Source organism: Vipera berus, assembly GCF_964194415.1.
Source record: "Vipera berus genome assembly, chromosome: 1".
Lineage (NCBI taxonomy): Eukaryota > Metazoa > Chordata > Lepidosauria > Squamata > Viperidae > Vipera > Vipera berus.
In genome coordinates this window covers 302,070,645-302,142,733 of record NC_138202.1, presented here as the reverse complement: position 1 = coordinate 302,142,733, position 72,089 = coordinate 302,070,645, and the positions used below count along the sequence as shown (strand labels likewise).

The window sequence follows — 72,089 nt, the reverse complement described above, 5'->3', positions numbered from 1 at the left end:
AGGACTAAGACTTTCCAAGGTTACTTTAGGCCTTTGGGAATTTGCCTTCTTTTCTAGCCAGAACATACATTCATCCCATTGGCAAAAGCCATTTCCAGTATTTGGATTCGCCTAGCTGGGATAGGCATTGGGCATTCATTCTAAGATGTTACACACTCTATTTCCTAACCATTTTCCCTGGCAAAACAAAACGTGTCATTTTCTAGAACTGCCTGCTTCAACTGTTAATTGTGACCCTAAATACATTCTTTGTCTTTGGGGAATGTGGTTTATTTTTTTAGGTGGGATTCCTCCTCTCCTCTTCCCCATGGCAAGATATACCATATAAAAGAGGAGCAAAGCTATATTAGCCCTGCAGATATGCTTCCTGAAAAGGAGCTTTCACACAGCTACTCCTCTGGAATGTAATTGTTCCATCATTCTGGTAATCAAGTGTTTTTCTTTGCTTATGATCAGGGAGGCAGAGGAGGTAGCACAGTACAGGATTAAAGCTGTGTATAGCTGTGCATTTTTCCAGTTACCAAGTGCTTGACTTGCTAAGAAAGGCTATTTTGTCAGTAATTATATATTTACCTGGCTCATACCAGAGCTGTTTGCTAACTCCCTCATGAGCTGGCTGATCGTAATGTGTTAATTAAAGTGTGTCAAGATGATAAAGGAGGGATAAAAATCTTAGGAAAGAAGATCTGTGACACATATCAAAGGAAGGCCAAACCTTTGATCTGTTTATTTTAGAAAATATATGGCTTGATGCCTTATATCGCAGTTGCTTCAAAGACTGTTAGTCTTAATTGTCTCAGAGGAAACCTGGACTTGCCAGTACAGATTAACAATAGATAAATTAAGAAAGTAGGACTGCAAAATGCTGGAATAAATATGAAAAGATGAATTCAGCAACTTTCCATACATGGCTCTTGAGTACAGATCACTAGCTATATTGTTTTCTTGTGGAGAAGCTAAAATTGTTGACACCTGGGCTGTTAATCTAGAACAGTCTGTACATGTTTATATGGATCTAACAGTTCTTGCTACAAAACATATGGTTACAGTTTGGATACTCGAAAAACCCATGGCAGAAAGCAAAAGCTGGTTTATTTCTTAAATATAACTGGAACTTAATTGGATTCAACCAGTTTTATATGTATAATAATCCTATTTTACCAACTAATTTTAACATCTACAATTACTCTCAGAAAGAGAATTTCAATTAATGCAGGAACAGTAGTAATCTTCTTTTAAACACCACCCACCCCCGCCTTCTTAAATAATTTTTGCTGATACCATTACACTTGGGAAGTTGACTATTATTTTGAGGGAATATGGGTGGAAACAGTAGAAGGTAGTGGTATATATTTGGGGGGCAACAATCCATGATCCTCTCAGCAAGAAAAATGTGCAATGTGTGTACACAAAACATCTGTGTGGAATAGGTTATACAACTTTATGTTGGCTTCACATTTTGTGCAGCATCTTCAGGGCTGGTGAAAGGAGAACCAGTTCCTATTGGGAGTGTTAACAGGTTTTAAGAGTGAAATTTCTGTTCCTGGTGACTTTATGGCATTTCTGCCAAAGGCAATAGTAGAACAAAGCTGCTATGTGGCAGTTAGCCTTCCTTCCTCACACTGTTTCCTCAGGACATGTGATCCACTTCAGTTTTGAATGATCATGTCCAGGTGTCTTTTCATCTGATGACCAAACCCTCACCATCAGAGATATCCTCAAAGGAGGCAGTTTATTCTTCCATAGGATGTCCTTTCTACCTTGCCATAAGATCCTATGTCAGTAGCTAATTTTGATAATGGTGATGATGAAGAATAACAATTTATTACATTTATATGCCTGGTAATCACAGTAATAAAGGAAATTACATCCTATATGCCTCACCCTAATGGGACTGACCCACTCCACCTGCACCAGCAGAAGAGGCATACTGCAGATCCCATCATCCAAGGAATTTTGACTGGTGGGATCCAGGAGAAGAGCCTTTTCTGTCATGGTTCCTACCCTCTGGAACATCTTTACCCCCTTAGTTGAGATTGGCTCCTACTTTCCTGACATTTTGAAAAAGCCTTAAGTCCTGACTCAGCCAGAGACTTGGGGACCCAATGGGGGAGCTTTATACTGGAGGTGATTGACTGATTAAAATCCAACCCCCCATGTGTGTTTGGGTCCCTTCTTTGCCATCTACAGGTCATGTAGAAAGTAAACACAGGGTCAATCATAAAGGACTCAAATGTCTATACACCAATGCACAGAGTATGAGCAATAAACAGGATGAACTAGAAATTCAGGTTAATGAAGGCAGATATGATATTGTCGCCATTATGGAAACATGGTGGAATGAAACCCACAAATGGAACACACAGGTAGAGGGATTTAAATTATTCTAAAGAAACAGACCAAATAAAAGAGGAGGTGGAGTTGCTCTCTATATAAGAAATAACTACATCTCTACAGAAATAGAGCACAACAATGATGAAAACTGTAAACTTGAATGCATTTGGGTCAATATAAAAGGGAGAAAAAATGACATTGCCATAGGTGTATACTATAGGCCACCCAACCATACAGAGGAAATAGATGAACTTTTTGCTAGTCAGCTAACTAAGGTATGTAGGAAGCACATCACAATAGTAATGGGGGACTTTAACTACCCTGACATCAACTGGGAGACAAACTCTGCACCAAGTGGAAGATCAAACAGATTCCTGACAAACTTAGCAGACAACTTTGTCACCCAAAAAGTAGAGAAGGGAACTAGGGGATTAGCCATTTTGGATCTAATTGTCACTAACAGAGATGAAATGATAGAAGGAGTTGAAGCCATAGGAACCTTGGGAAGAAGTGATCATGCAATATTGGAATTCAACATTATGGAAGCACAAGCAATAGAATACAGTCAAACTAGAGTCTTGGACTTTAAGAGACCTAATTTCAATAAATGTAGTGTATGCCTTTAAAGCATACATGGAAATGTCAGCACAGCAGGGGGCTGGACAGCTCCAGGCTATAACCGCTTTGGCGGGAAAGCCTGAATAGAGCGAGTCGTTGACAGCCCCAGGGCATGGTCAGCTCTGGTGGGAAGCCAGGGTTTAAATCCATTGGCCACCTGCACTGGCGGGAAGCCCAGGTTTAAATCTATTGGTCACCATTCACCTGGGCAGGTATAAAGAGACACCAGGTAACCCCTTTGCTCCAGCTTCATTTCTGACTCAATAAAGAAATACTACCCAGCTCAAGTGTCCGTCTCTCCGTTCAACCACGCGACATTGCATTAAACTTAGAGAGAGCTTGGGAAGGATTCCATGGATGAAAATCTTCAAGGGGAAAACAACTCAAGAAGCTTGAGAAATTTTGAAAAGTGAGATAATAAAAGCCCAGTCTAGCACAATACCAACAAACAGGAAAAATAACAGCTCTCAAAAGAAACCAGCATGGCTGCATAAAGAACTCTCTGATAAATTGAAAGATAAAAAGGGCAAGTATAGAAAGTGGAAAGAGGGGCACATAACTAAGTCAGAATATCAGCAAATAGCCCGAGCCTGCAAAGACGAAGTGAGGAAAGCTAAGGCTCAAAATGAACTAAGGCTTGTGACCAAAGTCAAAAATAACAAAAAAAGCTTCTTTCAACATGTAAAAAACAAGAAAAAAGTTAAGGAAATGATTGGTCCATTAGTGGGGGAAAGTGGCAAGAAGGTGACAAGCAACAGAGAGAAAGCAAAATTATTTAACTCATTTTTTGCATTTGTCTTTACACAAAGGGAAAAAACAGTCCAACCTATCAAAAACAGTGCCATAAAAAACAGAATAGAAACACAAGTTAAGATAGGCAAGAAAATGGTAAATGAGCACCTGTCCAGCCTAGACGAGTTCAAATCACCAGGACCAGATGGATTATACCCCAAGGTTCTCAAGGAACTGGCAGACGTGATTTCAGAACCACTGAACTATATTTTTCAAAGATCCTGGAGCACTGGGGAACTACCAGAGGACTGGAAGAGAGCTGATGTAGTTCCCATCTTCAAAAAAGGGAAAAAAATAGATCCAGGAAACTACAGACCTATCAGCCTGATCTCAATACCGGGGAAGATTCTGGAAAAGATAATCAAACAATGAATCAGTGAGCATCTAGAGGCAAACAAAATCATTACTAAAAGCCAACATGGGTTTGTCAAAAACAGATCATGCCAGACAAATCTTATTGCATTCTTTGACCAAGTGACAAAATTAGTGGACCAGAGTAATGCTGTGGATATAATTTACTTGGACTTCAGTAAGGCATTTGATAAAGTAGATCACAACCTACTACTTGATAAGATAGAAAAATGTGGGTTAGACAGCATCACCACCAGATGGATTTGTAGCTGGCTGACTGGCTGTACTCAGCGTGTGGTCTTCAATGGAACCACATCTACATGAAGTGTGTAGTGGGGTGCCCCAGGGCTCTGTTCTGGGCCCAGTGCTCTTCAACATCTTCATCAATGATTTGGATGAGGGAATAGATGGGGAACTCATCAAATTTGCAGACGACACCAAGCTGGCAGGAATAGTCAACACTCCAGAAGACAGGCTTAAGATACAGGAGGATCTGGACAGACTTGAACACTGGGCGCTATCGAACAAAATGCAATTCAATGGTGAAAAAAGTAAGGTTCTACATTTAGGCAAGAAAAACCAAATGTACAGGTATACTATAGGGGGTACCTTGCTCAATAGTAGTAACTGTGAGAGGGATCTCAGAGTCCTAGTGGACAGTCACTTAAAAATGAGCCAGCAGTGTGCTGCAGCTGCCAAAAAAGCTAACACAGTGCTAGGCTGCATTAACAGAGGGATAGAATCAAGATCATGTGAAGTATTAATACCACTTTACAATGCCTTGGTAAGGCCACACTTGGAATACTGCATCCAGTTTTGGTCACCACAATGTAAAAAATATGTTGAGACTCTGGAAAGAGTACAGAGAAGAGCAACAAAGATGATTAGGGGACTGGAGGCTAAAACATATAAGGAACGGCTGCTGGAATTGGGTATGTCTAGTTTAATAAAGAGAAGGACTATGATAGCAGTGTTCCAATATCTCAGGGGCTGCCACAAAGAAGAGGAGTCAAGCTATTCTCCAAACCACCCAAAGGCAGGACAAGAAGCAACAGATGGAAACTAATCCAAGGAGAGAAGCAACCTAGAACTGAGGAGAAACTTCCCGACAGTTAGAACAATTAACCAGTGGAAAAACCTGCCTCCAGAAGTGTTGAATGCTCCAACACTGGAAGTTTTTAAGAAGAGACTGGACAGCCATTTATCTGAAATGGGTTTCCTGCCTGAGCAGGGGGTTGGACTAGATGACCTCCAAGGTCCCTTCCAACTTTACTATTATGATAATGATTATGATTATCCTGGGTCCATAATTTTATTTGTTAATGTTTTTATTGTGTGTGTGTGTGTTTTTACAATGGATGATATTAATGTCTTTCAATGTTTTTTTTATGTTGTAAACCACTCAGAGTCATTAAATACGAGATGGGCAGCTAATAAAATTTATAAATAAATAAAAATAAAATCCTTTAAGTGAATGTTTCTGAACCTTGGCAACTTAAAATGTGCGCACTTTAGCTCATGGAATTTCCTAGCCATCAGACTAAGAAACACTGCTTTAGGTCAGGGGTCCTCAAACGTGGTCACTTTAAGACTTGTGGACTTTAACTCCCAGAATTCCCCAGCCAGCGTGCCTGGCTGGGGAATTCTGGGAGTTGAAGTCCACAAGTCTTAAAGTAGCCAAGTTTGAAGACCCCTGCTTTAGGTGAATGCTCACCCATGGAAATCCCATTTATGAGTAAAACCTCTGTTGAGACAAACAAAAGAAGCCTTGCCAGTATTAACCTTTTTCCTCTTTTCTCTCTTTGCTGATAAGCAAATCTTCAACCTGATGGTGTAAGGTTCTAATTACTCCCAGTTTGTGCTCCTGGGATGGTGAGAATCAAAATGTAAATACTGATCTCTGTGTGAGTTTTCTGTACACTTCAATACTGAGACTGTAATTCAAAAGCACAAACAATCAAACACTGTGTTGACTGCTATGCCAGTAATGTAGCAAAATGCTGAGACAAAATGTAAAGTTAACAAAAAAAAGTAAAGCTCAGATCTCAATAGATACAGCTCATTATGGCTTTAACTGACATGTTGTGGTTGTGTGGTTTGAATTTGATTGCCTGTACAAGCCATTGTTTATTATTGTTGTTTATTGTTATTATTTACTGTTTTCATCCTGTTAATTTTAAACCTGTGTTCACTGCCCAGAATCATAATTGCAAGATAGGTGGCTACGCTACATAAATCAGGGGGAGGGCGTTCTCTGTGGGCGCGCCAGACCTGTGGAACCGCTTACCGGTTGAGCTCCGGATGGCCCCCGACCTTCGCTCCTTCCAACGTGATCTAAAAACTTATTTATTTGAACAAGCCGGCCTGGTCTGATGGGTTTGGGGTTTGGGGTTTTAACATGGATTTTAACTATTGTATTATATCGGGCATAATTATTTAATGTTTTTTAACTTTTGTATTTCGTATTTTGATATTTATTGCCCTGTACACCGCCCTGAGTCCTTCGGGAGAAGGGCGGTATAAAAATTTAATAAATATAAATATAAATATAATAGTCAAACAGCCATATAGACAGAGCATTCCCAAATCATTTAAACATATTATTGAATGATCCATGCAGAAGTGCCTGGAGTTTTTTCAGAGCAGTTGAGATCTCATTCTCCAAGTTTGTGGATAGGTTTCTGAACGTTTTGTTACCAGGCTAGGTAACATCTAATCTGTTTATCAGAGTAAAAAAAAAGAGACCACAGAAATTAACAGACATAATTAATTGGTGCCCTAAACTTGATGGGCAGAATGGTTTTGGTGGGCAAAAAAAGGACCTAAAATACTATGTCAAATAACTAAAACAAACAAATAAAATAAACAAATTGACATTGTAAAAAATTAAATAAATGAATTCTCTCAAGTTTTAGATCATTGCTAAATCTAGAAAGCTTTTAACTCTGCAGGTGATTACCGTAGTTTCTTTACAGATAAAAATGATGGTCAAAGAGAAATAAAACAGTTTTGGGTGGAAAAACTATTCCGATGCTCATGAAGTTAGTTAGTCATTTTATGTAGAATGACCTTCAAGTTGTGACTTTTTGTTATTCCTTTCAGATCTAGCAATATAGTTTTGGCTTATAAATAAACTACATTAGTTATTAAAACCATATTCCTCAAAGAAGAGCAACCAAGTGGGAGATGGTGCAAAACCATTTGAAATACACTTTTTATAAGTGTATTGAATGCTTGGAGGGTTGACAACTACCGAAAGCTGAAACTAAGCCTGAAGATGTCTAAAGTCAGTTTTGGAAAACTGACATTATGCAGTTTATTTATTTATTTATTATATTTTTATATTTCTTGGTAGCCGAACAGACCTAGCTGGGAACAGCCTGGATCAATGATCATGGAAAACAGCATTTTCAGGCTATTACTTTTGATAATCACCTATCAATGGTTCAGACTCCCAGACTAGCTTGAAGCCTACTATCTTGACTGAAGGGACTACCTTTGAAAAGAACTTCTAAACCTGGAACTTCTTTTAAAGCAACAGCTTTTCAAAGACCTTGTCTGGTGTTTTTCAACCTTAGCAACTTTATGTTTGGAAGTCAACTCCCAGAATTCTTCAGCCAGCATGCTATGTTCTACTTTGCCTGTGCAAACCTAGCAAGATTTTGTTTTAAATGGCCAGAAGCAGTCTTCAAGGGCCATCATACAAATAGTATCTTTTACAGTAAATGTACAGACAGCATACAGAATGTACCTTTAGAACACACTTCTACAGAAACTTCATCGTGGCATTGAAAAGAATGGAGGTGGCCTCTATACAATTGCCTAATGTAGCTACAGGCACACTGTTTTCAATTAGGAACACTGCAATGATTGGGTAAGGACCTGCCTCAACTAGATCCCCAAAGAAAGCAGAACTCTTGAAACCGTCATTGTCTCAAAAGGAACTTTTTATTGAGAGTTAGTGATGGCTAGAGAGCAAAGCCCTACATGGCCTGGGTCCGGGCTATTTGAGGGAACACCTGCTGCCGGCATCAAACGCCCTTCGCCCAGTGCGCTCCCACAGGGAGGGTCTGCTCAGGGTGCCGCCGGTGAGAGATTGCCGGCGGGTGACACCCAGGGATAGGGCCTTCTCAGTGGGAGCGCCTGCCCTCTGGAACCAGCTGCCGGTGGAGCTCAGGACTGCTCCCGACCTCCGATCATTCCGCCGGGGCCTGAAGACCTGGCTCTTTGAGCTCTCGGGCCCAGGCTGAGGAGAAATTTTAATTGGGGTTTTAAGTATACAGGGTCAATTTAATATTTTTTAATTTGGTTTTTTAACTTTTGTATGGTGGATTTTTTAATTTCCTGTAAACCGCCCTGAGTCCTCAGGGAATAGGGCGGTATATAAATGTAACTAAATAAATAAATAAATAAATAAAGCAAGGTCTGAGATTTGGCACATAAAAGATTACATAAAAAAGGCAATTCACAACTCCCCCCTCCCGTCCAGTATCCAACTGTCCGGTTGAAATCCAGCCAATCCACAGGTGCCACCGTGTTATGAGAAGCTGGAGATTCAATGGGCTTCTCAAGGTCTCTCTTGGTTTCGTTTCCTAACTGTCCCAGGCTTCGTTGTCTCGGAGTTAAGGCAGATGTTTTCAGGTCGCATTCCTCTCGCCCAGAGGGAGAGCATCTCAGTACAGAGCAGAGCAAAGCAAATAACAATTCCCCTGCAAGCACCCTCCCCCACAATAGTATGGCAAGCCCCAAAAATACCTAGGCAAAAGCAAGAAAGGGAAAAAGGGAAGGATTAAAGGCAAATACAAGTGAGGGGCTCTGACAGATTGCCTTTGCTGCAAGAGAGCAAATTTCCCACCCTACGTTTGGGATTTTTCATAGCTGATTTTTGAGGTCTGTGACCGGAAGTCTGCTTCTGGAGCACTCTCTTAGAATAAATGAGATAGGCAGATTATTTTGGCTGACCCTTCCCATTGGAAGGAACAAATATTCCGGAGGCTGTAGGAGTCCACTGAAAAAAAATGGATGAGGTAGTACAAGAAAACGGTAGAGTGAAAACTGGCAAACGCTTTCTCAAATGTGAGTCTCTTTTGTATCTCAGTTTCTTCTGTGAATGTATTGGGTTCCCAAATCCTACTCACAAAACCTAAGACTTCAGTAAGTATAATTTTTGTAACTGGCTGAACACCAGTGTGTGTTTATGAAAAGCAAAAAGAAAAAAGAAAAAAAGAAAGAAAGCTCATCTTTGGACAAAGATATGAAAAATGTAAGCAATAAATCTAGGAAGCCTAGTGAAGACATGTTTCTTTAGCCAACTCCCCACTGAAATATTTCAGACAACTTTGCATTAACATTCCATTCTTGGGTCCCTCATGGTATTCCTGCAGGCAAAGATTTTGAACCAAGCCAAAACTGCTTAGTATCTGTATGTACTGTAAATAAGACAAAAAGGGCATATTTCCATAGGATTTTGTATCCTTTTTCAAAATACTAGTGCTCCTTAATATTTCAGCTTCTCTGAAATACCTTAATTTTCTTTTCTTACAGAGCTACTTTCCAGCTTTTCTTAGAGGGCTACCTTAGCACCATTTTGACTTTGGTGGAAGATCTTGAATCATATCAGTCTGGGCAAATGGAATCAAAAGGCTTTATACTGAGGGAAGTCAGCTCCCCAGAGAAGGAAATATTAAAAGGGAAGAAAAATATATTTCCTAAAAAGAAATTGAAGAACCAGGAAAGCATGCTGAGTTTTCTTAATAGTTTCAGGTCTCCTCACCCCTGCACCCCCAAGCAGAAAAGCAGTTCTATAGACATGCAAATGTGAGCTAGCTATTGAGTAGATTGGAGCCAGGAGCTTAGGTAGACAAAGACAAAGACATACCCACAACCAGCAAGATTCCTAGAAAGGCACACCTGGACCCAGGACAATATACGTGACACAGGAACAGGAAATAACTCCAAACAATAGAGTCTAGGGGTATAAAAACCCACTACCCACATGTGGTCAGTCCTTTTTTTCTGTTGGATCCATCTTGCTATCTGGCTTTCCTCTGCAATAAACTACAACCTTCTTCCCAAAGCAGTTGCCATGTTTATTCCACGCTTGGATGAACCATGATGAAGACTTTTCTTCCAACAATACCTTGATTCATTCCATTGCACATATTGCAAATCACAAGCTGAGATTAGAGGAGTGATGATTTCCTTTGCTCCCATGCAAAAGATTTGCATGATTTGGAATTTTAATCTCACTTCCATCCTGTAGATCATAAGCCTCAGTTAAGATACTCCATCTTGTGTGGGTATGAGAAAGGTGCTCCCCAACCAACCTATTGCCAATGGTTCAGAAAGTGCTTAAAATATGAGTCCTTTTGTCTATTTGAGAAATTTCTTCTATACTTCATGGAGAATCACTCTACTCTTGAATTTAGGATTTTCATTCTTTTTCCATAATTCAATTGGTTTCCAGTAATGGCATAGTTTTATTGGCTAGTTGTCATATCTGATTAGACTGAACGATTCTGGATGTATTTTGAATTTGATATTTTCTTTGAACTGATTCTTTATGAACCCTGGTGTGTGATCATATATAGCAGGAAACTTCAGTTGTATCTTCTTGCAGTCTAAGACAGTAAAGGGGCAGATCTTACTGAGCCATTATTAATTTGGCAAGAGTAGTCCTTGGTTACAGCCCAGCCCTGCCCTGTTTAGTGACTATTCAAACTAACAACAACACTGGAAAAGTAAATTTGTGACTGGTTCCCAGACTTACGATGGTCATGTGGCCCCTCAGTGGTGTGTGTGTGGGGTGTCTCTGGATTTGAGACTCTCAATCTTTTTAACATTTACATGAAAGAGCTACATGAACTCATCTGTCCATTTGGTAGCATTACTATTCTCACTGTTTTGTGTTCATGAAACACACTGATTCACCATTTGAGCATATAACAATCTAGACTAAAAATGTGGTTGTTTAGTTTATGATTCAGTGTATTATGTGAACCTTGATGCTGAGTAGCCCCACAGCTATGACTGACTTGTATCATTCATTTCATTTGGTTTAATCTAACATTGGCAAGTCTTGACCTAATCCATTTCTTAAGACAACCCTCTAAAAGGCAAATACAGACGCATACAAGAAAATAAACCAAGAAGCATACACATAAATAAACCAGATTATATTTTATCTGGAGCAACTGCAGTTCATGTTCCTTTGTTATTCTCCTCATAATCTATCATGAGAATCAACCCTGCATTACACTCCTGGATAATTATTATATGTTCCTCTACTGCAACACTCCAAAATAATATAAAACATTAAGACTAACAATTCTAAATTATAACCAGCAAAGATGTAAATAAACCATTTCCCAAAACCTGTAACTTAATATTTTGCACTCAAAGTAAAGTACAGAGCTTGTAGTAGCATAGCTTAATTGACTATACATTAAAATTTGTAATAACATTAGGTACTAAAAATATAAAAACCATTGAAATAAAAATATAAAAACTCAACAACTTTCAGGACCTGATTACGTTGAATCCGTAGGCCTCTGATTTTAGTCAAAGGGGACAGGCCTATATGGGGACAATAGTCTCAGTTGTTGGGTATGCTAAACAAATGTCAGACTGAGAAGTAATTTACATAGAACACAGATATCACTAAAACTTGAATTAAATCTTTAAATTATATAATTATTAAACAACATCTGCATATCCCAATTCCTTGGGAAGAATTTGTTTGGCATGCCAAATCCAGTCTAAATATCTGGCTGACTGTGTTACCAACCATAATAACTGAATATATATGAACACATATTTACTTTTTGCAAAAAAAGTGGGCTTTTGTTTCTATTGTGGTACTGACTCTATTGAGTCAGTTTTTTTTAATAGCTTGGTAGGATTTAAGCTAGGAAAAGTTAGAACTGCTGGTCTTGACTATACTATTTTAGAATGCCAAAGGGTTCATGATGGACTGAACTTTTGCCCATACCAGAAATTCTCTGCCATCTGGAGAACATCCAAGAAGACGGATGTTCTCAGAGTAAATATATCCACTTAAGTGTAAATAGCTTCTATCCCAACTAGTGGAATGATATTTAAGGACGATTTCTTTTGTGGTGAACATGTGGTGTTCTGATGGGCCCAGCTTATTGTTACAAAAAACTGTGTTCCACAAAGACTAGATGTTAAAATAATCTTCTTTGCCTGTGTCCTATCCCCAGCTTTTAATTGATCACCACATTTGTCTGAGCTCTCCACGAAAGGTCTGGAGGCCTTTCCTTCTATTAATGAATCCCAGAATAGGCCTTTTATTTCAACAGCTGGAGATCATTAAACACTGTTATGGTTTCTTCACCAGCAAAATCCTCTGGTCCCATCTCCTCCACTTCTGAAAGGGGATGCGGTATAGCTGCTTTGCCTTTATTTCTTCTCATCCTCCCTCAGATTCCTACCATTTTCCCCCCTTTTTGACCTTTGATTGAATGATTCCCTTTGCCCATCACTGTTTATTTGCTTTTTCCCAGTACATCTTGGTATTTGGTCTATTACTTGCAGCACAAAAACAATCCACAAGGGGAAAATATTTTTGGATATTTTTTTATGCTGCTAACTGATCATTATAGATTTGCTCATGGGGAAAGGGTGATTGATGCTATTTCTATTTTTGAAGAAGCCGCTGACCTCAGTCTGACCTTTGTTTATATATTGAAGGACTTAAGTCTCAGTTTTTATTCTCTGTGTATAATTTTGGAAAGAAGTTTAAATAAAAACAACATGGAAAGAACACATTTACTATCTCCTCCTTCTTAATAAATTACTAAATTTAGTTTTACTTACTGATAAGAATAAATACCTATCCTACAAGCACAAAATGGCAAGATCTGAGTACATTATATGATGATGCTGAATACTGCACTCCATTACTTCAACTTTTTGCAACAAAGTATGCTGTTATGCTATATTTATTTTGTTCTGTTAAAAGGTCTTGAATGTTTGGAAATCAAGTGTAATTGAATTTTTATCCACAGCTAGAGAAATAACTTTGCTAACAGTCTTTTCTATCAAATGGCCATACCATTTCCATTTTTCATTTTATGATTCTAATTCTAATTAAACACATTTATTAAACTCATGAATTTTTCCTCCCTTTTTGCAATGCTAGTTCTCCATGTCTTTTCAGCTATATTCATATGGAACTGAACCATAAAAATTATCATTTTAATCTAGCAAGTTCTGCAAATGCATCACATCTGGTTAATTTCTAGCTCACTATTATACAGATTAATTAAGATTAGTTCAGTTAACCATGGATGAAGATGTGTTTAATGACAGCCTCTCATTTAAGACGCCCCTCTAAATTCTTTTCCCCCCCTATGCCAGAGTTAATTTTCCACGATGGAGTTGTTCTTTGCAGTCCAGAGAATGCAGAAAGCTTCTGTTCAAGGAGTTTGGATGAAAATTTTGGTGAAAAGAAGGGATCCTATTTTGAGCAAACATGTTCCAAATGGATGTATTCATACGCCAATGTGAGTCATTGCCTCAGAAATGCTTGTCTGCATATAAACCTTTGAAAGATACAGTACCACACCGTGCCATGTTGACAGTTTTTTTTAAAAATGTGGAAGCATTTGGAAATGGAGCAGATGATTTGGAGATGGCAGGAACTTGATGTTTTGGTATGAAAATGACAGCTGCTGTGTGCTTTGCAATGCAGTGAAAACCTCTGCCATGTTTAGCTGTGCCTATCACTCTCATTGCTTAATGCCTCACTTTACAATTGGACACTCTGATAGAACAATCCAGCTGCAGCCGTTGCCAAGTGATGTAATCTCTACTGTCACCACAGATGTAAACCATTTTGTTCAGAGAATGTGGGGCAAGATCTCAAGCTCAACACCTTCTTCTCCCTACATCAGAGAAAAAGCTGCACACTGGTGTCTCAACACGGTGACCAATAATAAGATGCCACCAACTCTGCATGGGAAAAGTTATTTCTGCTGCTGAATAAAGACTTGTATAAGCTGGAATGCTTATAGAATAATACTAATGGCTGCTTTTGAGTAAGGTCAAATCCCGTAGCCTGCAACTGAATTTATAAATTGCTGCTTTAATAATCTGCTTAGTTTCCCTTTTGCAGAGCTCTTCTGTGATATTTTTTTTAAAAAAAACATGGGAAAGCAGTCTTTTCTTCAAAAGCATGGTGATATAAATTAGTTAAGCTCTTTTTAAATTTGACCTAAATGGCATCTTAGCATTTCACAAAAAGATAGGCATGGTCTTAAGCCCAAATTTCTACAAAATGGAAACACATGCAAGCAATTTCGACACAGAGGGAAAGCACAAAAGTACCCTATCAAGATTTTCACCAAAACGTAGGTTTACAAAAACCAGGATTGTTTGCCAGCATCTGTTTTCTATTTTAAACAGCCAAGATTTACCAGAAAGGGCAGAAATAAGTTCACTGTGTATAAATACTTAAACCACAAAACTTGTAAATGATGATCAGATGCCAGCTGATAAAAGGATTTGTTCTGTATACAATGAAATTCTACCCCTTTCACTGTTTAATTGCACACATGTTACACTGTGTCTGTTGAATTTCTTCCTGCAATTTGGTTGCCCACTTGTCATTTTCAAACACAGCTTTACAACAGCATTTGAGAAATTTAAGTTTCTTTCTGAGGTGGATTATTTGGAGTCAACAATAAACCTTTCATAACTTGGGTAAAGGTCGAAGCAGTAAAGCCAAATTGCTCTTAAGAAAAATAGATGATTATTTTATTAACAGAGGGTGCTGAAAATTTATGAGTGGGTGAGGGGAAAAAAACAGCGAGAGAGAGAGAGAGAGAGAGAGAGAGAGAGAGAGAGAGAGAGAGAGAGAGAGAGACTTCTGAGCTTTAGAGAACAGCAAAAGAAAGATCATCTAATTAAAAAACCCCGAACAACTCCAATTTAATAGCTGACTAGCCTTTTATTTTATAGCAGAGCATTAACAGGTCTGAACTTAATAATTATTTACCAGTATGCACAAAATATATTTTAATTTCCACAATGGATGAATGGTTGGAAAAACTGATGGAACTAGCAGAGATGGCTAAATTAACTGTTTAATCAAAAAAAGAAAGAACACATCCAACTTTATTTCTACATGGAAACTGCTTTTGGATTTTGTGCTTGAGATGGTAAAACATGAAACACTGACTATGGGTTTTGTTCATTAGATATGTTTGTTGTTATAGAAATGCTAATATACATATTACAAAAACTACTAAGTTGAGGCTATGTTATATTATTTTACTGAGCTAAAAGGAGTTGGAAGTCTATGATTTTCTTTCTTCTTTCCCCCCTTTATCCTACACCTTTATCCTTTCCCCTTCCCCTCCCCCATTTTTCCACTATTTTCCTTTGTATTTTATACTTTGATAATTTTAATAATATAAATATTTACTATCCACATTAGAAACTTAAAAGCACTTCTAAGCAGACAGTTTGACTTATTTATTTATTTTTATTCCATTTATATCCCGCCCTTCTCCAAAGACTCAGGGTGGCTTACAAGCTTAGCAGTAGCCTTCATTCTATGTATATGCCTGCTTATTAGGGCTTTCGCCCCCCCCCAAGCGGCATTATTACAAAGTCAGCTTAATTGCCCCCAACAATCTGGGTCCTCATTTTACCTACCTGGGAAGGATGGAAGGCTGAGTCAACCTTGAGCCTGGTGGGATGCGAACCTGCACTAATTGCAGGCAGCTGGTTTTACTTAAGGAGGCATTAGCCCACTGCTCCACCAAGGACCAATTACTTAACTGCCAATCCCTCTGCCATCTTGCCCGGTTTTTCCCATTTTTTTTAAAGTCTCAAATCTTTCAACTATTGACCAGGATCTCCTTTCCACAACAATTTAAATAACAACCCACCCCAATTCACCATTTTTCATATTTGTGTATTATTTAGAGACATTTTCTCAAGTAAAGTCTGTAGATGATGATGATTGGGTATGCTTTGATCCAATGGAACTGCTGTCTGGATTAATCTGAGGCTTGGCCCTATTACTATTTTAACTTTCAGTCACTGTGCTGTACCACATTTTTCCTGCTCCATTCATCTGGCTTGTATTTCCATCTTAATGTATGAAGCTGCTTTAAATCTGTGCAGAACTAAGCTACAAGCAGTCAGGAATTTCTTTTTTTCATTTAAATCTTGTGGTCACACAGAGGGTCTGGCCACAATTATGGCTTGTGGAGGGAAGCTTATGTCACACAAGACTAAAGGAGAACATAGAAAAGAACTTTCTGTAATATGGAACAAAGAACATCAGACTGAATTATCTAGAATTATCTAGAGTGCCCACCCATGTGCAGGCCTTAATAATTTAAATCTTTCTGTGCCTTCTGGCATGAGAAAAAATGGAGGTGATGAAATACTGAAGATTGCTTACTTGGATTTAAAAAGAAAAAAAGGATTTCTTATCATTTGTATTTAATATGTAGGAGGAACACTGGAAGGGTATCTTTGGCATGTTTCTAGGTTGTAAAAATCTAGGTGGTCATTAGATGGCAGCAGAGGGACTTCTGTATCTCTAGTCATTTTGCTGTCATCTATGGCCTTCCATATTTTGTACCCTGGATATGGTATGCCCGATAGCAAAAATCTGTTTGTTTTTACATCAACTTTGAGAGCGGTCATAAGTAGTCACAAATGTGTGAGAGAAATGTAATAACTGTTGGAAGAGAACTTTAAATTGTAGCAATAGCTAAAAAAACACCCTATAATTTTATAATATACTAATTCTGCTCTGGAATTAGTAATCTTTGCTCATACAAATTACTGAACACAGAACAGATGACTTAGATGAATAGATGAATGAGAAGCTGTTGCCAAAGATGGTGGCTTATCTCTAAACAAGGCGAAATATAGGATAAACCAGGGATTTTGAACATTTGAAATTTCAGGAGCCCTCATCAATGCCAGATTTCATGAGGTTTAATTATTTTCAAACTGCTGCTTTATTGGACAAAACCAGTCCTAAAACTCCCACTTGGTAGAAGGCAAACTTTTATTTTGCCTTTCAGATGAAGACAGACTTTTGAAGTTGCAGCTTATTTTATTTTCCCCAGGATATTTCCTATATCCCAAGTTTAACTTTGTAGGGAAATAGGCAAAGCATGGCTTGCCACTAACTGCCATGTTTTTCTAGGAATTTCAGAGGAATGAGGCGTTTTGCAAATAACTCTAATGCTATTTTATCTGTACTTTACTTTGTCGCATGCCCATTTTCATTTTTCTTTAAAGATTAAAATTACTGGGACTCTGATCTTCAAAGGAGCCACATTAGAGATTTTAGAAATAAACTTCCCTCTGGGCCATGTATTTCCAAAAGCTAGGGTTTTGCATAAATGTAAAATAAATATCGCTTAAATCTTTTTGCTAAAAGAGAAATGGTTATTAGTATGTGAATGTTATAGATGGAACAAAATGGAAGTGGATTCTTATGCATTAGATAATGGGCCCAGAATATGGGGGTTTACCATATTTTTTCATAAAGTCTGTCTCAGGCCCAATCACACAACCTTTCATTCACCCATAATTTATGGAACTGGGCTAAAAAACATCAGGACCATACTTATGAACTCAATTTTCCTTTCAGTCTATGAATCGTGCAATCCTCATATTCCTACTTGCCAGTAAATCCATTAATGTAACGCTTCAAACGACAGGCTTCATTTTATCATCAAAAGAAAATTGAAACTAGAAAACATTTTCCAGTGCTTCCTCCTCTCTTCTCCTGTCATGAACTGGTTCCATTCTCACAAGTAATATGTTTACATACCGTAGTAGATAAGACTATTGTTTTTTTTCCTTTTAAATGCAATTTTTATCCTTTAAGTGCAGAAATTATGAAGTAAAAGCAGGTCTAGACCAAGGATAATTGCCTTTTGGGCAGAAGCCTTGTTTTCTGGCTGATCCAAAAAGTTTCAGATACACTGATTCATAGTACTTCCATTCCTTAGCTTTGACTCTCCCAACTATCCAATGTTAGATATTTAACATTCTTTCAGGAACTGCTAAAGATTAATACACTTTTCCACCCGCATTAATACTAAACTACAACTGGCCAAGATATGAATGTGTTAGTATCTCACCTTCTTGTACAGGGGAAAAAGAAAAAATACCAACGAAGAACCTTTACAAAAAAGACTGCGACAGAAAGGAAGGATAAAAATTAGCCTTGATTTCAGCAGCTCCACTCAGAGAGGGCCACCAGCAATTGTATTTTGTGGAATTACATACTTGTACATGCACAGGCAGAAAATATTTTGATAATCAATCCAAGCATCAGAGAATTTGAAGTAGCCCTCAGCATAGATATTGACTAAACAGAAATCTATAACTAATTCCTTTTACATCATGAAATAATTTACTAATTCCTTTGCCCCTTTAGATCAAGAAATAATGTTAAAGAAATAAAAACCATTTTAAAAAAGTTTTTATAAAACCAACATTGCTATATCTATGATACCTGTAAATTCTTAATTATCATCACTATATACATTACGATGCACATTATACACACATTCACTTCTAAGGGAAAAACATCCTTAAGGATCAGGAATCATTAAACAGTGCTTAAGAAAATGAACAGAAATGTGTTGCTTGTAATTTCAATGGCATATTGTGCCAGTTGTCATTTACTGTGCCATACTTCTTTACTTTTCAGAATAATTTAGTAGCCGTACTTAGCATTTAGATGGGTTCTGCCATCACCACTTTGACCTGCTCAACAGAGAAAAGAAAACAGTATTTTAAAATTTGAGAAATTTTTCCCCTATAGTGCTTTTTAAAATAATTTGCATTACTGTTGTTTCAATGATTTTATCTCAATTGTTTTTTAAATTTCTGCTACAAAGATAGGCAAGGTTGTTGCCATTATTTAAACTCTACCTTTCAATACAGCTAGGACCAAAACACCTTGAGCAGAAAATAATACTGTCAAAGATGCTTTAGGGCAGCGGTTCCCAACCTTAGGAACTTGAAGATGCGTGGAGTTGAAGTCCACGCATCTTCAAGTTCCTAAGGTTGGGAAACGCTGCTTTAGGGCACGGGTATCAAACTGCTAGCTTGCAAGCCGGACGTGTCACCTGGAAGCCGCGCCCACCCCATTGCAGGCAATGGCAAAAGCGTCCTGATATGTTGTACGACGTCACATGACATCGCGAGTTTGACATGTCTGCTTTAGGGTCTGAATGGCATCATTCCTGCAAAAGCAGAGCCAGGCTTTACATAGAGGGAAGCAGCTTCAATTCTCTACCAAAATCCACTTCTGTCTATTATATTCAGAGATGGAACACTGATTTTGTCTATACTTGACTAGTATTTACATAACTCCATTTTGAAGACCAAATAGGAATCTACAGCATAACCCCCCTCAGCACATTCTGATTATTTTGCTTATTCTGTGCTTCAAATAAGTTAGGGGTTTTTTTGTGTGTTATGTGTCTTTGAGTCTGTCTAGCTACTGGCAACTGCCTGGATAAGTCCCTGCAGTTTTCTTGGCAAGATTTCAGAATTGGCTTGCATTGCCTCCTTCCTAGGATTGATAGAGTGACTGACCCAAGATTAGCCAGCTCACTTTGTGATTAAAATGGGACCAGAACACCTGTTCCTAAGTTTTCTTTGTTCATATATAAACTGTATTTTATCAGCAACTCATGCTCCACCATTACTCTGAGTGGCCCTTTACCTTCGGGTGGTACCCATACACAGTAATCTGGATCATCTTCTGGGTAGTTTGAGGATAATGAATGCTGAATCTGTTGGACAGAAAGCAATTTGCTTTTTGTAAATATATGCCAGTATGTAGAACTTTCATTGCATTGTGGGCACAATAGCCCTTGAATAGCAAACCAGATTATGCTGCAAAAAGGGTGGAATTACATAAATACATTTTTAAAAATGACTGGGAGGCAAAATTTAAATTTAGCACTCATTAAACAAATCAATAGAACAAATCTGTCAAATGTTAATTTTTGATAAAATAATTATTAGTTCTGCATAATTTAAATTCTTCTTACAGGTTAACATAACAACTTATAATGATTCCCATCTCTTTGCAAAGCAGTCGATCCCAAGGTTTAAAATACAGTAAACAAAAACAAAACCATCTCAAACCACTCTGTCCTGTATATAGAGATGTATTCAAGTCTTGAATATTTGGCAGTGACAAAACAAGAGAGAGGTAGTGGAATGTTGCTGGCAGTTGGATGGGGTGGGGGAGAATAATAGATGGAACACAACTTGTATATTCTCTGTAGTGTTTCTCAACCTCAAAAATTTTAAGAGGTTGGACTTCAACTCCCAGAATTCCCCAGCCAGCTGTGAGAATATTTTAAAGTTGATAAGGTGGAGAATGAGTGAGCCTGAAGCAAAAATGTACACTGGAGTATCAAAATCATGTACAATGGCCAGCCATTATATGCCTAGAATTCATTTCCAATTATGATTTGTGGGCAAAGTACTGTTTTGTCAGACTGTACCTGAGACCTACTTATATACTTTATGAGAGGGTTTTTTGTACCAAATGAAGGAAGAACTAAATATCATATAGGTTTTTCTTAGCTGGGCTTAAATTGAGGAAAATGCTAACAATTGTTTAATTGTTTCTACTGGAAGATTTCAGGAAAAGAAGACAAAAATTCTCTGACATTTTAAATAAGGTAATTTGCAGACATACCCTCAAAAACATTGCATTGTTATATAAGATGCTGTGCTAAAGAATAGTTTTTTTTTAAAAAAATAGTCTATTTTTGCTTTGTGGAGGAGAAAAAAATGCAGTATCTCCTGACTCATGCAGTACTGGATTACATACAGTTAAGCACTACAACAGATTTACAAAGCAAGATTGACAGCAGATGGTAAAACAGCTGCACATAATTTCTCTATCATTAGCTCTACTGCCCTACCAAGGATGATTAGGTGAGATATTTTAATCATTGCTGGTTCAATGGAAACCAAGTATTTGAATTATAATCCTTTTATATAAGCTGTTGTAATGTTTGTGAGCAAAGCTACTATTCCCAAATTATCAAAAAAGCATCTCCTTTTGATAAGTTTAAAAGTTGTCCCTCCAAGAGCAGTACACTACAGGATCCGGCTGAGATAGGGAGACAATTCTGCTCAAATTTCCTTATTAAGCAATTCTTCTTTTAATTCATAAGGGAATCTCTCTCCTCCCATTCCCACCCCCAAACATAAGAGTATTAAGCATCTCTTATTGGTAACTATAAAGATGATTATCTGGATTGGATTGCAGTGCCTCAGACCAAACTGGTGTGCAATCTGGGACTCACTGATCTTGTTCAAAGAACATGTGACAGCTTGAAATCATACCTTGTAATTTCTAGACTGGACTACTGCAATGTGATCTACAAGAACCTCCATCTGAAGAGCTTTTTGGTAGCTGGAGTTTATGTAGAATGGGTAGCAAGGCAGTTGGTGGTGTCTATTTTTTGGTACATGTAATGCTACTGCTCCGTGATTTGCACTGGTTAACAGTGTGCTTCAAGATACAATTCAAACTGCTGGTAGTGTCTTGGTTATACTGATTGCTGTTGTTTTTTGTGATTCTCAACTGCTATGGTTTTATATTTTAAAATGTTTTTATTATTTTAATGGCATAAATTGTCTAAAGTAACTTATTCAAGATGGACCGCTATATAAATCTATGAAACAAACAAACAAAAAGTTTTGTTCTCCCAACTCACCTTAGGTTTACTGCTATCTTTTTGATTCTTTGGTTTTGTTGCTGGCATCTTAGATGCTAGTAAAATAAAATGTTGGAAAAATGAAGTTTATAATACAGATCTTGATTCTTTATTTTCGAAGTAAATAAATCTTTCTCTAAAAACAACACAGAGCAGGGAGTTGTTAAAATAAAGCACTGAGTCTTATCTGACAAAACAAAGAGAGCATATATCCCAGAAATGTTTGTATCAGTAGGACTGTCATATTGCCTTTGTAATAATATATCTTAGGTGAAATATTAAAATTTCTAATATTTTATCTGAAATATATTTTCCTTTGTTTCTTCCTCCTTAAAGTTATTTTGTTTCAATTGCTATTATACATGTAATTTTTAAATTATATTATCACCGATATATTATTCTTCTGTTAGGTTTCATTAATAAACTTTTCTTTTAAAAAAAGGCAAAGTAGTTCTTCACCTACATCTGTATTCCACTGCCTACTGGAAATAGTCCAACACTAAAGCACCATTTACTATTGATTTTTCTCTTCATTATTCTGCAAAGGCTTGAGTTTCTAAATTAATGCTTTTACAAGAGCTGAGTTTTTATAGAACACTGAAAGTCCAACATCTCACTGGATCTGCAGGGTGAATAAAAAAGTTTCAGCAAGGCTCAGCATGGCTGCTTTGAGGCTCCTGAAGTTTTCTGACAGCCCCTCAGGTGACTGGAAAAGCAGCTTTAAGTGGCTGAGATTGATATGCATCTGAAATCTGGAGAAGCATCTTGCTGAAAGTTCAGCCCAGGCCTAGTGACTGGAAGCTATCCCCTTTATTCTAAACTTCGCAGTCACTGAATGCAAAATATTGTTCAAAATAGTGATCTTTTTAAGAGTCAATAGCTTTTTTTCTCACCAGTTGTGAAATATAATTTGTTTCAATATCAGTGAAATTATCATGTTGTCCTAGTGCTCATAATCCATAGATTGTTCAGAGACAAAGAGCTACATAAAACTGCTTATCTTCTAATTTTATCTGCAAATCATTCACTGGGCAATTATGATCTAATGGGCTTGTATCCTTGCTTGAAGATTCAGTCTGAGATTTAAATCCTATAAAAATATAATAGGAACCCCCAAATTTAGTTAATTAGGAATAGAAATAGTAACTTCTACACATTTCATTCCTTAAAACTAGAGCTTTATCTAATTAAAGCAGCTTTTCCACTATACACTACGATATTGCAAAATAAAGCAAGAGGGAGGTTTTCAATGATCCCCAAATCAATAAAAACAGGGAACCTTAAAATGTGAAAATGAAACCAGGTCATATAAAGATAAAATATAAAATGTATGGATTTTTTCTTTTTAAAAATGGGGATGTCAAATAAGAATTAACGCTGCTTTCTTGTGTATGTATGCACAATATACAGTTAATACTGCACGTTTTGTGATGACTTGACCACCATGTTGCTTCTTCTGATTCCCCAGCCCCATCTGCCCGGGCACTGGATACTGCTAAGCAAAGTGCACAAAAAAAGCTAATGCATAACTCAAGCTATTACAGATATTTGCATTCTGGACCATCTGGGCAGAGCTGTATTAGTTCTGAAAAAGATACTTTGCAACTGAGACCAACTCAGTTCTGTACAAGAAAATTAATCAATAAACATCCTCAAGAGAAAGAATGATTTCTTTTTAATTGCCCTGACAGAAAGCTTGCCTAGGGTCAGTGCTACAATCTTTTTGGTGATAGGTTAAACTTCTATTTTTGCAGGCATTTTCATTTTTTCTTAAAGTATTACCAATATAGTTCCATTTTTACAATTGACTGATTTAGTTTTAAGTTTTTTCTCTATACCCACAATTAGCTAATGTTTCTGTATTAAATTTATAATCTGGCTATTTTGTAACCACATTGGGTTGACGATACAGAATATAAAGTTTTAAATTATTTTTTTTTTAAAAATTCTGGATAATATGAGAGTTGTGCATGTTTCATATAGCCACCGTACTGTACTAGTCAAGGTTCATCCACTTGATCCAGGGCGTTCTACTGAATTACAAAGCTCAATAAGGATTCCGAGTCCCTCTCTCTCAAGTCTAGACTTTTGGATCTGAGCCAAACACCCTCTGAATTTTGAGAAATAATGAATTTTGCTGGAAAGAGGCTTAGACAATGGTAATGTTGGCTAATACGTTTGGAAGATATCATCCCAAAGAAATGTACCCCTATCACCCCAATGGGTCTAAGCATTGCATAGGCTGCAATCATTTCACAATGTAGTCACTCTCAGCAATGGTTTCAGTGGTGCCACCTGTGCAATGGGTGTCACCAACTTTATCTTTATATCTACCTGTGACTGTTACCACAGAAGAGTGAAGCAGATGGACCCTCATGTGTTTTGGTGCTCAACCCCTCCCTCCCATTTGTGTGGACATCCTTTCTACCCTTATTAGTCCATTAAATTGAAATTTTACTGTATGAAGGAAACAAGAAGATAATGGCTAATAAAAATGACTAAATCTTCATATTCACTTGCTGAAGTTTAAACTAATTAAAATACGTGCCAGTTGAATGAATATTTTTTTTTAAAAAAACAACAGTATAAACAATCATCATTAAGGAATTCCATACTTTCGTTTCTGGGTGAATAAGAAGTGGAAAGGAGATTCCCTTCTTTAACCATTTCTTGTGTTGCAGTTTCCATCTTTGTGTTCTGTGAGCTTTGATTTAAACTGTGGCTCACATCTTCCTCCTCCTCCTCTTCTTCCTCCTCTTCTTCTGGCCCATCATCTTTCATCTTTAATAGGTTTACAGGTATATCTGGACGTTTCATGGGCAGTTTCTATATTGTAAACAGAAATTACAGTAAAGATTGTTTTTCAACTGACATTGAGAAGTAAGGAAAATTGGAAAGGTGCCATTAAAAGCTGGCCTTATACAATAAGGAGTTAACGATGTAATGTTTATTTCAGAAAATATATAGTTCCTAAACTAAACATGTGAGATGCGAACTCTGAGACCCCGTGGCAGCTTTCCCCAATACTGTCACAGTGAAAAAATTCTACAGTGCAAAATTAAAACCCACAGCTTTTTCTTTATTCTTACTTACCCCTACGGTCCCTGTTTTTAGTCTGAATTTGCTTCCCCCTTTCATGGCACCAAAGAGGGGTAAAGTTAGCTTTTTGGGCTTATTTTGAGATTCCAGATCTTGATTCTGAAGCCTATAGATAATAAATAAATTTTAAAAATGAAATATGTCAAAAAAATTAACATCGGATATTGAAGGACTAAGTTTACTCATATGGATATCTATAAACAGAGTCCTACACTTCTACTTGGACTGGCTTCAAGCAGTACAGGTTTATATGACTGATGGGAGCCCAATGCAGCCAATTAAGTCCAGTTCACAAAACAGTGCATTTCTTATCTCAAGCACGAACTCCTGTGTCCCTTGCAATTGCCTCAGGGATTATTAAACATTACAACGGTACCTATACCACCCATAATTAATGCAAACTATAATTTAAATTGAAGCCAGATTATTTTAAGTTCAAATATTACCCGCATTCCATTACAAGTGCATTTAATGGTTAAAGTACAGTATATTACATATTTAAAATAAAAGGAAAAGTCATACTGATTAGTGCTCTGTAATCAGACTCACTGAGACTTCAGCTCTGGCATGGATGCAGGGGTAACCATCTTAATTAGTCCTTTCAATCGCTGCTGTTCCTTCCTCAGTTCAAAGGTTCTCAAATGAAGCTTTTTACGTGTCACACTGTCTACGGAACACCCTGACTTGATTTCGCTCATGAATTCATCCAGTGAATCCTGAGTTGCTGAATGAGACTGTGCTATGGGAAATTATATAGTAAAACATATATGTGAAATACATATTCAAATATATTTGTAAATAAATAATAGAGAATATCTGCAAAAACCCTAGTGTTTCAATGCATTTTTGTATCCAATTATTCTTATAATAGTTTTTGTGGCAATAGTCTCCCTTTTCCTTCCCATTTAAAGATTAAAATAATATTGATTTATTTAAGCATATTACTATTTTTAAACAAAGGGAATTCTAAAACCAACCTGTCCTATGTAAAAACAAAAGTTTATGCTTTGTAAAGTCACAGTACATGTTAAACTTTAAATCTAATGCAAATAAGCATCTTACGGTTTATACTTCACAAAACATGCTAAGATAATGGCTATATCTCCATTTTAATTCACACAAAAACTCAGTCATATTTAAGACTGATTCCCAAGAACGGATTTCTCAATCTCACTGTCACAGGATTGTGTTTTCTTTCAAAAGAAATATACTGTAATCCTATTTCTAATATGCATTTTAAAATATAATTTGAATATGGAAAAATATGAATATATAGTTATATATAAAATAAAAGCAAACAGTATTATTAACTTAAATAATGTTGATATATTTTGAACTGCATTGCCTTTTATATGCTATCCTACTGAAATTTTTAAAAAGTGTTATAAAAATCCAAGAATTCTCATACCAGTAAGAGAACCTTCCTCTCAGAAAATAAGAGAATATTTGCCCTGACTCAGGGATTGCAATTCTCATTGAAAACATTATTTCAAATATTCAATTTTATCTGCTTTGAATGTCTTACCTATACTTAATATATAGCAACAGGTCAGGATTCTATCATAGCATCTACAGGCTGAGAAAGTCTGGATTGGGACAAACAGCCTTCAGCTCAACCTAAGTAAGAGTGAATGAGTGTAGATATGGAGGCTATTTAGTCTGGAAAATCTAACATCATTAGTTCTGGATGGGGTTATGCTCAGACAGAAGGAATGGAAAACTTGACTATTCTGAGGCGGCCTTTGGCAGTGTGAGTAATTATGTATTGTACCTCCTCATCCTTCTTATGCATACTTCAGTCAATTAGGAAGGTGTCAGTCTGAGTCACTTACAGATGTTATCTGATATTCTAGACTTAGAAAGTATCACAGCCCTTTTTCCTAGATAATGGTTCCTGCATATATCCATGAAAGTCATCTTCCTTACTCTCTACACTCTCTAGCTCTATTTATCTCTGCCCATCCTATAAGAGCTGACATGGATGGCAAGCTCCAAGTCCCATTAATTAAACCATCTCACCTTGTAAGATCCATACCACATGCTTTCTTTGTTGAAACGCTCGACATATGAAACAGATCTCCCTTTACCTTGTGAGACTTTAGAAGTCTCTCCCCAGAGACCAAAAATACGACATGATAAAATCAATGATCTTTTTAATCAGGTTATCTTTTTTCCTCTAGTCATTGCTGAGTCAGTTAAATCTACGAAAATACACTTATATTATTACAAGTTGGTGGCAATAAAAAATTCTTCCAACGTTTGTACGTTAATCAATCATATTCTACAAACTGACTCTGCGTGATGCATAAAATATTAATGAAGGAATGAGTTCAAAATAATTTTATTTATTTATTTAGAAATGCATTTGCCACCCATCTCATTTCAAAGTGACTCGGGGCAGCTTACAATGTAAAAATAATACATTCTGTGATCCATATGGTTAGTCTCATTTAGTTTTTACTCCATTTTAAAATTTTTAGGAATCTGTGTAAGACAGCCTGCACTCATATATACAATGGTATGTTCCTATGAGATATATTCTTAATGAGATTTTCCCAATTTTATTAGGTTTATAATAATCTTATAGTCTTACTTGTCCTTGAAGACTTCAGCTTCTCTGCTATCTCAGACAGCTCTCTCTCAGCTGCATGCAGTTTTGCAACCTATAAACAGATAAGATATCCATGGTAAGTCAGAGCTTAGTGCTGATTTGTTTTATCTTTGTTTTCAAAACTAATTTTATGTTGTTCTTCCCCAGAGTTAAATCTCTCTTCCCATACCTTCTTTTTACTATCTATATTCATTTTTACTCTGGTGTCCTGTTTTCTCATTTTTAACTATACATTTTTATAATTACTGTAAATCATTTTGAGATATTCAGAATAAGCTGTGTGAAAACATCTTTTATAAATACAGAAGACAGAAAAAATGCATCTATGATGCTATCGTATTATTTTCAATAGTGATGAGAGCTTTTTGATCTGTTAGAGGGCAAATCTATGCATCTATTTAGGCACCATGAAACAAGGACTTTTTTTTAGAAATTTTGCTAATTAGTAATTCTGCTTTTGTCTCTCTGCTTTCATGACATTGTGGTTTTAGTGTTAGATGTCTTAATTCTGTGGCATGTCAAAACACTTTGAAGCATGAATGCTATTTGAATAAGATAATTTTTATAACCATATATTCAAAGTATCTTAAGTTATACAACTTTTCTTAAGAAAAATATTTCACCTAATATAGCCACAACCCTAGGCATGAATGATACTTAAATAAAATAATTTTATACTACGTTTTTTTCTAACAGCAAGGCCAACAAAGCTGAATGAACCACTTGCTTAATTTGCTCTTACCAATGAATCATATGTTTCTGGCTTTTCATCTATCTTTCCAGCTTTCTTCATTCTCTTGAGTCGTTTCTGTTCAATAACTCCTGTCCGATCAAGGAATATGTCATCATCACTATCGTAGTAGTCTTCTTCTTCCCAATTCTTTTCTTTTCTTTTCCGGGACACTAAGAGAAAAGAATTTATATTTTTATGTAATTATCCAGTTTCTACACTGCCTAGCTCACCTTTATGACTCCGGATGGTATACAAATAATCCACACATAAATTTGCAAGTAAAATATTGACAAAAGAAACAAAATGCAAACAAATGGAGACCAATAATCCATTTTACCATATTATTTCACACATGAAAATAACAAATATAAGCAATATATTATGAGAATTGAATGACTCTAATGTTGTAAGTTGCCAAAAGATGGTAGTGCTGATATACTTGAAGCGTTAACACAGTGGTTCCTGAACTTTTTATTATCACACCTGCTTTTAGTGTAAATGTAATGTATATACCTCCCCTAAATAACCAAACAACAAAATGTACAGAAATGAACAATGGAAATGATACAATGAAACTTTGAGTAAGGTGGATTGTAACCATGTAGAACTAAAAAGTTCTTCACACCTTCCCTGGACTCTGTCTATAAATCCTCAAAGGACATACACCTCAGTATAGGAAACCACGTTGTAGCATTTTGTTTGACATCTGTTCTTTCACTTCAGTGGGCTGCAAGTTGGTATGAGAAAAGGCTGTTGCCATTGTTTATGAAATGGAAGCTTGCATTAGTACTTGTGTGTGTGAGCATTTCTGACTGCTGAAGGAATCCTTCCAACTGACATTCACCACAGAACATGTGTTTATGGCAATGACTGTATTAATGAGAGTCACCCAAGAGACGAACAACTGCCAGGACCTCGCTGAACAAACAAAGCTTTAAGAAGCTTGTTTTTTGCTGGCAAATGTGGTGACTATATGAAGAGGTAAAATACTGTACAGGTAACAAAAGAGATGAGTCAAGGATTATTTTCCTATTTCATTCATTAAAATATCCATATTTAAATTGAAGTTACTGATATAGAAGGCTTATTTTTCGATCAACGCTTGTTCAGAGTTCCTTGTCAAATAGTGAGGTTAAAAAATCTTTTAAACAGTAAACTACACTCAGAATGATGATATGTCCACAAGAAAATAACAAAGCTCTAAGACTACCAAGGACTCCACAGTAAACTACATTTAGCCATACTGCAAGTAGGATAGGCATAAATTTACAAAGGTTCATGATAACAAGACTGCTTCATGAAGATTTCTGCTGAGAAAAAAAATCTGGCGGCATAACTTACCTGCCTCTTGTCGCAACACACCCCTAGCATCTAATATTCTGCAGGCTTCCAATGCACACTGGATCATTGCTTCTTTTTTCTTCCCTGAATGAATAGCTTCTGCTATAAGCTGTTTCCCTGAGGCATCATCTATAGGCAGCCTATCCAATTTAGTGGGATGAAAGTATAAAGCAAAATCAACAATTCAGTCAATTCCTCTGATTTGTTTTTTAAATCAAACATTTAAAATTGGTTTAAGCAAAATATTTGTGTTATTTTAAAGGCAAGGTATTTAGTTATTTCAAATTATTTTTCCATTTCAGATATATTAGTAAAAATCTCTATGGCATAGGTATAATAGACAAATGAAAACAAAAAATAGACAAAAAATGCAAAAACCCAACCAACTAGAACCAGCTAGAAAACAATACAAAACAAAAAACCTACCAACACCCACACCTGCCAAAATAATTTTCAGTTATCAATCCATATCTAGAAATAAGGGACATAACATTTTTTGCAGACTGTCCAATTAAATCAATATATACACAAAATTGTTGCATAATATACATACATACTTCACCCTACAAAGCCAGGTGCCTGTTCCATGGGAATCAAACTCATATTCCAATTCTTCACCTAGATAAAAAAGGGAAAAGGGAATCAAGCTATTGTTTTATATCTATATTAATCATTTTTTTTTATTCCCATTTATATCCCGCCCTTCTCCGAAGACTCAGGGCGGCTTACAATTTAAAGCACAAACCAATGTGCTTAGCAATAGCCTTCATTCTATGTATATGCCTGCTTATTAGGGCTTTCCCCCCTGCTATAGAGGCTGGATATTGATCTGTCTGAAATGCTTTTGCAGATCTTGCACTAAGCAATGGGGCTGGATCAGATGACCTGTAAGGCCTTTTCAACTCTATGATTCTACTTGAATGTAGAGATTCAACATATGCTACTGGTTTCATAGTTTTTATGTTTTAATGGCATAAAATGATTCTTTAACATGCTGTAAATTAAACAGGCGAAGTCGAAATGACAGAAATAAGTCAGAATGACTTATTTGTTTCTTTCTAGAAAGAAGCAAATGCACTGGATATTTTTAGCTAGTACCTTCTCTATCAAAAAAACCTTGCAATGCTTTTTTGGGATCTTTCATATAAAAGGCTTCTTGATCCTCTTGAAACTCAACAGCAATTGGATTTTCTTCACCCTCTTCTTCTTCTGCATCTTCCCCTGAAAAATAAATCAAGTAGAATTGGGCATCAGAGATGATTCATAAGAAAAGAACATAAAACTTTAACCTAACTTAGCATGACTAGCATTCTGTTCTCAGAGTTGCCAGTCAGATGCTTATGAGAAATCGAAATTGAGACATGTTGTAGATTACACTTCTCTTTGTGCTCTTCAGAATTTTTTCTAGAAACATAAACAGGAGAAATTATAGCCATGATTAGTAACCACTGCAACCTTTCCTTGCATACATTTATCTAGTCCCATCTTGATATCAGTCATACTTTCCAGAAACAAATTCCAAATGTTAAATGTGCGATGTAAAGTAGTATTTTTGTTCCTGTTTCCAATATTTGTATTTCCAAATGAAAAAAGTTCCATTTAAGGATATTGTGTTCTAGGAGAAGAAAGGGGAAGAAAGCCTTTTTCTAAGTTAGCTTTCCTCGGACCATGTGTGAATCATATTACTTGATTATTTTTCATGGGCTGAATGTTCTAACATTTTCGTCAAAGAAAATTGATCCAGCTGCTGTTTTCAGCTTCTAAAAGGTTTTCATTCTAAAAGGTTTTCTTTTTAATGTGTTGCCTAGTAACATTTTTGCACAATATTACCAGCATCAGAGACTGACTGCATTACAATGTTGACAATTTTGTTACAGATCACTTTAATAATTCCTTACAGATTCTGATTTATTATGCATTGCTTTTTTCCAACTATGGGAAAAAAGTAATATTTTCATCCGTCTTTCATAATCCTGAGAACATTTTTTTTAATCCCATTTATATCCCGCCCTTCTCCGAAGACTCAGGGCGGCTTACAATCTAAAGCACAAACCAATGTGCTTAGCAATAGCCTTCATTCTATGTATATGCCTGCTTATCAGGGCTTTCGCCCTCCCCCCAAGTGGCATTATTACAAAGTCAGCTTATTGCCCCCAACAGTCTGGGTCCTCATTTTACCTACCTCGGAAGGATGGAAGGCTGAGTCAACCTTGAGCCTGGTGGGACTCGAACCTGCACTAATTGCAGGCAGCTGGTGTTACTTAAGGAGGCATTAGCCCACTGCTCCACCAAGGCTCTTACAGTATCTTGTTATGAGTCATCAGCTGTTAGGAGTTTTTGCTTCACTGTTTGCATTCACAGAATCACATTTGCCACTTTACTGCCCAACTTTAGTTCTATTAATTAGACAGACTGCTCTGGATCTCCTCCTCCTTGCTCTAGCCATCTAAATTATTTACTGATATCTGTGCATTTCACCACTGACTCCAAATATAACCTATTTTTATAATTAAAAAGTACTAATTCTATTACAACGGCTTGAATGATCACACTGTTGAAATTTCTCCACTGTGAGATCATTTGTTCCTAGTCTCTTCTTCCCTTTAGTTAATTAATGAGTTGTTTATAAGGAACCTTTTCTCTTAGTACATTATTGGTTATTTTGCTCCTACAGTACTTTTTAACACTGTCATAAATCTCCAGAAGAACATAAAAAAGCAGCATTTTTATTATGAGTTAAAAAAACCCTTTTCCACTCCTGTACTGAATTTAATGGAGAGACATGATCCATTTCAGATTCCCCCTAACTGAATGATCCATCACCATGGGGCTCTAGAAAAGAAAATTACTTCAAGGACAAATGACTCAATTATCTGACACAGTCGTTTTAGAAAAGCATTTCAAATAAATTCAGTCAAATGAATTTATAAATTAAAAATCTTGAATATAATGAATTTATCAAAGTAAATCTATTTTAGGAAAAATGCATGAATATTTAGCAGATTAACGCAAAAAGTTCAGACTACCCAAGAAGCTGCTGATAACAGTTCTACAAAGGAGTTATTGAATCTGTCATCTTCACCTCTATAACTGTCTGATTTGGCACTGCAACCAAACAAGACAGACAGTCTTCAACAGATAGTGAGAAGTGCAGAAAAAAACAACTGTTACCAGCCTGTACTGCACAAGCCAGAAAGAGGGCTGTGAAAATATCTACAGAGCCTCACATCCTAGACATAAATAGTTTCAACTTCTTCCCTCAAGACAACGCTACAGGGCATTGCATGCCAAAACAACTAGACACAAGGACAGTTTTTCCCCCATGCCATCACTCTGCTAAACAACTAATTCCCACAACACTGTCAAACTACCTTGTAGGGATGTATTACTATTATCCTTATGATCTTTCCTATTACCTTTTTCATCTTCTTATGACTATAATTCTGTTGCTTGTATTTTACAATTTAAATTGTTTTATTTAGTATCTGAGTATGATTTGTTGATTGCTTTAGTATCTTGTGACTACAACTGAGTGTTGTATCTTATGATTTATGATGAATGTATTTTATGATTATGATCATGATTTATCACGTTTCTTGTATGTACATTGACAGCTTATGCACCAGATACAAAATCCTTGTGTGTCCAATCACACTTGGCTAATAGAGTTGAATTCTATTCTATTCTATATAATAATTTATGTTTGGGAGGTAAGATGGTATCTTATATATCTTTAGCTTATATATCAGGCCTGAAATATGAGTAACAAAGCAAATTTATCTATCTCAAATGGATCACTTTCTTCTTAGCATGGTTCCTACAGATCATTCAGTAAAATCCATTACAGATAGTTCTCAACTTAAATCAGTTCGTTTAGTAACCATTCAAAGTTACAATGGCACTGAAAAAAGTGTCTTATGACCATTTTTCACACTTATGACCATTGTAGAATCCACATGGTCACATGATTTACATTCAGATGCTTGACAACTGACTCACATTTATGACGGTTGCAGAGGTCCAGGGTCATGTGATTCCCTTTTGTGACCATATGACAAGCAAAGTCAATGGGGTTACTAACTTAACAACTGCAGTGATTCACTTAATAAATGTGGCAAGAAAAGTTGTAAAATGGGGCAAAACTCACTTAACAAATTTCTCAACATAAATTTTGGGCTCAATTGTGGTGGTAAGTTGAAGACTACCTGTAAAAGCATTGATAAAGAAACTATTTGACTGCATACAATCTATGCTATGCTCAATTTACATCTGATATGATTTTGGGAATTTTTAACATTAAATAGATTTAATTTTAATTAAAAAATCCCAACATTTTGCTTCTGATTTAGAGTACTGTGAAATATAAAGATGACAACCAATCAGAGCTATAAATGTGGATTCTCTGAATATAAAGCACTTGCTCATACATGTCTGGATCCATTTCCCTGGAACTAAATATAATGCCTATAGCTAGACATTACTGGTAAACACAAGTTATATTAGATCATTCTAATCACATTTCATACAAAGAATTTATAAAAGAACTTGAAGTAGAATATGGCTGAAGAAAGTGGTAAATAGGATTCAAGTCAAAAGCAAATTGCATCTGCAAAGTGACACAGCAAATCAATACAAAATAAGCTCCATGAAAACATATCATTGGAGATTCTGGTAACAAATTCTTACCCATTCCCCAGGAACAGCTTAAATCATTCCGACTATTTACACTTTTCTTTATTTCCATTTCCTTTTGATCCTCATCAGAATCATCACCCAGCATAGTTTTTTCTAACTTGGCCAGTTGCTGCTTACGCAGATCTTTCAGCTGTGTTACAGTCAGTTCTGATTCCGGCTCCTGATCCTCCTCTGGGCCCTGGGGATTAAAGTTATGAACTTAAAAACTATATGCCAAGAATTAATCCCATTCAATTAATTGCATCTTACTTTTCAGTGATTATAACCCAAGTTTCATAGATACTGCAAAAATAATACTGTGCAGGATAACATTCACATCATAGAAAAATCAGCATCTTATTCTAATTACCAGCATTGATGCTTAAAGCTATCAGACATTTTCTGAAGACAGTGAAGACAAATGCGGTTGTAATACTGGAAAAAGTCTGATGCAAGTTGCAAATGGGAATAATGAAAGGTATCAAAGGAGCTTTGTAATGTGCAAATAGCATATTCAATCAGCATATTTATTCTAATATTAAAAATGTAATCTTTCCATATTTTCTGTCTGCTTTTTGACATTGTTCATGAGAGGATTTTGTATTGTTTCAATTATATATTTATGTATAATAGTAAAAGACTCAGATCTCCCCCAAAATAAAAAATAAAAATAAAAAATAAAATAATTGAAAATAATAAACTAATAAATTAAAAAGAAAACAAAAAAGAAACTCAAAGGGCAGACTCGATGGACCACTAGGTCTTTTTCTACCATCAGTTTTCCATGTTTCTATTTGCTTTAAAAATATGTAATAATAAAAAATCTGTCTAGCCCTTTCTCATGTTCAATGCAATCTACAAGGAAAATGGGCACCCCTCAAAATATAAAATCTATTGTAACATACTATAATGTACTATATATACTACAGTATATACTGTATAAGGGACGCGGTGGCTCAGTGGGTTAGGATGCTGAGCTTGTCGATCAGAAGGTCGGCAGTTTGGCGGGTCGAATCCGAGTGCCGCGTAACAGAGTGAGCGCCTGTTATTCGTCCCAGCTTCTGCCAACCTAGCAGTTCGAAAGCACGTAAAAATGCAAGTAGAAAAATAGGGACCACTATGGTGGGAAGGTAACAGCGTTCTGTGTGCCTTTGGTGTCTAGTCATGCTGGCCACATGACCACGGAGACGTCCTCGGACAAACGCTGGCTCTTCGGCTTTGAAACAGAGATGAGCACCGGCTCCTAGAGTTGGAAACGACTAGCACGCATGTGCGGGGGAACCTTTACCTTTACCTTATATACTGTATGTATATAATATACTGTACTTATGTACAACAGCCCACAACATTACACAATCACTAGTATTTCTTATTTTGCTGTGAAATATTGTTCTTCCTATTTGTCCCATAGTACAGATACTATAAAAATCCAATCTGGTATAGTGATGAAAGCACCAGTCTAGAAAGTAGAAAAGTATAAATTCTTGTCCCTTAAGCACAAAGCCAATTGGGTGACTTGGGCCTATCGTTCTCTCTCAGCCCTAGGAATCAGGCAATGGCAAACCAAAATATTTTGCCAAGAAAACTGCCGGAGCTTGTCCCTGTGGTTGCCAGGAGCCAACACTGACTTGAAGGCACCAAAACTAAACAACCTCCTCAATAATACATTCCAGTATCAGGCATGGATAGAATCAACTTCCAAGTACCTTATTACCTTTGGAAGTCACGCCATCACTGAGGCAAAATAAACATGGAAAAAAATAATAATATAACTCCTATAAGCAAAAACGGCAAAGCATATATTTAAAAATCTCTGGGTGAGATTCAAAGTGCTGGTGATGACCTATAAAGCCCTAAATGGCTTGGGTCCGGGATATTTGAGGGAACACCTGCTGCCAGCATCAAGTTCCCTTCGTCCAGTGCGCTCACAGAGGGAGGGTCTTTTCAGGGTGCCGCCGGTAAAAGATTGCCGGCGGATAACACTCAGGGAGAGGGCCTTTTCTGTGGGTGCACCTGCCCTCTGGAACCAGCTGCCCGTAGAGCTCAGGACTGCCCCTGACCTACGATCATTCTGCCGGGACCTGAAGACTTGGCTCTTTGAGCTCTGACTCAGGCTGAGAATTTTAACTGGGGTTTTATTTTCAGGGATAATTTAATCTTTTAATTCTCTTTTAACTTTGTATTTTATATTGATGTGATTTTAAAATGCCCTGTAAACTGCCCTGAGTCCTTCGGGAAAGGGCGGTATATAAATCTAATAAAATCTAAACCTAAATCTAAAAATATTGTGCCTCTGAACTGCCTCTAGAACTAAAGACTAGCTTACGGGGATAAACTCTGAGACAGCTATCAAATTCTGGGCAACATTTCCACGGGATACATTTTTTCCCCCTTTAATAAGGAGCGATACTTGATTCACCCGGATACGGGCTCTTTTGCCTAGACTAGAGGCTGCTCCCTCGGCCACTCACGCACCTGCAAAATGAAGAGGCGGCTACTGCCCCCGAAACGCAAGACGTGACCCACTCGGACGCGGCAGTAGGTGCGGGGAGGGACCCTCGCTTTGTTGAGGAAGGTGCCGTGGGCGCTGTCCAGGTCGTAGACATACAGGCCGGGTTCGGGGCTGTCCGACGCCAGGGGCTCTTCCCCTTCCGCGGAGCTCCGTGGCGGCCGGCGCTGAAGCACGGCGTGGTGCCGCGACACGCACGGGTGAACCAAGGAGAGGTCACAGCCCGGCGCGCGGCCTACTAGGAGCCGGCTCCGGCCGACGAGGCTGACGCGATCCAGGACCGCGCCGCCTTTTACCGTCTCCAGGCTGTAGCCGGATGAGTCCTCTTCTGAGGGGCAACCTCCCCACGGCGGCTCCTGATACTCAGGAAGGACAGGGGGAGAGGGGCCCTCTGCGGGGCCGTGGGGGCGCTTAGGAGCTGCCCCCTCGGCTGCCTTTCCTCGAGTCAGAGAAAGAGGCAACGGAGGGGGCAAAATCGGCTTCTTAAAATCCTCCGCCACATTAACCTCTTCTGTGGGAGCCGCCATCTTAGCACGTCCGCTTCTCCAACGGGTCCCTCAGGAAACTGCTTCCCTGGCTCTTCGGTTCCGGGAGAAGCGGCCTTTCCTGTAGGGGGTGGGCTCCTTCCAGGCTGCTGCGGAGTGAAGCGGACGAGCGGGGGAAAAAAAAGATGCGTCCGTAATTTCAGGGCCAAACGTTGGGCGCTATTTGGTATTACCAAAAAAGTATCCCTAAATTAGCCTTGAGGGATTCCTGAGGTTGCGGACTTCCTGAATTCGGTTTCGTCGAGCATTGCGGCACTGAAAGTCTTTGGCACGGTAAGGCCGCGGGGAGACCCGTTGTTGCAAGATTTAGTTGATGCCAGGAGCATGGGTTGAAATCTCAAACCTATACAATCTCATTCGGTGGATACAACCCTCTTTATGTGGTTCCTTCATAAAGAATCCGGGGAGCATTCGGATGTGGGACAGCTGTGCGGGCTTCTTTTTTTCCCCGGGATTAAGTCCTGTGCACCAACTTTTCTCCAATCCGATGGGCAAAATCGGATGTGTCCGGATATTCACATTTACAGAAACGATGGCTACTAGAGGGCACCAGGTTGAAGAAAGTTTGTAGACAAAACTGTAGTTCTGCACCATAAAGTTGACCATATGTATTCAGTCCTATGGTATTCCGTGGTCTTTACCGCCAGAGGAGTGTAGACAGCATTTTACTCACTCTGTAGCGTGTCAGCCCTAAAATCAGACACAAGATCAACTTTATCTTCATCTAAGATCAGACTGAGAAATTCATATTGAGACTAAAACTACTTTTATTAAAATTTGGCCACCGTAACAGAAACTTGCAGTTTTGTTTTTGGTTTACCACCTCCCTCTCTTAGACTATACCAATTAGGAAGATGTCTTGAGTTATTTGTGCATTCCCCCATTTTTCTTTTCATTGCTTTGGTAATGGATCTTAGAAGATTTTTAAGAGCTAGAGCTGTCTAGAATATAAATCCTTTAGTCTACAATATGTGGAAAGTTAATCAAGGCTAAAATCAATCATATAGTTAGAATCCAGTCATAAATGTGAACAACAACAAAAAAATATTTCCACAGCTCAGGAACCTATATGAGGGAGTATAAGTTCAAAATCTGTCGTCAATTTATGTGAGTGTGAACATATTTTATTTATCAAATTTAGGTACTGCCCATCTCACTTTCACAGTGACTGGATGGTGTACAGTTAAAAGTATAAAAAATAAAATATAAAAACATTTAATGAATATAGATTTCATGTACTAAAAATGAACAGAATAACAATTTGACCATATATCATAAGCACCACTACTTTACTTGCTAGAAATAGATTTATATTACAGGTAGTCCTTGACTTACAACCATTCATTTAGCAATTGTTCAAAGTTACAATGATACTGGAAAAAAATGATTACTCACATTTACATCTTTATAGCATCCTTTTGGTCATGTGATCAACATTGGGTGCTTGGCAGCTGGCATGTATTTATGATGGTTGCAGCATGCTGGTGTCATGTGATCACAATTTGTGATCTTCCCAGCCAGCTTCCAACACTTAATAACTGCAGGGATTTGCTTAACAACCATGGCAAAAAAGATTGTAAAATTGGGCACAACTTAATGCTTAGCAATAGAAATTCTAATCCCAATTGTGGTTGTAAGTCAAAGTCTACCTGCTCTTGCTGATCTAATATAAATGACAATGTGAATAAGTTCAAAATAAACTTGCATGCTTTTTGTGTAGGTCTGTATTAAAAAATCAAGTCTATTTCCAATTTAGCTAGTGGCTTCATGGAGATACCCGTGTAATTTTCTTGGCAATAGTACAGAAATAGTGTGTTATAATAGTACCTTCTACTACTACCTCAGAATTAATATTTATGTTAGTTATGTGGCAGCATTTCCTTGTTTGGCACTGACTAAAGTCCTATCCCCATATAGAGTTTTAAAAATATATATTTACTTCATGAATAAACCTAAGCTAGAAAGCTAGATATGTTCTGTTTTCCTTATTATGAAGTTTATAATTCATTCCTCAGAATTGTATCCTGTTCAGTGCAATTAAGAATAACGCTGCAGGACAAACAAAGGCTTCTGCTTGGCTTTTCGAAATTTCTCTAGTTTCTTTAGGATTATAAATTATAAATCCTAAAGGGAGCCAGTTTGGTTCTAGTAGTTTAGTCACCAGGCTAGAAATCAGAAGATCATGAGTTCTAGTTCCGACTTTGGTATGAAAGCTAGCTGGGTGACATTGGGCCAATCATTCACTCTCAGCCCAACCCACCTCACAGGGATGTTGTTGTGGGGAAAATAGAAAGAGAAAGGTGTGTTGGATATGTTTGCTGCCTTATTTGTAAAAATAACAAAGGTAGGATACAAATAAAAATAATTAAATGATTTGCATAAAAAGAAGGAAAATAAGGATTGCTATACAAGATTCACTTTCTACAAAAGCTGAAGATGACTGTAGCAAGAAGCTCTATGAATAGAGACTACAAGCTACTAGTAGTTGCCTAATAGTCTGCTCCATAAAGAACGTGCAAAGTATGCTGTTTGGGAACAAGCTTTTTTGTGTTCATAGAATATTTTGTATTTAACATTAGTTAACATTCATAATAATGTTCTTTTGCTTTTAGAAGGGCAGAAGTCATATTTGTGTCAGATTTCATGCTTTTAAAACAAGATGTACAATTTTAGATTTAACAACTACTAATTGGGGGAAATGCAATCTAATTCATAATGGTGAGATGAAGCTTAGCATAATAAAAGTAATAAAACATGTTTCAAATTAAACATTAACATTGTTATGAAATTATGAATAAATAATTTATGGCTTGGGATCTAACATCTGTTAATAACATTCAGTAGTTCAATTACTTGTGAATCTTTGGGATTAAGATATCAGTAGCTCCTTCTTTACATTCTTGTAAGCTCTTGCTTTTATAATTAGTTATATGGTAGTATATAGCTACTTGGTTTTCTGTTAGTCTCTTCTAGGCTACATTTGATTTTTCTAATCATCAGGGTTTTCACCAGTGATTCTTGCTTTCATATTATGTGTCCAAAATATTTCAGCTTTAATTTCCAGTGAGCGGTATGAAGAATGAGATTAAAAACAACTTTATATTTAGTTTTCTTAATTTTCTTAGAGAAAGTAAGGAGCTACTCACCTTCTTCAAATAATGATATGTGGGAAATCATTTTCCTATCATCTAAATGTGTAATTATTCCACATAGCAGCTTCATTCCATTTAAGATTTCACAGTATCTTTTCCTCTGATCTTTTCACCCCCTGCTGTTATGTGCATGGGTAAATTATGCAATCTCGGGGGCTCTTCTTCCATTTTCTAAGAATAGAAGATATTGTATGAATGCTAAAGGGCAAATTTCTGTTGGAATATTTGTTAAAAAGTGGGGTAACATTGAAGATTAGTTGTTGCTTGGAAGGCGTTGTTTGCCTAATGAATGTCACTTTTTTGTAACATCTGAATAAAACTTCTCTCTCTTCTTTACTTCTGTGCTAAATTAGTTTTTCTCCTTGCCCTAACCTTGCCTAGTCTCCTCTGTTTCTTTTCTTCTTTGTTGCTGTTTTTGCTGGAAGGAGGGAGATTGTGTGTGTGTATGTGTGTGTTATCTGCATGTATGTCTGCATAAGAGTGGATTTTCTATGTGAAAAAAAAGTAGTTGGTATATCCAATGATGGATGAATTAATTTTATAAAGAAGATACTTTATTTTATGAACCACTAATTTTAATCAGCAATTAATATAATTTGTATAATTAATTACATTGTATAATTTGGGAGACTTCTTTCAAGTATATGTACAGATATGTACATGCATATATGCCACATGCCTGCATTTATAATATGGACATAGGGAGCAATTTCCAGGATTAGTTTTAGTTGGGCTGGCAATTTTGGGATTGACAAAGTGGACAAATGTGTTATGACATATAACTTTTTTCCTGTGTTTATATTTTTATCACCTCTTTAGAAAGTCATCTTGAAATCATCTTTAACAACAATAACATCAACAACAAAATTTCCCTCCCTTCCTCGCTAAATACAGTAGTGAGATGTTTCTTTATCTTTTGCACTAAAGATTATTCAGACAAAAAACCCTATGGCTATAGTTCTTTCAAAAATATAAAAGGCAGCAGTTACTTTGTTTTGTCTCTAGCTTTCATATTAACTCGTGGATCTTTTGTGAGATAGAAACCATAACTTTTTTTTGCCAATTTCTTGTTTTTCCTCCAGAGACATTAAGAAGCTCACTGCTTAAAGCAGATGTTGCTGAGTTAATTTATATAGACCGTATTACTTCATGAAGCCTTCAGCTGCAATGAGTACATTTTTAGATTACCTGCTCCCCACAATTTGCCAAATCAAATAATTAACTTCGCAAGGATACTGCAGAATCAGTTTTCTTCGTAGGAGGATTACTTTGTTATCTGAATTATTACCTGAATATATCCTATTTGGTCAACCGGTAAAAAAAGATGCTCCGCTACTGGGGTGAGATCCCTGTTTCCTCCAATCAGACCAACCGTAGCTCTTTTGACTTGCTTCAGCGGGAGTTCCGTACTGTAGAGGTCCAGGATCCTCCATTGCATCAACCTTCAGCTAACAAGCCTAAGCCCACAACCATACTTGAACTTCCTTCTGAGCCCTGTAGCCTCACCATTCATACTGTCCAGCTAATCCAGCACAATAGGAGGTTGCGTAGTCTTATTGCCACGGCTCAGACTCAGAACCAACAGCAACTGGAAGGTATCAAGATGGAAGGCAGTGAGCCTTTGCCAACTTGTCCTGGGTCCCCACCTCTCCCTGATGACTTGCTTACTTTGGATAGCAAAACACCCAAGATGCCATTCCAGTTGAGGCACAGTGATCCAGAAAGTGACTTTTACAGGTAAGTTGTGGGAGCTTTGGTATAGTGACCATTGGATTACGCTGTAGTAATCTGAAGTTTACATTCCACTGTTCTCAGTACCATTTCCTCTTCCATTTCCATTAGCTTAATTTTAAACAAGTCTTTTCTTGTGAAATGGTCCCTTAAGTAAATTGCAAAAATATAGAATTGACCTATTTGGGCATTCATTATAAGTGTGGGGGCTTTTGCTGGATGGATATAGTCCATTTTTGTAATCACCTGAACAGACCATTTTTACCTTTTATATGATTAACTTTAATCTTTGGCGGTCATTCAGAAATAACTAGCCTTTATCATATGGAATATCAAGAACTAAGCATTGCAGTGATTTCAAATCGCTGCCCAGAATCCTATTTCTGTTTAATGTCCTAGGGCCTTAGGGTGCAATGGATTAATCTCGTGTTGTGTTTCTCTACCCCATATTCAGTAGCAATCTGCCAATGAACTGCTGCCTCTGCTTTTTTTGAACCAGCACAGCAAATTGTTTATGTATTCTGAGACTGCTAGAGTCTTAGAATACAGCATTGGAACTAGAGAAAAATGTTTGGCTGTCACTGATGGCAATATTTAAGGGTGGCTCCTGCTTCAAATTTCTGTTTCAAAGAAAAAGGAAAAGGTAATTAGGAAAGGAATTGGTACTGCTACATCAAAATCAGAAAAGGTAGAGAACAAGCTTTTCTATTTTTGAATACTGAATGCTAGGCAATATAATTTACTAGCATCGTTCTTTGTTTTATCTGGAAGGAATTTTGTATCAGGAAATGGATTTTTGTTACACTTCAGTGACTCGAAAATAGAACCCAGGAAGTGTGATGTTTTATAAAATGGAAGCAATTGCAAGAAAGCCATCTTTGCTTTCCTGAACCTGTTTTTAAACTGTCATTTATCTTTGAAGAGGCCAATAGGTTCAGCCTATGGTTTTGGTTGTTTTTTTTTGAATGGACCTCAGTTTTTTCTGCACCTGTCAAATCAGTCCAAATTCCTTCATCGTCATGCCCTGATTAAATGGGAAGTAGATAACTGGAATTGGCTACTTAAAGTTGCTATGCGATAAGAGTTTCATATCACTTCCTTTGAGAATGTTTAAGGGATAGTGATTAAAACAAAACAAAAAATGACCCATTTTGTAATGTCTGAAATAGCACTAATAATAAGCCATGTTTGGTTTATTTAGCTTATCAGATGTATGATTGTTTTGGAAGTATATAATCTCTCTCAGCCAGAAAAGAAAAGGGACCTGATAATACTCTACTATAGAGAGCTGTCTGCAGCATGACAAATACCAACTTGATAGAACATGCGTTGCACAGAAAAGGCCTCAGGTGCAGTCTTGGTATGATTACAAAAACCCCTCCCATTTAAATCTCAGAGATAGTCCTCAATTTGCTTCAATCTGATACTTTCCAGATGTGTTGGAGGATGCTAACCAAGGGAGAAGAACGCACTAGGCCAGGGGTAGGCAACCTTGGCTCTTTTATGACTCGTGGACTTCAACTCCCAGAATTCCTGAGCCAGCATGGCTCAGCTTGGAAACTCTCCCTTTCCACTCAGCCTGGCTGGCTCAGGAATTCTGGGAGTTGAAGTCCAGGAGTCATAAAAGAGCCAAGGTTGCCTACCCTGCACTAGCCAATACCTATAAGAGGCACTAAGCTAGAGAAGCTAGATCTATGCTATATTGAGCTTGATGGATTTATGTTACAACTTTATATTTTAATACTATAATTCCATCAAGTTTTGGAGATCTGAACAGGAAAATTAGACTTCTCAGTTCTCTATATGTTATATAGATTGTCAAAAATTTTATAAATAAAAAATATTTATACTTCACAGAACTGAAGCTTTTCTTACCGTTTGCTTGATCTATAGTTAAGTTTAAACAGAAGCTGATTTTTTTTCCAGAATATGATTTGTGAAAACTAAAAGATCTTAAGTCTTTAATAGAATGGAGATTAATTATAAGGTTCTGTAGTTATTGTTGTGAATGTCGGTTTTGGGGAGTCTTAATCTAATAGTTTTGACATATTGAAGAAGTAAATTTGTTTTTAAAAATAAAAAAGCTCAATTATTATTCAATTATAAGGATTATTGTATGAAACATTTTTTAAGATAATACTCCTACAGGGCATTTTTTAATGTGTATATATTACAGCTTCCAGGCTTAGCCTAATTTGAAGCCTGATTTTAAAGCTGCCATCTCTAAATCTTTAGGATAGAGTTAAATGTTCAACATATTTGATTTCAAATTTCTAAAATCAATTAGCTCTAGAAAAATGTGGATTAAATACTACAAATATTCATTATTTAATTTTAGCTATATTGATTCTTTTACAGCACAGATAATTCATATTTAGTAATGAATATGTTGCCTTGAGTTAAAGTCTAAAAAGTTATATATGATACTTTAAAGTAAACACTGGCAACTGATTTTTTTTTTGCAATAGTGTTCTTTTTATTGTATATTTTAACTTCAAAAAAAAATTATGAAATCAGACTGAGCATGCTACAATGCAGGCATATTTTTGTGTTTCAAGCTGGTATTCCAAGTTAACTAGGGAGGTTATACATGCTTCAAATATGTGTTCTGAATTCCTTAGCATGACTTCTCACTTCCATTTTCATTGTTCTTGTGCATTATCTGATTGTAGAGGCAAAGGACAGCCAGTAATAGAGTTGAGTTGGACCTCTTGCCGCCAGCTTCTTTATCAGTCTGTAGCTACCATTTTAGCTCACACTGGCTTTGAATGCGCCCATGAAAGTGTTCTGGAGACTCTGACAGACATTGCCCATGAATACTGCTTGAAGTTCGCCAAACTTCTGCGTTGTGCTGTGGACAGAGAAGCTCGGCTTGGACAGACCCCTTTCCCAGATGTTATGGAACAGGTCTTCCATGAAGTGGGCATTGGCAGTGTGCTCTCTCTGCAGAGGTTTTGGCAACATCGAATTAAAGATTATCATAGCTACATGCTACAGGTGAGGAAAGACAAATGAACCGCTGCTCATAATACTCATAGTAAACCTCTCTGAATATCCCAGCAATAATACCTCATCTTGTTCATGTGAATTTTATTTGCCTCTGTAAGTCAATTCCCCTACGTAAACTGTTTAGGTGTCTAAAGTGCATCATCCACTATAGATGGAATGGAAAGAGACTTCGTGTACTACTGTCCCCTTGCTCCCGCAGTGCCTCTTCCTCAAGTGGCTTCATGTAGATATTGATGAACATGAAATATGGATTTCCGTGTTGTTCTGCAGTTAAATGACATGGGGCTGAGCACATGACCCCCAGGTTGTTGTCTGGAAACAGTCTTGAAGAAAGTGTAGAACCATGTACTCATTGTGCCACTTCTGACAGCAGTTTTCAGAGCAGACATTAAAAGTTTTCTATTCCTGAAGATTATGTTATGCACATCCAATTTTGACTTGATTAGGGAATGATTCAGCTGTAACAAAAATCAGTAGTAATGCTTTCCAATGCTTGACAGTCAAGTCAGTCAAGTTAGGCAATCTTTTCAAAGCCAGGAGATGCACTTTTAAAAATGAATTGTTTGGCCTTCAAAGGCTGGCAATAGTAGGGCAATGGCATGGTGACATCGTTGGAAAAGCAAGGCTGAAATTTTGTTGTCTTCATTGGAGTTGGAAGGTTTTAAAAAAGTAAATTATACTATAATTATAACTATAATTCAGTGGAATAAAAATATTTTGGGTGAGGTTAGCTATTGGGACTGTATGCAGTTTCTTTTGGGGGAAAAATAATTTGAAAAACAACTATCCATCTTATGTACTTTGTTCTGACAGTGAATTTTGTGAAAGGTGAAATATGTATCACACCTATCATTTGTGCAGTTCATAAGCCAATGATCTGGTTTGTACACTGTGCTAAACCTGGTTTCCTTAACCAGAGATTGATAAACCGGAATTGGCTGATCATGAACCATGGCATATAAATCACAAAGTCTTAAGTTCCCATGAATATGAATATATATATATATAAATTTTAGATTGCTAACAAAGAATTAAAGGGAGACTGATATGCATTTCAAACTTATTTGTTTTCATCAGTCAGCCATACTCTTCTGAGATTCGAATAGTTCGAATAGTTAACAAGCATTTAACATATATATATATATATATATATATATATATATATATATATATATATATATATATATATATATATATATATATACATACCAGAGAAAAAAGTGGCTTAGTGTGCTATGTGAACAAAACCTGTGCTTCTCTAGTTTATAAGATCCAAGCAAGTCAGACTCAAAAATAGTTGGAGGCTTGGTCATGAAAAAGACATCGTCATAAGGGTGAATTTGTCATAGAGGAACTGTGTTGTACCTTTATGCGCCTAACAATTGATTACAGTTAGGCTGTTCTTTCTTACTTCATGACTTATCAACAGGTTAGCAAGCAACTCTCTGAGGAGTATGAAAAGCTTGTAAACCCTGAGAAGGCAGCGGAAGATTTGAAACCTGTGAAAATCAAGGAAGAACCTGTTAGTGACATCACATTTCCTATGAGTGAGGAGCTGGAGGGGGATCTTGCATCTGGAGACCAGTCATTGCCTGTTGGAGTCCTTGGAGCTCAGAGTGAACGCTTTTCATCCAACTTGGAAACTGAGGCCTCTCCGCAAACTTCTGGTAGATATTTTTATTTATTTTTCTCAGGCTTATATCTTGCATCAATCACAACTAATTCTAATGCTCCTAATTTATAGTAAAAAGGAAAACAATAAACACAATGGGAGAAATTCCTCACCTGTCATATCGTACCAAGGAATAAAAATCTACAATTCTATACAAAACAGAATAACTTTTACCATAGGATGGGCTCAGTCATCTTTCTTGAAAGGCCTTATGAAACAGCCAAGTCTCAATAGATTTCTTAAACCACAACAGGATTGTGCCAGTTTAATATCAAAGAAGATGCTATTCCAGAGGAAGGGGTGGGCTACAGTGGAGAAGGCCTGATATCTCTGTTCCTTTATTTTTATTTTAATTCCATTTATATCCCGCCCTTCTCCGAAGACTCAGTGCGGCTTACAAGCTTAGCAGTAGCCTTCATTCTATGTATATGCCTGCTTATTAAGGCTTTCATACACCCCCCCCAAGCGGCATTATTACAAAGTCAGCTTAATTGCCCCCAACAATCTGGGTCCTCATTTTACCTACCTCGGAAGGATGGAAGGCTGAGTCAACCTTGAGCCTGGTGGGATGCGAACCTGCACTAATTGCAGGCAGCTGGTGTTACTTAAGGAGGCATTAGCCCACTGCTCCACCAAGGCTCTTTATAGATAAGTATTTCCAGTATATGGGAATAGGGTTGATTTTTATTATGAAAATATACTTTATTTGTTTAAGTTGGGGTCAGCTATTAGAATGATATCTGAATTCAAAGCCTGAGGTTTTTTGGGTGCTTTCACAAAATGGCTGCTAGGTGTAACATCACTAGTTATAAAGTATCAGTGGTCTTGTGCTTGCTATCACCATCTCTACTTGGCCATCTAGCCAGATCGTTCTATTCTTGCTTATTTTTGCACTTTGCATGAACAAATGGTGACACTTCAAAGGACTAGGCTGCAGGCACTCCATAATTTTATCTTTTATGAGTGCTCATGGTCGAGTATGAAGCCTAGATGCATTTTGAAAAAAATAAATATAATAGAAGCTAGTGCTTTGCTCTGTAGCATTTCAGCTTTTAATTTTTAAGCAAAATTGAAATACTTTTGTATTATATTAAAAAAAATGAGGTGTCCATGTGCATTTTGGTACATTTTGGGACTTTGATACCTCTGGATTCCGCAGTTCTAGCTGAAGGTTGTGCCTATATTGTGGTGCTGGTAGAATTGAGATACTGGGATTATCAGTATAGCAGTTTTATCATTGTTCACACTAACTTGTCTATTAAGCTTTGAAATGTTATTTATTTTTGGAAGGTAAAGGCAAGGTTAGAGGACAAAGTCAATAATCACTTTTCTAATTAAAACAGCTAAGAAAAACAACCCTACAGCTCGTCTGAAGAAAATTGCTAATGATGTGTTTTGTGAACTGGCCCTTAAAATGTTAAATTCGCTTCTAGCTGAATTAAATTTCTAGTGTTAGATAAAGTTAGCTTGGAAATTGGATGTTAACAAATGCTACGTCTTTATAATTTTTTTAAGCCCTAAGGAGTTGTGATTTGCGTTTTAATGCTTGCTGGCTCAGAATACTTGCCATCTGTCCATTTCTTGTACTTATAAACATCACACTTTAAAATAACTGCTTAGGCTGCCTTAACACAGAAACTAAGCTGTAATATGATTTACAGATAGGGCTCAACTCACAACCACAACTAAGCCCAAAAAATTCTGTTCCTAAGAAGACAGTTGTTAAACGAGTTTCACCCTTCTTTAAGACCTTTCTTGCCATAACCATTAAGGGAATCACTGCCGTTAAGTTAGTAACATGGTTGTTAAGTGAATCTGGCTTTCCAATTGACTTTGCTTATGAAAAGGTCGCAAAAGGTGATCACATGATCCCAGGAGACACAACGGTCATAAATACATACCAGTTACCAAGTGCCCAAATTTTGATCATATGACCATGGGAATGCTGCAGTGATTGTGAGTGTGAAAAACGGTCATAAGTATTTGTATTTTCAGTCTAAGCAACTACCCTCATATATGCATTCAAATATGCATTCAAGCAGGCATGCAAATATGCAGAAAGACATTGTGTTCCATATTGTATGATGCAGAAATGATGTTATCTTCTGTTTCCTTAGACATGCATTGAAAATTTTAATTTAAGCAGGGATGTCTAAACCAGGGATCCCCAACCCCTGGGCTGTGGCCCGCTACCGGGCCACGGCCTGTTCAAAACAGGGTCATGAGAGAAATGGACTACCTTGCGCTTGTGAAAGTCCACTCACATAAGCTGAAGATGCTTGTCCTTGCATGTGAAGCTCCACTTGTGTGAGTGGAGAGCACTTGCACCAGTGCATGAAGCACCACTCGTGCAAGTGGATCTTGATGCACGAGCACAAGCGCCCTTCACATGCATGAGAGGAGCTTTGTGCGTGAGCACAAGTGCCTGCCGCTCATGCAAGTGGAGCACAACCACCCTTCCCTTGCCCACAAAGCTCCATTTGTACAAGAAGGGTGTGTGTGCGCAATGTTTGCACAAATGGAGCTGCACTTACATGTGCCTGTCACTCACCACCACCACCCCGTGCTGGCCTGGCCTCCAAGCTGGAAATGTTGGGGACTGCTGATCTAAACCTTTACAGCTGTAAGTTTGGAATAGATTAGGAACAGATTTTCATGGAGAGAATCTAGCTGTGTGGTTGCTAAAGTTGTCGCTGCATTTTCTACAATGCCTTAAAAATATACTCTTGAGGGAAATGGTGCAGCCAAGTATTCCTAGATCATTTGGGAGTAAATCACTCTTTGCTTGATGTGAATGTTTGATGTTAATATGTTAATACTAAATTAAATGTAACTATCCAATTATTAAACATGTAGGAGTTCTTTTTTTCTTGATCTTTGTTTTCATTAAATGGCCCTTGTTATGGTTGCAAGTAATCCTCTGCACTGCACTGTTTAGATACATTCATTTAGTATATTAAAATGATACAAAATGTGCATGTGTTTTAGGACCATTAAGTCCTAAGTGGGTTCTGGGGTATCTTCTTATTTTATTTCCTCATCTTCAGTAGTATTAATATTTAACCTAGTCCATTGCTTCTTGATGAGTTAATCATACTCTGGATTTACTCTCTGTTCAGAATTCATTGAATAAATTAAAATATTTTCTTACTGCAAAATAGATACTGAAAACATTAGTAGTACCCGTATGATTCTTTTCTGTTTTTAATGTGTTATTTACTTACCGTATTTAACCAGTTCATTGATTGCGGGGATTTTTCTCTCCCAGCTCTCATATTTGTGAGAAGTTACAGTTTTGCATCTTTCACTGATTGATGAGAAAGCCTTTCCTTCCTTCTTCCCTCAATCCTTTTCACTCTTTCTTTCTCTCTCTCTCTCCCTGTGCCAGGTGGTGAGGTGAACACTTCTCCTCTTTGGAATTTGGCCCCAGTGAAAATGGAACCACAAGAGAATGAAGAAAGCAATGTTCATGGACACCATGGAGTCTTAGGGGGTGATGTATTTGAAGAGCCAATGTCAGGCATGAGTGAAGCTGGGATGCCACAGAGCCCAAATGGTTCTGAAAGCAGTTATGGTTCTCATTCCCCTGATAGCTTGATGGGCTCTTCACCAGTCTTCAACCAACGCAGCAAAAAGAAGATGAAGAAAATGTGAATTATAGCTGGGAAGTTCTGAGAATGTGAACTACCGTGTTTCCCCAAAACTAAACCTGCCCTCGAAAGTAAGCCCCAGCTGATTTTCGGGGGGTGGGTGGGCCTAATATGTGCCCTCCTCCCGAATGTAAGCCCTGCTTAAGGGCCTGCATGGATAGCCTGCCTCTGTGATGAGGCGAAGCTGATGGAGGGGGGGATCTGATCCACGGTACCAGTATCCTGGTTGCTTACCACTGCCTGGCACTGGGCGCAACCAGTGAGTTTCAGTGTGACGTGGCCATTTGCTGCCGGCCAGAGCCATTTGCTCCTCCTGGCATTGTGCCCAGTGCTGCTGCCATGAGGCCACAGATCCTCCCCCCTTCTGACCCATGTGCCGTTATACCGGTTCCTTACCGCCACCTGGCTTGTTCCATGGCCTCATGGCAGCGGCATTGGGCAGGAGGCGGCAAACGGCCCTCTTTTTTTTTTTTACCAGTAGTCCCACAAACACGTGGCGAAGGCTGAGAAGCGGATAGAGAAATGCAATGCAGCTGAAAGGCAGGTTAGTAAAAAAAACGCTTCGGGGAGGTGAGGGCATCTGGGCGGGGGTGGGGGCAGCTGCACAGCTTCGACAGGCGGAGGGAAGCAATTCCCCCCCCACACGACAACCTTACACTGCACAGCTTTGGCAGGTGTCTGGCAAGCGGAGTGATGCAACTGGGCCACCACCATGCTCTTGCCACCACGTTGCTTCTCCACCCCATGCACAGGCCCTGCCCCACCCCCCACCCCCTTGCGCTTGTGGCCTACTGGTACTGGTACCAGCAAAAAGTAAGCCCTCCCCGAAAGTGTTTACTTCAGAGCCCAAAAGAAAGTAAGACAAGGTCTTACTTTCGGGGAAACACGGTAATTCAGCAACATTTGGAGTGTTATCAAGAAAATAATGCCTGAATTGATGGATTTGGATGTTGAGATTACTGTTCTACCTGAGAGACTTTCCACCAGCTGAAGGTCTAGATGGCTTACAATGGAGCAGACACCGTACAGTAACATTAGTTTGGCCAAAAAAAAAAAAGTCTTAAGTGACTTTTGGTGAAAAAAGAAATCAACTCTGATTACACTTGGAGTCTTGTAAACTAGTGTAGTTTCTGGTTAGTTAGATTTTAAGTATTTTAAGTAGTGGTGCAAATTGCATTAGATAATAATTTAATAAATATTGACAGTATCTTTAATTTGAAGAGTGGAAACTGTAGAAGAGGCAAGAGAACTGTATGATGTTGTAATGGAAATCTGTAAATTCCATTTCACTTTTGTTACATGTACTTTTCATTTTTTTACTATGAATTTATACTTTGAAGAACAGGTTTTTAATACAGAATTTTTGTTCCAATGTAATTACTATTACTGTTGGTTTTTGGTTAAAACCATGGCTGATACCTGCTTTTCCTTTTAACAAACCAACCCGCCCTATATAAAGCTAATAGAAACTGGGTAAATTTTATGTATTTATGGTTTTTATGTTATTTTATGATTTTAATATTTTTATACTTTGATGCACAGTACATAGATTGCTTTGGCCTATGATTGGTGCAGCAAAGAAGCTTTATGAACTAAATGAAGCATTTTTAAAAAAGAAAAAAATGCATAATTTTATTTTCTTTATGCTAGTTCAGAAGGCCAATCTACTCAGAAAAATCATCCAGCTCTGCATACAAATCTCTTATGACAGATTTCTTAACTTTTTGTACCTGCACACTGAGTATACTGTTGAACCTAACTCGAATGCAACTGAGAGTAAACTTTGAAAGACAGGACATCTACAAAACTGTGCTTTTTGGTAATTTATTCTATCATGCTGCACTAGTCCTTTACCAGTTTTTGTTTGTATTGTTGATGTTCAGTACTAAATCTAGATGGACATTTATTGATCTGTGGAGAGTTTGTATGACATGTGTTTTAAATTGTTGATTTTTTTACCTACTGTTGGACATGGTTTTTTAAAATAAAATTTCCTTTTTTTGACCATCTTTTTTCTTTTATTTCCTATGATTAGAATTTCCAAAATCTTTTTTATTGCACCAGATAAAGCTTAATCTTTAAGGCTTAAATATTTTGTGTAGGCTATTGTTCAACTACTGACATTTTAAGAAGTGCTTAATTAAAAACTGACTTGAAATGTGGCAAGCATACTTCCTAATTATGTAAGAGGTTTCATTTAATAAAAAGAATAAATATTTAATAGAAATCCTGCAAGTAAAGACTTTTGAAACCGTGACGTTAAAATGCATTTTGAAATATATTTTTTATGATTTCTACAAGATTTTTTTTTTAGCCCTTTGGAACTTTTTGTAAAATAACTTTTCAGTGCAAGCAAGGACACAGTGAATGTATATTACAAGAATAGAATGGGGGGGGGGGGTCATGAAAATTTCATGCTGAAATTACTTTCTTGGAAGTTTCTAAAATTCTTACTCTGCAGTAAATCTGCCTTTCTGCTTCCAAGTGAATGATAATGGCTGGATTAAACTCTTATCTATTGCTTCCTACACAACTCTGCAAGAATAGACAGTCAATACTGTGCTTATTGAATTGTATCAAAACTCACAATTGTCTGAGGTTCAAAATATAACCTGGCAGGTATTCTTATCTGGGATTTTTGTTATCTACTCTAGGAGAACGGATTGGATTTATACTGCCTTAAACACAGTAAATTTCTTTAAAAATAGTTGAAGCGGTAGATTACAGAAGTAGATTAATTATTGCTAGACTTTACTCATAGAACTACAATTGTTCTTTCTGCAAGAGGAAGAATGATAGTTCAAATAATTAAAATCTGTATGATCGAAATACCACTGACTGGTGTCATTTAATTACACTACACATTAAGCCACAATTTTGGTTACTTTCTTTGTAAAGAACTATTTCATTGAATAATCCATAATCCATAATCTTACAATAGACTAAACCCATTTTTGCAGCTTCTAGAATCTTTCAGACATTACAAAAATTCAGAGGCAAAATGATGATCTTCAGTGGGAATATTTGATAATAAAAAAATTTAACCAAGGTTCTTGGATTTCAAGGCACCTATTTTCTCTAAACTCCCAAATTCGTAAAAATAAAGAGCGGAAGCTGTCCACTGTACCTCCTTTGATGACATCCTATTTGTTGCCATGCTTCTTCCTCCTCTCGTGACCCTCAGAGTCTGAAAATAAGGAATAACCAGTCTCTGACTGAAAAAGATTGTTCCCTCAACCACCATAAACGATGGCTAACAAGCATTGGTAGGTGGTGCGATGGGCCAGAAAAAAAAACTACACTGGATAAAACAATTCTATATGCCTTGTTTACTTATACCAGAGGTCCCCAACCTTTTGGGCACCAGAGACCGCTTCCATGGAGAGAAGTTTTTCCACGGACCAGAGGATGCGTGATTTTGTGTGCTGCCTGCGTCTTGCGGATGGGGCTTTGCTTGTTTGTGCAGACCGGTTGCTGGCATGCCGTGGACCGATACTGGGGACCCTTAACTTATACCATAAATGCTTTGCAACCCTAACCATAACCTGTTTCACACGCTCAACGTGTGTGCCAATTTCTAGATCATTCTCCTATTTGAACTATTATAATATTTATTTATTTATTTATTTGTTTGTTTGTTTGTTTGTTTTTATATACCTCAACGTGTGTGCCAATTTCTAGATCATTCTCCTATTTGAACTATTATAATATTTATTTATTTATTTATTTGTTTGTTTGTTTGTTTGTTTTTATATACCGCCCTTCTCCCGAAGGACTCGGGGCGGTGTACAGAGCAAGGTAAGTATACAGTAAAACAAAGTAAAACAAATGAAACCCCAAAATCTATCAGGCCAGGCCGGCTTGCTGGAATAGGTAGGTTTTTAGGTCACGCCGGAAGGTGCGAAGGTCGGGGGCCATCCGGATTTCGGCAGGCAAGCCGTTCCAAAGGGTTGGTGCACCCACTGAGAATGCTCTCCCCCTGGGGGCCACCAGCCGGCATTCTCTGACCGGTGGCACCCTGAGGAGGCCCTCTGTGGGAGCGCACAGAGCACATATAAAGCACATATATGCTTTATATGGAGTGGGCCCTTGAAGAGCTTTTGGAGCTGCAGCTGGTCCAGAATTCGAAAGCACAGGCAGTTCTGAGTATTTCACAATGCACCCATGTAACACCTCTGCTCTGGATTCCAGTGGCCTTCTAGATGCAATTCAAGCCATTGGTTATTCCTCAGAGAGACCTGTTTGGTGCAGGGCCAGGTTATTTGCAGGCCTACTTGTCTCTGCTGCCAAAACTAGCAGATTTGGAATGGTCTATGTCCTATCAGATAAAATAATCTTGGGAGACCTAGGAGTCATGCTTTCTCTGTTGTTACGCTGCCCTGTGGAATAGCATTCTCCCAGAGACCCAGATGACCCTGACTTGCTGGGTCTTCCATAAGGTTTAAAGATCTGAATGTTCCCACAGGCAACTGGGCCAAGAACCCATGAACTCATGTGAGTGCTTTGTAATGATCATACCGTAGTGATTGAAATGATATGGCTCTTTGATCCCAAGGGTATGATACAATATCACACACTTTTTAAAAATGATTTTGGGACTGATGTTGGACTTTTGGTTTCAATCTTGTATGCATTTGAGGTCACCTTGGTAACAGAGCTGGCTATTTAAATCACTTAAATATTAAATAAAACTAAAACTTCAATATTTCACATTTTTACATACAGTAGAAATTACAAAGTCTCTGTTGCTTCCACAATGTAACTAAATGGGAGATGCAGAATTGATTTTCTTTCTCACAAGACTATTTATGCATAGAAGTTAGAAATACATCAACCTACACATGTATTGTTTTCGAATAATAATAAAATAAATCTCCTTTCCTCCCTGCTAAGTGCTTCTTTTGGCACTTGTATGCTTTGTGTTATTTTTATGTTTTCATATGGAAGCTTTTAAATTTCTTACAATGTTCCATAAATTTTCACTGACATTTATCATAAGCAAAAGTGACATTTTCAGTCCTGATTTAACAAGTCATGGGGGAATTCTGTAAAGAACCAGACTTGTTATTCTTATAGCTGTCATATAAACAGGAGGATTTAATCATTAGGACTGAGAAAGGTAACTAGCTTTAGATAGTTCAGGCACTAATCTATACTTTCAGCTCCTGGGTTAGGACCAGACCCAAGATAGAAATGGAGACAGGATCTTTAAGATCTGTTTGCCTTTTTTAATTTCTGGGTAATTGTTTTTAGTCCCAAACTGGAAATATTTCCTCACATTCAGGTGGAATCCGCTGTCCCAATCTATTATTTCGTTTTTATTCACATGATTTAAAAATAGTAAAGAGTAGAGGAGTTAACTATATGCCACATCATTTGATAAATTTGATCTGGGGGGGCAGATTGAGGTCATGGCTCTTCACTTGTGGGGTGCCTCAGGGTAGAGTAGAGTAGAGCTCACCCCTTCTGTTTAACATCAATTTGAAACTATTTGGGCCCTTGCAGAAGGTTGGGAGGGCTGTGGAAACTGGTGTGAGTGAGGAGGGTAGCACAACCAGGGGAGATGGCGTGCTTGCTGGCATCCATCAGATTGGATAGGGAGCAGCCAGGGCCTTATCTCGTCCTTGAATCTGACCCCAGAAGAGAAAATGGAGGTAATCCCAGAGGTAATCTCCATGAAGAGATCGGAGTGTTAATGACTTCCCAGTGAGGTTGAAGGACCGGATATTTTGGGACAAGAAGGTCCTGCCACCCCTGTCATACCGCCGGTTACAGGGGAAGAGACTGAGGGCGAGGTTTCCATAGATCGGTTCTACCTGAAGAACACACAGCTCACCCCAGAGTGGCGGAGAGGGCTACAGGCCAACCGTGTGCTCGCTGTCACTAGTTCCCAGAATGCCACCGAGAGCTTGGGACATCTGTGGGGTGCTGTGCGGCAATCGGGGCCTCCACCCAGCCAATCACCTGAGTACTGCCACAGGGTTTGGCTGCTCTGTCCAGATGATTGGTGCTCTGTGTCAATCAGCTGTGTGCTCTACATCACTCTCTAGTCTTCAGGATGCCCTCGAGAGCCTAGAATGTCAGGTACTGCATGGTGATTAGGGCCCCGAGACACCCATGCTGCTCAGCTGATCGTGCCAATTGGCATGATTGCACAATTGGTGCTGCGCTCTCCCCGCTACCTAAGGTTATATTAATGTAATCTTGTAAGTCTGAAAGTACTTTTCACTTTGTCTCATTTTACTCTCTGAAAACTAGGGAAGGTACCTTCTGAAACTCTTCCTATGCTTCCCCTAGTTCTGTGAGCTGAGATATCTTCTGCTGGGTTTTGACGGCAATAAAGTTTTTACAGTTTGAATCAAATTGCACCGAGCACCAAGACATCTCTCACACCAAAGTGGTACCTATTTATCTACTTGCATAGAAAAATGCTTTTGAACTGCTAGGTGGGCAGAAGCTGAGATGAGGGAGGGAGCTTACCCCGACACCCAGTCTTAGGACTCAAACCACAGGAACAGAGACCATCTCCAATGTCATTAAGCCACTGAACTACAGCGTCTCTTGTATTCAAAACAAACCCATTCATTACACAAATGAAGAAAATCTCTTAAGATCCTCTGCTTGTAAAGAAGGATAGAGAGGAAATGGGTGGAGGAAATTCCAAGAAAACTGGAAGTGAAGCATTTGGAATCTTTTTTTAGCAAATTGCCATTGTTTCTCAACATTGGTCCAGTGAACTCAGTATTATTCAGCTGACTGGTATCAGCTCTCCAGGACGTGATAGAAGTTCCTTTCCCAGCTATCTTAGGCTGAACTATCTCGAAGGGCTAACCCAGTCAGAAAGCACAACCAAGTCAATGGGGAAGCCAGATTCACTTAACACCAGTGTTCCTAACTTAACCACTGCAGTGATTCACTTAACAACTGTGGAAAGAAAAGTCATAAAAAGGGGCAAAATACAAGTAGTCCTCAATTTACAACAGTTCATTTAGCAACCGTTCAAAGTTACAACAGCACTGAAAAAAATGACTTATGACCATTTTTCACTGCTGGCCGCAGCAGCATCTCCATGATCACATGATCAAAATTCAGATCCTCGGCAACTGACTTATATTTATGATGGTTACAGTATCCTGGGATCATATGTTCACCTTTTGCGACCTTCTGACAAGGAAAGTCAATGGGGAAACCGTATTCATTTAACAACAGTGTTATTTAGCAACTGCAGTGATTCACTTAACAGTTGTGGAAAGGTCATAAAATGGGGCAAAATTCACTTAGCTTTCTCGCTTAGCAACAGAAATTTGTGAAGATTTTGTATTTGTAGTTGCAGTTTTTATGCAGAGGATTCCCAAGACCTGAAAATTATTTCTAAGATAAAAAAATTTTTTTTGTCTGGCCTAGAAGTTTTCATTGTCATTTCATTTTCATTTTCTTGCATTTTCAGAAACATACCCTCAAAAGGTAAGTCTTTTGTAGCCATTGTTTGCAGGGCAGTTGCAAAAGAAACAGTGTTCTGATGCAGTCCCGATTTTCTTGTATTAAAAGAAATTGTGATCTCACTTCTAGGTAACTGTGAGTCCTATTATAGGAAGCAGTTGTTTACCTTTCTTATAATAACTGAATAAAATGCATGTTGATTGTATGATTATCTGAGCCGAAATGTGTGAGAAGAAAGTCTAACCGGTCTCAAGTTCTAGAAGCTGGTGGAATTATTCACTTTGGCCACAGTGGGGTGCTGATTGTACATATTTGAACAAACAGGCACTCCTAACAGGGTTTGTGTCTTCCTGTCTGTGTGTGCATGCGCATGCTTATTTTTAATTATACCCCCCCCCAAAAAAAAGTAAAAAAAAAGTCATTTTCAATACAGGGCTTAAATGGAAGATTAGAAATGGTGCCATTTGTTGCTATGGAGACAAACACCCTATAGAGTGAGAAAGCTGCCTTAGTATACATATTTATGAATCTCTTCAACAGTTACTCAGCACTGGATTGCTATCTTTACTATTGATGATAAGAAGGTGCATTATGCCAGAGGAATTATTTTAGGTCAGTTCATAGTTTAGACATATAGTTAATCAAAAGGCTTTCTGGTACGCTCACAAACAACCTTACCAAAGTGAATCTGTGTGTCTGAACCTACTCTCAGATATTTGTCCAGTCTCTCTCTCTCTTTTCTCTTCGCCTCTCTCTGTCACTCTCTCTCTCTACCTCCCTCTCTCTGTCTCCTTCCCTCCCTCCCTTCCACTCCCCCTCTCTCTCCTTCTCTCCCCCTCTCCCTCCCTCTCTCTCTCTTTGTGTGTGTGTAAAGGAATGGGGATGGGGAGGATGTTAATATTTCTAAGCGCTTGAGGACCTCATATGGGGCAGTGCTGATTGGGAAGAGGTATCTTTTTTTTTAAAAAAAATGAACAACCCTGTTCTAGGTTTTTTATATGTTTCACACTGAAAATGACAGTAACAAAAATACCAAGGAAAACGAGGAGCCTTCTGATAAATCAACAGGAGTTATCTCAGGTCTTCCACTTGTGTGAGCAACAAATTCCACAATTTCATAAAATATTAGAATGTAAAGGTTGGGAAACATCTCTTGCAGATAATTTAGTCCAACCCTCTGCCCGGTGCAGGAATCCACAGCTAAAACATCCCTGATATATTGGCATGGTTTCTATTTGATAAATTCATGTTGACTCCTCCCAAAAATGCATTCTTTTTTAATGCTCAGAAAATAACTCAATAATGGAACTCAATAATGTGTTCCAGAGAAGTATCAAATCTGATCTCTAGTTAGTTACCTGGGTCAACTTTCTTCTCATTTTCAAAGATAGAAGCTACATTTGCCCTTGTTCAATATTCTGGCATGATGCCTGTTCTATGAAGGGGGCCCCAAGGTGACACCCGCAAATCCTTCAAGATTTTGATTTAATTGGTCTGGTTCTAAAGACAAACTCATTCATGATATAGTAGCCAGGTGCTCACCAACTACCTTATTACTTATCTTAAGTTGGGGACTTTGCAGGTTTGGCTGTGTTTGTTTTCAAACAAATGTTTGTGTTGTTGAAGCTTCCAATTATTACTACTGTATGTATCCATTCATAAGAGTTCTGTATTTAGTCCTTGAGGGCATTATTCATATCTCCTGTTTGGTTTGGCAGTCAATAGCTTTCCACCCCGGACTCCAGCCACACATACAATAATATCACTGTTTTCCCCCCTTTCGGTCTATCTTATTCAAATGATTTTTATGGATTCTCATGCTCAAATTTCTGGATGTATACACATGTGTGTTCTGACTTCATATAACAGAACAATTGGAATAGAGCAAGTCCACACTGTTCATGGTAGAAGATTCTTAATGTCTGGACTTCAGGTTTTGTGTCGTGACGAGATGGGATGTAGGAAGGCAGAGCTCTGCCTTTCACGCTCGATTTTGTCCTGCTGGGGGCCCTGAAAAGTATCTAAAGTTGCCCTGAAGAGGTGATGAAGAAGGAGGGGTGCCTTATCAATCATGGAGAGATGGTAGTCTCTCCTTTCAATCCAAGGAAAACCCTCTAAACCGGCAGAGGAAAGATTGGCCACACCTCTGTGGCTGGCCATTAGCTGCTGATAACTGAAGAACAAAGCTTTAATTAGCACCTCATAAACAGCATATTTGGACTGGGTGAGAATATTGATCCTTTCTTTACTATTTTACAACTGAATTTCCTGGGAAAGGCTCAAAAGAAGCCTAAAACCTCCGGATGTGAATGGAAGCAGCATTTTAGATTTGTAATGGAAGATAGAAATACATAATACTGAAGTGAAAGTGAAATCAAAGCTACAGTTTTGATAAATCTGAAACTAAGATAATTGTTAAATTTTCTCTTTGAAAAATTTTTTTGACGTGAAATATGAGAAATCAACCCTTTGTTTTAAGAGTGGAAAATGGACTTTGAATAACATCTAGTGGTGGATTTGAGTATAGCACTATAACTAGCACCTTGGCTACTTGGTACAACTGGCAAGAAAGGAAAATATTTTGGCATTCCTACTGAGCTTGGACTTTTAATCTTAAAAGCTGGTGGGAGAGAAAGAAAAAAATGACTTTTGAATACATCTGGCTGCAGGGAGGTTGAACATTTTGAACACTTGGGACATTGTGGATTACAAACTTGCCTGACTGGGAATTTTCAGGATACTTGAGACAAAGGATAACTATAAAATTTTGCTATGAGGACTGGATTATAAAGGCTATATATAAAGACCAGAAAACTAGAAGAAATTTTGTTCTACTCTTACTGAGATTGGTGATACCAGAGGATTTCTAGGAATGATGCCTCAGGAAAAAACAAATACCTTTCAGAAGGAAATACTCTCTATGTTACAGCAAATCCATCAAACAATTGTTGTACAAAAAGAAGACATAAAAAGAAACCATAATGAGGCTAAAAAAAACCTAGATGATATAAAGGACCAAATCTCCAAATTGAAACTACAACTGGAAAGCTCCCAGACAATGACTACAAAGTACGAACAAATAAACCAGAAATCAGAGGATGAAACAGAAGAAATGGATCTAGAGATGGAGGAGATAGGAGAAGAGAAATATGGACTGTCATATACAAATTAAATACTGCAAGACCTACCTATAATGATGAAAATACAAAAGACCCCTTACCTCCTTCTCCAAAATACACCTGAGGACAAGGAAGAAGATTCTAGAAAATGAAACATGGAATGGGCAGGCGAAATGTCTAGAGAATGTGGATGAGCAGAATCTCTCCCCCCCTCCTCCCCAAATACTCTGCCTAAATTGCCTTTCTCATGCCAAGCAGCTTGCACAAAAATAGAAAGAAAATTTTGGGGTGATTTAATTGCCTTGGCCTGGAAAGCTACTTGGCAAAGAAAGAAAGCGAGAGTTAGACTTAAAAATCAGAGGATTTGATATATTTAATGTACCTATTTGAATATGATTAAAAGAACTGATGACCCTTAGATATAACTAGATTTTTATAATGGAAAATGGAATTAAAATAGCATTTTGTTTTTCTTCTTTTGATATGGGAAATTTGAAAATAAGAGGAGAATTGGTATGAATAATTTTTTTAGCTATATAAATGTAAGTAATATTGAGAAAATCATCACTGATAAATATACTGTAAATATTGATGGGAAATCAAACTTTAATAAGAGCTCAAAAACAGGATATAGACTTATGAATTGATATTATTCTTATTTCTATAATATTAGTAAAATATGATGAAGATTATATCTAATTTTGTATACATCAATAGTACTAAGAATTGTAATTGTTTAATGAAGGGAAAAGGGAAAATATGGGGAAGAAAGGAAGATCAAGGAAAAAATACTGGAGGGTACAGTTCTGAATAGATTTATATTGAAGAATTTAATGTTAAATATGTAAACCCAGACAACATGTTGTTTACTAAGCTTTAAAGATTGTAATTTTAAAAAAATCAATAGAACTTATAAAAAATTCTTAATGATTCTTAATGTCTAACTCTTTTTAATCCTGAAGCTTATGAACTGGGAAGTAAAATAGGTCTATCCAACAATATGGTAATAAGTCCAATCACATTTTCTGTTGATATCTACATGCCATTTTGAACTCACCTGCCCTTATAATATCACAGCATTTTTCAATTTCATTTTGTTAAGAAATCTTGCCTACACTGTTGGAACCAATATTCTTCTGTGTGATAGGCAAATAGTTGAGTGAAATATATATATGCATGCATACATGCATACATGCATACATGCATACATGCATACATACATACATACATACATACATACATACTACTAGGAATAAAGATCAATAGGAATTCTGAACGATCAGTTGAGTTCATGAATTTACACATAATGAATGATGTAGCAAGAAGCAAATTTAGAAGAGAAATATTTGAAAATGACAGAGATGAAAAGAAAATGCCTGCTCAGCTATAGTTGCTGCAGTGAAAAGGTTACTCTTGTTTTCCTTTTTTCTTTGTATTAGGATTCCCCAATTCCAACTGGGCACATAGCATGGAACCCATTAGTAGCTGTTAGGAAAACAGAGTTCATGGCTGTAGCACTTTAAATTTCATTGCCTAGGCCTAAGGACATTGCTCATACTATAATAAAAAGAAGCAAACAAACTCTTCTCAATTGGGTAAGCAGAATGACAGATAGTATATCAGACCGGATGGTTAGTCAGAATTCCAGAGGGAGTGAGAAGGAGGCTGAGAAAGTGTTTATTTGCTGATGCTCTGATTATTAAATGTTTCTTTCAAGGGAGTCTTGCTGAGAAGAAAATGCTTTTTATTTACTTTGGCCTCCTTTAACGACAGCTGTGGAAACAAGCCTTCTGTCAATGCCTAAACCAAGTTCTTGGATCTTCCTTTCTTCCAATACTCTGAAACACAGTGGCCTAGACTGCATGGCCATTATAGAATCTGTAAGAATGGAATATTTCTCTACTTTTCAAAGCACAAGAATGGGCAGAATATATTGCTAATAAAGCAAAGAACTTTAGGGTTCTTCAGAGCTGGAAGGGGAGTTTCTCTACAATGATGCTTTGAGCAAAACAGACCATGGATGCAAGTCCATGGTGCAAGGTGCAAGTCAAGGTGAAAGTCTTCCTGCCCCCTCTTTTTTCCTGGCATCATTTTTCTGGATCTCTTCCCTCCTCAAATGCTTGCAGTGTCATACATCAATCTATCTCTCCACCTCTCATGATATCATCACTTTCTAAAAAGCAGCAACTCAGGCAAAATGATTACAATTAATCAGAAAATTATTCTGATTTGCCTCTTCCCATCAAAATGCTTGGTCACAAGGCAGGACCTAAACTGCTTTCTTAAAAATTCCCCACCTCTTTGATGCAGAGCACAGCTTCTCCCTCCTTCTGGATTCTGAAACTATGCCCCAGAAGCTGTTTTGTGGATTTCTTTGAATCAGAGATAGGGTGAGAGGTATATGAGATTTTCATTCTGACTCAACTCATGTCATGGTTCCGAGAAATGAAACTCTTCAAAGAACTTGAAGGTATTGTTTACCTTAAAGAATCTTTAATAGAAAAGCATAGCTTCGGCACATACATGGTTGAACCCGAAATCTGACTTCCCCTCCCCAAACACATAGTATCAAAGCACAATTCCCACCTCTAATTTGCAGTCATAAATCACATTCTCCAATTAGTTTGAAATGCAAGCTTTCCCTCCTGTTTCCAACCCATTTCTTATCATCTCTTATTTCAAAAGCTCCAGAATTGTTATGTCTAATTAACTCCCATCACATTCCTCCTCCTTTTCGAGTATCATCTAATTCTAAGCATAGAAAGAAAAAGGCTGCATCTCCCTATGTTGTCAAAGCAAGAACATTTGATTTTAGCAGCATTGTTGACATCTGAGTTTTAAATACCCTGAATTTCATTTGGTGTTTTCAGAACAACCTTCTCCTCTCTTTGTTTACTCCTAATTGGAATATGAGAAACCATCCCAGATTTTTTTACTCAGTGTCTCTGGTTTACTACAGCTCTGGCCAGGAGCACCTATCTTGACATCTTATTTCCCTCTGAATTAAAGATTTCCATAATTGTGGGATGGGATTTGCAATGAGTACAGTACACACATATTGTGAAAGCTGAAATCAATTGTGAAATTCATTTTCCCATGACATGTTTTGGCTTCCAATATTAATCTTAAAAGTGATATGAACATAAAGGAATTCTAATGTCGCTCCCTGAGAGAATGTTTTCAACACCATGATAAATGGAAGCATAAAATAAGCAAATCACTGTTTCAGAGATGCAGTATTAAGCTTTCAGAAGTATCCCAGTATTAAATAACATAAACAAAAAAGAGTAATAATAACAATAACAATAAAGTTGGAAGGGACATCTAGTCCAACCCCCTGCTCAGGCAGGAAACCCTATACCATTTCAGAAAAATGACTGTCCAGTCTCTTCTTAAAAACTTCCAGTATTGGAGCATTCACCACTTCTGGAGGCAGGTTGTTCCACGGGTTAATTGTTCTAACTCTCAGGAAGCTTCTCCTTAGTTCTAGGTTGCTTCTCTCCTTGATTATTTTCCATCCATTGCTTCTTGTCTTGCCTTCAGGTGCTTTGGAGAATAGCTTGACTCCCTCTTCTTTTTGGCAGCCCCTGAGATATTGGAACACTGCTATCATGTCCCTCCTTGGCCTTCTCTTCATTAAACTAGACATACCCAATTCCAGCAACCATTCCTTATATGTTTTTGCCTCCAGTGCTTTAATCATCTTTGTCGCTCTTCTCTGTACTCTTTCTAGAGTCTCAACATCTTTTTTACATCGTGGTGACCAAAACTGTATGCAGTATTTCAAATGTGGCCTTACCAAGGCATTGTAAAGTGATCTTGATTCTATCCCTCTGTTAATGCAGCCTAACACTGTATTGGCTTTTTTGGCAGTTACAGCACACTGCTGGCTTATATCTAAGTGATTGTCCACTAGGACTTCAGGATCCCTCTCACAGTTGCTACTATTGAGCAAGGTACCACCTATACATAACTGTATATTTGATTTTTCCTGCCTAAATGTAGAACCTTACTTTTTACACCATTGAATTTCATTTTGTTAGATAGCGCCCAGTGTTCAAGTCTGTCCATATCCTTCTGTATCTTAAGCCTATCTTCTGGAGTGTTGGCTATTCCTGCCAGCTTGGCGTCGTCTGCAAATTTGATGAGTTCCCCATCTATCCCTTCGTCCAAATCATTGATGAAGATGTTGAAGAGCCCTGGGGCACCCCACTACACACTTCCTTCCATGTAGATGTGGTTCCATTGAGAACCACACGCTGAGTATGGCCGGTCAGCCAGCTACGAATCCATCTGGTGGTGATGCTGTCTAACCCACATTTTTCTATCTCATCAAGTAGTAGGTTGTGATCTATTTTATCAAATGCCTTACTGAAGTCGAAGTACTGTAAATTATATCCACAGCATTCCTCTGATCCACTAATTTTGTCACTTGGTCAAAGAATGCACTAAGATTTGTCTGGCATGATCTGTTTTTGACAAAAAAGTAAAAACAGTAGTTTTTATTCTGACAGTAAAACCATCATAGCTAGTTTTGTCACTATCCTACAAATGCACCTCCTCAATCCTGAGTGAGGGGAAATGTGTTGATGGAAAGACCTTCTGTTTTTCTAAAGACATTGTGCTGTGTTTTTTAACCCACAGCTTTTCCACTGAAAATGAATTCTGGGGCTCAATACCAGTGAAACTAAGACCTGCTTGTTACAAAAAGTGACAAAAATGGATCCTGTGATTAAGACTAAATTTGTATGTAAGGTGAAAGGACTGAAGAGTTGTCCTCATTTTATCTATCTTTTCCTTTCTTCTAGATTAATATTCTTGTGCAGTTTTGTGTGTGTGTGTGTATGAGAGAGAAGGAGGGAGGGAGGGGGGAGGGAAGGAAAGAAGATCTAAGAGGCTCCTTTTAACTATTGCCATTCTAAAATCATAAACCCTAAACTCTGCCTGAGGCAGGCTTTATTTTTCTGTTTTCAGTGAACAGAACTTCAGTTTCTTGAATGAAACATTCCTATCCTCCTCTTGTTTTAAGGCTGTTGCTGTTGCTAAGGAGAAACTTCCTGACAGTTAGAACAATTAACCAGTGGAACAACCTGCCTCCAGAAGTGGTGAATGGTCCAACACTGGAAGTTTTTAAGAAGAGACTGGACAGCCATTTGCCTCAAATGGTATAGGGTTTCCTGCCTGAGCAGGGGGTTGGACTAGATGACCTCCAAGGTCCCTTCCAACTACTTCTTCTTCTTCTTCTTCTTCTTCTTCTTCTTCTTCTTCTTCTTCTTCTTCTTCTTCTTCTTCTTCTTCTTCTTCTTCTTCTTCTTCTTCTTATTATTATTATTATTATTATTATTATTATTATTATTATTATTATTATTATTATTATTATTATTATTATTATTATTATTTAACTTGAAGTAATTAGTTAATTCTGGGTGGGCAACCTGTGGCTTTCATGCTGTACCACCCCCTCCCTCTTTCTGCAGTGTTTAGACTCCCCCCCCATCATGATGCCAACATTCCGTGTCAAACATGGACATTTAATGGCACATTTCCCCCCCCCCATTTAAAATAGCAAGAAAAACGGGTTTGATAAACTTGCACTAGGTTGGGTGTAACTATTTTATTTCAAAATGTTCACCATACTCCCACTACAAGGCCAAAGCATTGGCTCCTGGCTTCTGGTGACAGCATTGCTACCTCTCCTGCAGCCTCCATATATAATAAATTGGCCCTGGCTACAGAAAGGAAGTCTGCCTCTGATTTTACTGAAATAATCCAATGCAGATTGGCATCCCAGTATACCTTGTTGAAAGCAGGAATTGTAGCATAGCTCAGTTCAAAATACATGCATGATAGCTTGTAAACACTTGCAAATAATACTTGCAACTTTATTGTAGGAAATTCTGCTTTGTTTCTGGCTGAAAAAGAGATGCCCTATGGGCAGAGCAATATAGAATATATAGCAATTTCCATGAAACAAAAGCTACTTTAAAAAAACAACAACAACTTATTCATGAAAATTTGATCTTGCCTTTCCTCTAAGAGCTCAAAATAGCATGAGAAGGGAACCCTATCTTTAATCCCTAGGCAGGGATGGAGAGATCACACCTGGCCACTCAGTACATGTTTGTGGCTGAGAAAAATGAGATTTAATGCTTCCCATTAAGGTTACAACCTGGAACAGAAATATCAGAAGAAGCATCCCCCTCAACAGAAGAAAATTCTGTATTGCTCAGAGATTCTAAAATGAGCTGTGATGTAACTTGAGAACAATCTCTTTCATTTAGACTCATTCAGTGTTGTGCCATACTTCAGTGGTTTTCATCTTTTTTAATAATGATTCTCCTCAATAAATACTAAATTTTGGAGTATGTTTGTGTGTTTTAATCAGGCCTTCAAGGGCTATATGTTATGATGGTGCTTTTGAATCATTGTTTGTCTCCCAGAGTCACTGCTCTTTAAATCTTTTAAATAAATGAATGAATAAACTGTTGTTGTTGTTAGTTGCGAAGTCATGTCCGACCCATTGCGACCCCATGGACAATGTTCCTCCAGGCCTTCCTGTCCTCTACCATCTTCTGGAGTCCATTGAAGCTCAGGCCTACTGCTTCAGTGACTCCATCCAGCCACCTCATTCTCTGTCGTCCCCTTCTTCTCTTGCCCTCAACCTTTCCCAGCATTAGGCTCTTCTCCAATGAGTCCTTCCTTCTCATTAGGTGGCCAGGGTATTTGAGTTTCAACTTCAGGATTTGGCCTTCTAAAGAGCAGTCAGGGTTGATCTCCTCTAGGACTGACCGGTTTGATTGCCTTGCAGTCCAAGGGACTCGCAGGAGTCTTCTTCAGCACCATAGTTCAAAGGCCTCGAATAAACTGTAGGGAAAGGTGAAATAATATTATGACTAGTAAAACTGCAAATCCAGTAAAGTGTCTGTGAGTGTGTGTGTGTGTGTGTGTGTGTGTGTGTGTGTGTGTGTATGTGTATATATACATACGGTTGCAATCTAAAGTGATATTAATTTTAACTGACTTGACTCCAGCTACGGTATTTTTATTTGCTTAGTTTAGTTTATAGATTTAACACTTTTTTTTCCATTTTGGTATAAACGAATGTTCTAGAACATTTAGGAGGTGGTAATCTATTCCAATATAATCCCTTTGACTCTCTGTTAAGCAACCTACAATTTGTTTAAATTCTCCAGGCCCTTTAAGTCTTTCTCTGAATGCAACTTAAAATTAAAAAAAAAGCATTTCTGCAACTACCTTTCTCTTTACTAATAGCTTTGTCAATATAGACCTGATTCTCTCAGATTTTAAAGCTACCCATTAAGCCGATCTGAAGGTAAATGAGCTGTACCAATCAAATTCCTGAAAAGGTATAAAAGGGCTGCTGAAGACAGCTTAAAATGTGGAGATTGCAACAATGATAAATTGCTGATCATAGTTTTTGTGTTTTTTAACCTCTCATCACTTTTTCTATGATCTTCCAGTTTCTACTTGGACTGGCTAGCCAGCAAGAAACTACATTATCTGGCTAAGGATCTTTGTGGACAGGAAGATTAGAACTATTTCTGCTCTGTAAAAATAAACATGGATTTTTGCCTAGTAATATTTTCCTGGCTTTTCCTCTTTGACATTAAACTCTGAAACTTAATTTTGAATTTTAGGTTTCGCCAACCTACACAGAGAATCACAATAAAAAAGGAACTGGTTAAAATAAATAACTTGAATTAGAAAAGTAACCCAATTGTTTTCCACTAATAAGTCTATTACTTATTAAAATATTAATTAGCTCTGGAAAAATAGCCTTGCTCTGCTTCATTCTGTAATGCTCTAAGTTCAAGAGCAAAGAACTTCTCATTTTGGGAGAAAGGAAATTTTCCTGAGGGTCTCTCAGTACTTTAAATAAGATTAATTTCTGATAGCAAAACATCACATGTTGGTATTTTCCATCTGAAATTTGTGGGGTATAAATTCAAAGCAGTTGACATGTGACAAATGACCAATTTCAAAAATGCTATTTGTACCCTATTTCTATTTGTCAGACCACCCCTTTAGAAAAGAAATGTCTGTTCAGCACATAATAGTGCCTTTGCAGGCTACTTGGAAATTACAACTGGTGTACAGTGCAGCAGCCTGCTTGACTGCAAGTCAGAATTATTACAATGGTGTAACATTGGTTTTATAGTTGTTTCATTGTCCTCTAGTAGATTTCTGAGTCTAATTCAAAGTGCTGGTTTTAAACTATGCAGTCTTAAAGACTTGAATCCTTAGCACCTTCAGGGCTACCTCTTTCAACTAGAAGTAACCCATCATATACAGGTACACTCATATTAGGTAGGAGTATTTAGTGTTTTTCTCTGATACATGAAGTTTGGAGGTGGGGTGCAAGGGAAGCAGAGTGTTTTTCCTTAATTGTTGTATCTCTCTAGAAAGACTGTCCCTGTAAATTTGGATGGTGTCCTCTCTACAGGTACTTAGGAAGGTAGTTAACAAAACAGCTGTTCCATAAAATGTGAAGGAATACATTTGGAAAAAAAACCCTCTTAACTAAGTGATCAGAAAATGATCAAGCAAGTCATTGCAAAATAGTACAATATCTTCATTTAGGTTAATGTTGTGTTAGGAATGGATAGTTGTCAGATCTGCAGGATCTATGTCCTGTTTAATTAGAACCTGATTGGAATGTAATGTGAGATTTAAAGCATTTTAAGCCTAGGTTTGTGCTTTGAGTATTAAATCTAAATGGAGCTCATTCTCTTCAATAATAATAATAATAATAATAATAATAATAATAATAATAATAATAATAATAATAATAATAATAATAATAATAATAATAATAATAATAATAATAAAAATCCAATGTTGGCCATTCTAAGTTAGATGATTGATTTGAATAATATAAATTGAAAGCAGAGAGTTGTTTTAATTTTGCTATTTTTATAATTCTTGCCGACTGTAAATCAGCAATCTAGCAAAGATTCATTATTTTGTTCATCTTTGCTTTCACCTATAGCTCTAAACTGGAACTGTATGTATAACATTAAAAATGTTTAGAATATGCTGCGTTATACAAGAAAGACTGTTTCAGACAATCACATTTTTTATTTAGTTCAATATGTGTTGCCAATTGAATAACTTCTAGAATTTGGGTTATTGATCGCATTTGCACAATATGTCCAATTTAGACAGACATTGAAAATATACAATTATCTTGGGTTGGTTTGATGCTAAAACTGCCCTCCTTACTGAGTTTCATTCAATAAAACAGTGTGTGTAAATCCAGCCATTAGATTACTAAGCTAAACATTGGGGGATGAAAGTATCCTCCATCTGGAAACATCACAGCTCTGGAGGTGTCTGAATGATATTGATTACTTGGACCTTCTTCAATTAGGCTTCCAACTGGGACATGGTACAGAGACTACTTTGGTTCCTTGGTGGGAGACCAATATTACAAAGTAGATGGGAGGAATTTGGCCCTCCTGGATCTTTTGACAGCTTTCAGTATCGCTGATTGTGACATTCCTTGGACCATTTAATAGGCCCTGTTTTTCAGTGGCTATCAGGAGCCAGCATGAGTTTGTCGAGAAAAAGTCATGTCAGACTAACCTTGTCTCTTTTTATGACAGAAAAGTGCTTGAAAGTGTTGAAAGAAGTGGCAGTGGGAACAAAATGCAGCAGCTTCACAGCTAATTAGTGCAAGCTATAGAAATCACATGATGCTTGTACTGAAAAGTTTGAGCTAGATGCCAATTATTTATTAGGCACAATGTAATGTGTTGGTAAAGGGACGCAGTGGCTCAGTGGGTTAGGACGCTGAGCTTGTTGATCAGAAGGTCGGCAGTTTGGCGGGTCGAATCTGCCACGTAACAGAGTGAGTGCCTGCTACTCGTCCCAGCTTCTGCCAACCTAGCACTTTGAAAGCACGTAAAAATGCAAGTAGAAAAATAGGGACCACTACATTGGGAAGGTAACAGCATTCCGTGTGCCTTTGGCGTCTAGTCATGCTGGCTACATGACCATGGAGACGTCCTCGGACAAGCGCTGGCTCTTTGGCTTTGAAACAGAGATGAGCACTGGCCCCTAGAGTCGGAAACGACTAGCACGCATGTGTGGGGGAAACTTTACCTTTACCTTTAATGTGTTGGTACATTAAAGTCCTAAATGTCTTAGGACCTATCTAAGGAATTATTTCTTCTATCTGGGTGATAAGAACTTCAGGAGGAGATCTTATGAAATAGCTTCCATGTCAGAGGCTTTTTCTTGTATTGCTCCCAGGCAACCAATTATACTCCATTGGGAGATGAATATGGCTCACACTTGCTCAAAGTTTTTTAAAAAAAGTCTACATCTGAAAATCTAAATATCTCTTTCCAAAGGGTTTTTGGCTGTTACATAATGATAACATTAATTTTAGTGTTTCTATTTCAATTCTGTAGGTTCTTTGGTGTGGTTAGGTTTGGTTTTGAACATTTTTTTTGTTGCCTTAAGTATTTTCTGGAGCAGAAAGTTGGAGTATAAATCAAAGAAAAAAAAATTCACCGATGAGCCTTTTTTTCATTCTTCTGGGATTTAATGGAACTTTTTCTTGTGAGAAAAAGAACAGGTCCAGTACTGGATTATTCACCAGACTCTCAAATGTGAGAACTAGTTGATGATCAAGAATACTAGCAGGCACTCCTAGATATGAATCATAACACTTTTGGGAAAAAACCTGTGTGAGTTATTTAAAAGTGCTTATCAACTCAACAGATCCTGCCTAGAAAAGATAAGGCTGAGGGGAAATAATAAAAAAGGATTTGCTTCTGTGAAAATATAAGAAATTTGTTCCATATAGGGATGACAACAGAGAAAAGTGTTGAAAGGTGCAAGTGCTTGGAACGTCCAGAGGAAGAGAGATGGCTCAATAAAAAATGGAGCTGATGATGGTGGTGAAGAAAGAAAAACTGG

At 37.6% G+C, this 72,089-nt stretch overlaps 2 protein-coding genes across 4 annotated transcripts; one reads left to right on the top strand and one right to left on the bottom strand.

Moving 5' to 3' along the window:
- Positions 1-15,040: 15,040 nt before the first annotated feature.
- Positions 15,041-37,351, bottom strand: SLC4A1AP (solute carrier family 4 member 1 adaptor protein; the record flags this gene model as incomplete). The annotated part of the gene is made up of 13 exons (XM_081330211.1): positions 15,041-18,870; positions 19,838-19,907; positions 21,858-21,913; positions 24,473-24,683; positions 24,951-25,062; positions 25,506-25,695; positions 27,550-27,619; positions 28,310-28,470; positions 29,642-29,781; positions 30,199-30,259; positions 30,740-30,862; positions 34,328-34,514; positions 36,791-37,351. 13 exons carry the CDS (start codon positions 37,349-37,351, stop codon positions 18,821-18,823), a joined length of 1,992 nt encoding a protein of 663 aa, XP_081186337.1. The 3' UTR covers positions 15,041-18,820.
- A 60-nt stretch (positions 37,352-37,411) lies between these two features.
- On the top strand, positions 37,412-52,590 carry SUPT7L (SPT7 like, STAGA complex subunit gamma). Of its 3 annotated transcripts, XR_014027285.1 has the most exons (6): positions 37,412-37,642; positions 41,341-42,258; positions 44,925-45,249; positions 46,691-46,928; positions 50,322-50,654; positions 51,065-52,590. XR_014027285.1 is itself a non-coding variant. In XM_081334156.1 (5 exons), the coding sequence occupies exons 2-5, from the start codon at positions 41,846-41,848 to the stop codon at positions 50,585-50,587; spliced, it is 1,242 nt and encodes a 413-aa protein (XP_081190282.1). In that variant the 5' UTR covers positions 37,412-37,642; positions 41,341-41,845; the 3' UTR covers positions 50,588-52,590. The 3 variants fall into 3 exon arrangements, 2 of the variants coding, with proteins under 2 accessions (XP_081190282.1, XP_081190283.1); XM_081334156.1 differs by having other exon boundaries at positions 50,322-52,590; XM_081334157.1 differs by having other exon boundaries at positions 37,424-37,642; positions 41,604-42,258; positions 50,322-52,590.
- Positions 52,591-72,089: the final 19,499 nt, after the last annotated feature.

Bases quoted from the DNA above. Each gene is read 5' to 3' on its own strand.
- SUPT7L (XM_081334156.1), top strand. From the start codon at position 41,846: ATGCTCCGCTACTGGGGTGAGATCCCTGTTTCCTCCAATCAGACCAAC. The intron at 45,250-46,690 runs GTGAGGAAAGAC...ACTTATCAACAG, and splicing joins ATCATAGCTACATGCTACAG to GTTAGCAAGCAACTCTCTGA. The intron at 46,929-50,321 runs GTAGATATTTTT...TCCCTGTGCCAG, and splicing joins GGCCTCTCCGCAAACTTCTG to GTGGTGAGGTGAACACTTCT.